The following is a 72,089-nucleotide window of genomic DNA, read 5'->3' on the forward strand; positions in this document are numbered from 1 at the left end:
AGGCCTACCACCTTCAGAAGTCCACCTGTGGCAAATGTGGCTGCCCTGCCAAGCCCAAGAGAAAGTATAACAGGAGTGCCAAGGCTAAGAGGTGAAACACTACCGGGACTGGGCGTGTGAGGCACCTAAAGATTGTCTATCGAAGATTCAGACATGGATTCCGTGAAGGGACAACACCTAAACCCAAGAGGGCAGCTGTTGCAGCATCCAGCTCATCTTGAGGATTTCAGTCAGTCATAAAATAAATGTTCTGGTTTCGAAACAAAAAATACTTCCATTAAAAAAATAGTTTTTCCTACCCCAAAGGCTAGAGAAAAAGGCATGAAGACTGATCTAGGCACCCCAAGACAGATTTTATAACTCCATTTCTAAGCATGCAGAAGTATAGACAATGAGGCAGAGGACTGGGAGGAAAAGGTTGCCTTGCTTAAGACTGATTACTCAATAAAAAGAAGTCTGAGCTGGAGCGGTGGCCAGATCTCCTGGGTCCTATCATGATTTCCAATTATAGCATTAAGAGAGAAGGGGAAAGGTTGTGGGGAAGGGAATCAATTCTTGCAGAGATATGCCCATTCACTAGCTGATTGGTGGACTTGCAAAGCTTTAAACAAGGTCCATTATTTTCTTGACCACCTGGATAAGACACAATGTAATGGAGGAAAAGTTATTTTGGCTCACAGTGTTGCTGGATTTTCTTGTCCCTTCAGGTCCTGTTGCTTCAGTCCCAAATGAACACATACATTAATTATTAAACTGTTGGCCGATGTCAGGGCTTCTTATTGGCTAGCTCTGTCTTAATTATTAACCCATTTCTGTTAATCTAAGTATTTCCATGTAGTCTTATCTTGCTAGAGAAAGGTCCAGACCTGTTACTCCTTCCTTAGCTGCATGGTAACTTTCTCTGGGCCTCTCTGCCTACCTTTCCCAGAATTCTCCTCATCTCTTAGTCCTGCCTATCTTTCTACCTCTATTGGCTATTGGCTAAACAGTGTTGTATTCATCAACCACTAAGAGAAACATATACACAGAAGGACCTCCCCCATCATCACAGTTTCTAAGACATCAGTCCTTCATGGAGGGTGGATGTGACGCAGCAGAACACTTTATAACATGGCAGCTAAGACACAGTGACTATAGGATTCCAGAGGAAGTCAGGTCAGGGCAAGACACAGCCCCAAAGGACCCACCACCAGTCATCTACCTCCTTTAGCCTGCCTCCCAAGGTTCCCAGCACCTTTCCCTAAGCAGCACGGTAGGCTGGCACCACGCTCCCAGCACAAGAGCCTCTTGAGGTGACACTTCATATCCCAACTAGACTACCATCTTGCCTTGAGATCTCCAGAAATAACCATGGAAATTTTCTTTCTTGATCCAAAAGGAAAACACAATAAAACGTGATACCCAAAGGGGCCTCCTTTACCATATATCCTGGGATTCTCATTTTTCCTAGGTATTCTCTTGATTGTAGAGATCCTTGTGGAATTCAGCACTGGAGAAAACTGAGAAAAGGTAAGGATCAAATGGGACTAAGGATCTAATGCAGGCCAGGAGAGTTAAAGCAGTGTGTGTGGCCAGAGTGAGTTCCAGCTCTCCCTCCCAGATCAGCTTTCCTCTGTTTCTCTGGATTTTAATCTATATTCCACACTTTGGACTGTAACCTGACCCTGAATAGGGGTCAGAGACGTCATGCTCAGCTTTGGGCTTGCAACAGGCAATGGAGGAATGGAACCCAAGAGTATTTGGCAAGTCTCATTACGCTGCCATTTCTCTGCAACTACTGTATCATATGGGATCCACTCAGGCAGAGGAGGCACCTCACCCATCCTCCATCAGTATAGGGTCCTAACAGAGGCAACATGTCAGTAAGCCCCTTTCATTAGATACAACCCATCATGTGCAGCTCTCTCTTTTAGGAGGGCAAGCTCTAAGATACTGCTCTGAGTTGGTTGTTTCCTCTCTCTGTCAAACTGACTTTGATCAAGCGGCACTGGAGGTGATGCATTTCAGCGAAAGCAGTGGTTCTGGTGGGAATCAAAGGTAGGACTAGTCTTAGGGTAGGGAAAGAGTGAGAAGGCATCCTTCCCTGGAGAAAAGCCACCCGCATGAACCTTTGTGCAGGTGCCAAGCTCTTCACCCACTGAACATCGGAGGTGGATGTCATTTCCTTCACAGGTAAGAGCAAGAAGTGGTGTGTGGCAGGGCCCTGTGACTTTCAGATGACTCAGCCCGTGACCTTTCAGGAGAAATCTCAGAGAGAGAAGGGAGGAGGGAGTCTGAACTTACCCTCTTGCAGCTCATGAGGTAGCTGATGCTTCTGCTTCTTTACAATTCAAATGAAGAGAGTTCAGTTAATCCTGCTGCTTGGTTCAAGAATACAAGCATCACTGGTTCCTCTAAAACACCCTTATTCCTGTTTCCCCCTATTCTAAAGTTCTATTTTCTTGTCCAAGCCACAATAATTCTTAAGTGTGCATGACGCCTCCATTTATTTACTTGCTTTATTGCAAGTTTCTTTGTAGTACTGATTTGTGTATGTGTTCTATCTCATTGTTTCTTACTTCCCCCTTTGTTTATTTTTTTTTCCTACTGCTCCTAAAATCCATTTACGATGATTTACAGACCTCAGTTCTGTAGTATTCCCTGAAACACCTGAGCAATAACGTAATGAATATCATATCACGTTTAATACTCAATCTTAGGGAGGGGAACTGAGATAGCCTTTAACTCCTACCATGAATAACTGCAGATGTCTCCAGAGGAACTGAATGAGAATCTGGTGGGGGGAGATATATAGAGGACGTTCTGTATGCTCTACTGAACTTGATTCACCAGGTCAGAGTGTTCCCCAAGGTGACTCACTGGGCCAGAGTGCTCTCCGGGATGCTTGCCAGTGCAGACTTCTCTCAAGTCCTCCCTCTCTCCAGCAGCATACAAGAGCAGTCACATCTGCCACACTTGGCATCATACTTCTTTCCCTATTTTATCCATAAAAAAGGCACACAGTAGCATCTCATTGGTGTTTTAATCTGCATTTTTCTTGTGGTTTATGAATCTCCCTTCACAGCTGTTATGGTGGATGTGGGGTGCTCTGCTCAGGTTCCTGCTTAGAAATTAGATACTTACGTTTCCAGCTGCCCAGAGTGTTGGCCTCTGAAAACACTGAAGATACAGATCCCTTTATGGGGATTGCCTTTCGCCAAAGGAAGTTGCTTCACCCAAGTTCGTGACCCATTCATTTCGTGGGGGTAGCATCCATCCCGTGGTTAGTTATGCAGATGTCTCTGAAGAGACCATGGCACTGGTAGAGGCCTGGCCTGCCATGGATCATAGTTTAAACTCATAGACTGTCCAGTCATCTTTGGCTTCTCTCACTTGGTCACTGCTACCCACAAGGCCACTTCCAGACTACACAGCTCTGCATCACTGTGCCTGAAACCCCTAGAAATGACATGTGGCAACCTGCCAGCTTTGGGGAATGTTATTTATATAACGTCTGTTTCTTTCCTCTTTCCTCTCAGTCATACATGTCCAAGACACTTCCAGGTTTTTCACATCAAATCCTCATTCCTTTGGCTATTACAGATAGAGGGGCCCCCGGGGATGGCCCAGAAGGTAAATGCACCTGATGCACAAACCTGGTGAGTTGAGTTCCATCATGCGGGCACATTTAAAGGTGGAAGGAGGGAATGAACTCCCAAGGGTTGTCCTTTGACCTCTTCCAACACACACATGCCCACACTCACACATACCCACACCATACACATACAAACACATATCACGCAGGCATACACACAAATGATAAGTTCTTAGAGGAGATAACAAATGTCTGCCCCTATGCTGCCACCAGTCTTAGCTTATCGGTGATGTGTTTCTTTAATTAGACATTTCCTAATTTTGATACAGTCAAATTGATAAACCTTTGCTTGGTGACTTTTGCTTTTGAAATTTTGTCTGAATAGTTTCTTAGATCAAACAGATAGATCCCTGTACTTTGTTATGCTGATTTACTTCTACGATTTTTCTTTAATATTTTATACTCATCTTAAACCACGAGTGCCTCTTTCGTATTCCATATCAAGTTGTGTCTAGTTTTATTTTTAATTTTTGTCACTTACATTTTTCCCTTGTGTTTGCTTGTTTGTTTTAAACAGGGCCTCAAGTAGCTTCAGCGGCCTCTAACTTTATCTCCCGGGTGCTGGGATCACAGACATATGCCACTGTATGTGCCAGGTTCCTGTGCTACAGATCAAACCAGCGCTTCACCGTGCGAGGCAAGTACGTACCAACCAAGCAACAGCCTCAAGCCGTGATTGTATGTTTCTCCTATGTGAGCTAGTTTCCTAAATGCCACTTGATAACCCTTCCCCCACTGATTTATAATGCCACTTCCATCCTTTAAGTTCTGATATAACTGTGGTTCTGCATCTGAACTCTTTGCCTGTTGTTTTAATTACTGTCAATATCTTAAGGTTTTAATATGTTTTAATATCGGAGAGGGTAAGAGCCTCGCTTTCATTCTCCTTCAATAAGCCATCTTAGCTGTGGTTCTTTAGGTCCAATCTCTACGTGTCATTCCTGTTCTGTCTCTTCCTAATTTTTAGAATAAATTCAGCTCAAGTGGTTTGGACTTTTCTATTCTGGCTTTGTTTGGGGCAGAAACCTTTGGCTGAGCTGGCACAGCGCCAGCCAGCATGCCTGAATGGTGACTTGCATCACTGGCAATGTATACACACACACACACACACACACACACACACACACACACACACACACACACACACACGGGGGGGGGTGGCGAGGAACATTTGCAAGAATTCAAGCCAAGAGATAGTATCTAGCTTGCACTGGCCACTCCAAAGCCCTGACTATTCTCAGCGGGTAGATCCAATCAGATCTAAGAGAAACTGTCAAAGGCACATGGATTTTAATGAGCCTGGGAACCTAATCAGGGGCAGTAATGAACTGCATCAACAATATAGCCTATCAAGTAGGCTCCCTGTCTGGATCTGTGCTGACTTGGCCCTTGCTTCTGAGGATTGCAAGGTCAAAGGTCAGCTCATTGTCACCAGCACCTTCATTGCTACTGCAACTCCCACCCATCTGTTCCCCAAAACTGAGTTTGAAGACATGTAGCAGTTTCACGTTTGTGATAATTAGGAGCCTGTGAGCAGGCCACGGTTAGTCATCCTTGGTGTGAAGATGACAGGCGCTTCAGCTCTGGGGGTGTGGACGGGTTTAGACACATCAGAGCTAGGGGTGAAGATGGAAGCTGGTGCTGGGAACAGAGTGACTCATCTGAAACCTTGAACACCAAGGTCAAGGAGAGGGCGAGGACTTTCCAAACGTAGTTTGCTTTTGCCAGGGACGAGACTTCTGCTTTCTCTTCACTGAACACCACAAGGCCAAAGGACGAACTCTGGCTCAGCACAGGCAGCTCTTCTGGCACTGATCTGGTTTTGCCACTCCTCTTCTGGTTTCCTGCCTTTGCCAGGTTCCTGCCTACTCTATTTGTGAGTTGTGTGTGTGTGTGTGGTGTGTGTGGTGTGTATGGTGTGTGTGTATGGTGTGTGTGTTGTGTGTGTGGTGTGTGTGGTGTGTATAGTATGTGTGTATGGTGTGTGTGTGTGTGTGTGGTATGTGTGTGGTGTGTGGTATGTGTATGGTGTGTATGGTGTGTGTGCGGTGTGTGTGTGTGTGGTGTGTATGGTGTGTGTATGTGTATGGTGTGTGTGTGTTATTTATTTATTTTACTGTTAGGTTTAAACCCAGGGCTTTGTGCATGCTAAGCCCCTGCCCTACCTAAGTTCAGTGCAAGTGATTTTTATCTGCCTTCTTTGTTCAGGCCAGAAGGCCCGGCTCAACTGGCAGTAGACATGGCAGCTGTACCCTCCTCCCCTGCTGCTGTACCTGTTATGTTCACATCCCATATCCTTTCCCCACACTCTTACTTCCAAGTCCTTTGAGAACAGACATTTTCCAGTGACTGGTTGTGGTGCTGTTCCTCTGAGAGGTTCAACACTGAACAGTCTACACAATGCTGGCTGCTGGCTTCATGTGTTTACCCCAGGGGAAAACAAGTATGACTGCTTGGTCACTGTCCTGGTTTCATTCTGTTGTTATGATAAAGCACTCTGACCAAAAACAACTAGAGTAGGAAAGGGTTTATTGGTTTACATTTCCCAGTTTGCAATCCATCACTGAAGGAAGTTGGGACGGGAATTCAAGGCAGGAAGGCTTGAAGCAGAAACCATGGAGGAATGCTGCCTGTTGGCTCACTCCCAGGCCTATTCTCTGCTAGTTTTCTTACACAACCCAGACCCACCTGCCTAGGAATGGTGCAACTCACAATGGTCTAGGCTCTTCTGAGTCAATCACCAATGGCTCTCCCAAATTTAATCACCAATCAAGAAGATACCCTATCAATTTGCCCTCTCCAGGTAACTCTAATTTGTATCAAGATGACAGCTGAAGCTAAGTAGACATGCTAGCTAGTTTCATGTCAACTTGATACAAGCTAGGGTTATTGGAGAGGAGGGAGCCTCAGTTGAAAACATGTCTCCATAAGTTTGTAGACAAGCCTGTAGGGCATTTCTAAAATTAGTATTTGATGTGAGATGGCCAATCCCATTGTGGGAGGGGCCACCCCTGGGCTAGTGGTTCTGGGTTCTGTAAGAAAGCAGCTGAGCAAGCCATGAGGAGCAAGCAGGTAAGCAGCACTCTTCCATGGCCTCTGCATCAGCTCTTGACTCCAGGTTCCTGCTCTGTTTGAGTTTCTGCCCTGTTTGAGTTCCTGTCCTGACTTCTTTCATGGAGACATAAGTCAAATAAGCTTTCCCCCCCCCCCCCCCCGTTGCCTTTGGTCACTGTGTTTCATCACAGCAATGATAACCCTAAGACTGTAGGTAGGACACATATTGACGGAGCCCAAGAGGGCCTGGAAAGTACAATCTAGGTAGGTCTACAGAACAGAACACCTACGGCCAGAGCACAATGAACTTACTTTCTTATCTTTCTGCACCTAACAACCCCTTCAAATGAGGTCTCAACATCTCTTCATTCCTCTTTTTCTGTTGCTCTGGGAATAGCACGTAACTGTCCTTCTGTTTCCCTTTAAATGTGACAGCCCGCATTTGGAGTGTTCACAGGCTGCACTGGAGACTAGTCAGTAGGTCTTATACAAAGGCAAGCATGGCAGAAGACTCTATAGTGGACTTCCAGGGATTCACTCTGACACTCCGAGAAAGACTCCATGTAGCGTTATCCTTTCTGGAGTGCGAGGAGTGAGCAAGAGATAGGTGGCTTCTCTTTTCAGGATCAGCAAGACAAAGAAGCAGGCTGTACCACATTGTAAGAGATCAATATGAGGGCTGGAGTGATGGCACGATGGGTAGAGTGCCTGCTACAAAAGTAAGAGGGTCTGGGTTCTGATCCCAGCACCCACACACAAATACTAGCACAGCAGTGTGTGCCTGTAACCCCAGTACTGTAACCATGGAGACATACAGATCCCTGGAGCTCATTGGCCTATTGTCTAGCCAATTGTTTAGATTCAGATTCAGTGAGAAACTCTGTTTCAAAAATAATGTGCAAAACACTGACATTAATGTCTGGTCTCTACATGCACATACATGCCCAGATAGACACACCCCACACAAACATGCACCTATGCAGACACGTGGACATAAACCACGCCCAAAAATAAAGTAAACCAAACAAAATGCTAGTTGTCTAGGAAGTGTCCATTCTGAATGCCTAGAGACTTGGGACATGGATAAGTAAAAAATTCTCAAAGGGAGGTACCTCAGTGAGGGGACCCAGTTGCTGGCTAGTCCAGTGCTCTCTTGGGAAATCAGACATCCTGTCTGTTCCTCCATCTACTTCCCCATCAGTTTCAGAGACTCAGGGAGAAAAGAGGGCTAAAGTCTCATCCCTGGGGCAGGATACTGGCCTTGTTGGGGAGAGTCAGTCACATCATCTGCCAGCCAGATGCTGAGCACAGCTGGAAGAATGGTGAAGACTGTTGAGGAGTCTGGAATTATTCTACCTCTTAACCCCTCTGGGTGTCTACATATCTAAGTATAGGACCACAGAATCCACAGGCCCCTGTCCCAAGGGCCAGGAGTGCCTCAGACACGCAGACAAAGGTCCTTGTTATTGGAAGAACAATTCCATACTACAAGCAGGGTTCCCCAGAATGGGCTTCCCCCAGGGAAATTCTCTTACCACTTTTCACATGTCACCGGCTTCCAGGTGGTCCTTGTGGCAGAGATTTCTTGGTGCAGGCTTCATATTTGGCCTGCCAACAGTGTGGGAGACCCCCTCAAAACTTAAGCTGCACCAAGCTGCTTCCAAAAATGTTGCAACAGGGTGAAGAAAGATAGAAAAAGCAGAAGCAGGTCTGCAAAGTTAGATAGCAAGGTCTTCTCTCTGGGCCATTGTCTCTGCTCTCTGTGCCACCACAGTTCCCAGGGGCTTCTGAGCTGCTCAGCCTAGCTACTGGCAACATGGTGGGTCCAACAAACCAGGAAAAGCCATTTTCCCAGGAATGATATGTCAGAACTGTTCTCTGCAGTGTAGAGGTCTGTGGGTAAGGAGAAGTTGGGAAATGTTCTTAGAATCCCATGGGACCTTCAATAAACAGGAGTGCCATTCTTTTTATCACTATATTTAAATACCCAAGTCTGTATACTTACAAAGAAAAGAGCTTTGTCTGTCCAAAGTCCAGATAGCACAGAACCCTTCTACTAAGGCCCTCCTGGCTTAGTCACCTCACAGCAGATGGCACCTGCCCTAGTTTGCTTTCTTTTGTGATAAAAACTATGACCAGGCCAACTTGATGGAGAAAAGGGTATATTTGACTTACATTTCTATGTCACAGCGCATTATTGAGGGAAGTCAGGACAGGAACCTGAAGGAAGACACACAGAGAAACACTGCTTTCTGGCTTGCTCAGCTTCCTTTCTTATACAACTCAGGATTGCCTGTGCAGGGGCAAAGAAACACACATACACACACACACACACACACACACACACACACACACACACACGCACACACACACACACACACACACAAAACAGAAAAACCCACACCCATACCACAGCAACAGGAAAAGGTGCTTGGGACAAGAAGTCACAACAGGCCTGCAGACGATCAACTACCTAGAAAAGGATGTGTACCCTGGCTAAAATAGAAAGGAACATCAATGCTACTCATTTGCTGAATGGTATCCACCCTAACTGACCCTGGATTTTCAACCCTGGACAGCCTACGACATGCCCTAGACAGGTGGCCACTGTAAACAAGCCTCACCAACTATTCCCACTTGGAGATTTTGTCATAGGCGTCCAGTTGGGTTTTTTTTGGTTCCATCATGCAAAATCTCTTCTTTGACGTATTTCCTGTATTCCTGACTGTTTTACCTTCCCAAATTTGACAGACTAAAATGAATATAAATGACAAAAGTCAATGATAGCTTCACTCTGTACTGGCACAATGGCACATCTCAATGGAGCTGCAAGCCCTGTGGACTGATTGCATCTTTCTGGAGAGTAACCTTGCCAATACAAAGAGCTGAGACCTAGTTGTGATCAAATCTCTCCATTAAGGGGGGCATGTCCTGAATATATAAGACCAAAAGTACAAAAGAGCTACTAATATGAAATAACCACATTGGAGTTATTAAATCTGCTAACTTAGAAATAACACAAATAGCCAACTGGAAACAAATTATGTCACATTTACAGTACAGCTACAGAATCCTAGTTTAAACAGACAAACGTGAAGACTGTTGGCACAAGAAAAATCTTAATATGAAATAATTCTTTAGAAAGAGAGATTTTTTTAAAAAAAGCTAAAAAGTACTTAATTCATTTTACAACAGGAAAACTGGACAAGCATCAGAAGAAAGTGACCAGAAAGGCAGAGGACTCATAAGCCATGAAGTTTTCCTCTGGTGACATTTAGATATTCACAAAGTAAAATGAAAAGGTGGGGACAGAGGGATGCTCCAGTGTTTGTCCATATGATGACTTGGGTGAGTGAGAGCCTTGTCTCCTTTGCCCACTGCCGGCAGTGGGGGTGGGGTGAGGTGTGGGGGATGGGGCTTCATGGCTGCTGCCCAGGTACCTACAGAACACCTTTGCTTCCTTTCATTTCCTCTAATCCAATTTTTAAAAGCCAGTCAAAGAGCACAGGCTTTGGGGAAGTAGCTGTAGACAGCTTTGTTTGAATAGCTGAGATGGCTCCATGGCTCCATGGTAATTCATTTCTCTGTTAGCTTGACTGGATTAAGAATCACCTAGTCGGGGGAGGGCTGGTGAGATGGCTCAGGGAATAAACCATCTGCCGTCCTGAAGACTGGAGCTCTGACCTCTAGGACCTACATAAAAGGTGTGGTGTTCCACAGGCAACCCCAGCTTTCTACATAAAAGCCTGTAGGTGTGATGATCCAGCTTTCCGGAGACAGGAGACAGAGGACTCCTGGACCAAGAAGGCTGCCCAGGCTGGAGGAAATGGTGGAGTGCTTTCCATTCCAGTGAAAAATTCTGTCTCAATATATAAGGCAGAGAATAACTGAGGAAGATGCCCGGTTTTAACCTCGTGCCTCCACATGCTCACACATACATGCTCACCCACATACATGAACACACATGCATGCACACCTTGAGGACTAGTGAGGTACCTCTACTAGAACTGTAAGGGCTTTTCCAGAAGGGATGAACCAAGGGTGGTGGACGGAGAGGCAGGGGACCCACTTTGAATGTAGGAGGCATCACCTCATGAGCTTGGGGATCAGGCTGTAAAAAGGAAGAGTGAGAGAGAAACTGTTTCTGCTTCCTGATCTGCACCTGCCCCAGAGCTATAAGCCACCCCAGCCACCATGAGACAGACAAATAAGAAAAAACAACCACAACAACAACAACAAACAAAGCAAAAAACAACAACAAAAAACAAAACAAAACAAAACAAAAAACCCCTTTCACATCCAGGTTGCCTCTTCTCAGGTACTTGGGGACAGCAATGTGAAAAGTCGCTGACAGGGACCATCATTTTAGCCACAACTGCAGGGCCATTTTGCTCAGTTACCTGGAGCAGTCCACTTCCAGACCTTAGGCTCCAGGCTTCAGTTTCCTCATCTGCTAAGTGGTGATGCTTTACAGACATTCTGGCATCACTGGGTGGTTTTAGCAACCCATGCCTAAGAAAAGAGTCCCGAATAGAAATCCTTTCAGCCATCCTAAGCCTGGCAAGTGCAGGGTCCCACTAAGCCTGGTTGGAGGGGAAACAAACAAACAAACAAACAAACAAACAAAACCATTATGCATAGTTTGGGCCGTCATCACCAAACAATTGTTCTTGAAAAGGTGAAGAGCCTGAAAGTTCTAGCAAGAAACACGCTGACTTTAAAAGACTACTGAGGGTCCTGACCTTGAGCAGACATGAGGACAGGCCCTGAACAGCTCTGGGACAAATAGGACATTCAGTGATACGACTCCTTCATCAGAACATCTTGGCTATATTACAGCTGCCCTCAGCATCAAGCACCACGGGAGTTGCCTCCAGAGGCCTCAGCCACCTGGAGAAAGAGCTTCGATGTAAGTTAGAAATTCTCCAGGCTTGTGTGATCAACAAAAGAAAATAGAGATCACGTAAGAGGTCGAGTCTGGCTTTGGGGTATGAGGGGGTCCTTCTTGCCACCACAGCCTCTAAGCCTAATGAGCATATCTCTTTCTGTGCGGTGACACATGGAAGAAATGTAGACCATGGGTGTAGAGAAGAGGAAACATTTTTCATTTGGGGCTGTGTTGTAGTTTCTTTTACTCTAGCCCCACATTGGAATGACAAAATGTTGGGTTTTTGTTTTTGTTTTTTTACTCTATTTCCTTTTTACTCTTTACTTTTTTGGGGGTTGGCCACCCAGCTCCCAAATAAATCACATACAGAGACTTATTATTTCTTATAAATGCCCAGCTTTAGCTTGGCTATGTCTAGTCAGCTTTCCTCAGCATAAATTATTTCATCTATCTTTTACCTCTGGGCTTTTATTCTTCTCTATTTCTGTATACCTTTCTTTACTTCTTTCTCGGTGGGTGGCTCCCAGTGTCCTCCTCTCCTTCCTTGTTCTATCTTGATCCTTCTCTCTTCTCCTCAGATTTCTCTTCCTATTATTCTCTCTGCCTGCCAGCCCCACATATCCTTTCTCCTGCCTTGCTATTGGCCATTTGGCTCTTTATTGGGCCATCAGGTGTTTTAGACAAGCAAAGAATCACAGCTTCACAGAGTGAAACAAACTCAACATAAAGGAATGCAACACATCTTTGCATCATTAAAACAAATGTCCCACAGCATAAACAAATGTAACATATCTTTAAATAATATTCCACAACAGGGCAGAGGGAATGATACCTGCTTGGCTACTTCAGGACCACCATAATGAAGTCAATGATAGGTGAAACCCTTCCCACTAAGAATAAATAAATAGACACTGGGTTGAGGGTGGGGTAGGGATTAACAGGAGAGTCCTTTCTACATCAAAGGTCTGCAGAAACAGTGACCATAGTATCTTGTCTGTGCAACCATATGCATTGATTTTGGCTGAGTAACAAATCATACAAAATTATTTTACAGGCTTGAAACAATTGTCATTTATTCGGATACCAGGTTGTGGGATGGCTGGGCAGTTCTTTTAGTCTGGGCCAGTTTGGCTGAGCTCTTCTGGGCTCTTTGCATCTGTGGTAAGCTGGCACAGCTGGCCCTATTCTCATGCCTGGCAGCTCACAGGACAACTGGGCTTGACACCTCTCAGGCCCTTTGAGCATCCGTTTGTTTGTGAAGCCCGGATTTCCAAGAGCAAAAGAGAGGAGGTGTCAAAGTCCTTTGGAGGCTAGGCTTGAAACCTTTGCCTGTCACTTCTAAATCTTTTAAAGGTTTTTATTTTATGCATGTGAATGTTTGTGTGTAGGTATATATGTGCACCACACACATGCCAGTGCCCATGGAGGCCAGAAAAGACCTCCGAATCCTCTGGAAGTAGAGTTACAGCTGGTTGTGAGCCATCATATGGATGCTGGAAACTTATTCCAAGAGCAATAAGCACTCTTGACTGCTGAGCCATCTCTCCAGCCTCTTGACACTTTTTTTTTGCAGTGTGCCTTTCGAAGCGAGACAAAAGCCACCTAGTTGTCCCAGTTTGCCTGGAATGGAGGGGTTTCCCAGAATGTCAGATTTTCACTATGAAAATGGGAAAGTTGGTCACTATAATGGCCATCCCAGACTTGGGTGGGGAACTTGGCTAGACAGCACTCCAAAGACGTGTACAAGAGGCCAGCAAATATAGGAAAAGTAAGCGCCATTCAGAATCATTAGGGAAATGGAACTCAAAGCCACAGGAGATGCTCCTTTGTACCCGTTAGGATAGTTATTTTCAAAAATAAAATATTAAAAACAAACAAATAGCAGTGAGAACATAGAAGGCTTATGTTTTGGCTGAGGGAATGTCACAGGGTATAGCCACTGTGGAAAATGACCTGACAATCCCTTAAAGTTAAACAGAAATGCTTTCTGAATCAGAAATTCCAATGCTGGGTATATGCTTGTAAGAATTAAGATCAGGGACCCAAACAGATGTTTGTTCACCCACTGACTGTGCATTGGCAGCATCTCCATAATTGCAAAATGATGGAGGCGATCCAAGTGTCAATCAGCAGATGCCTGAATGCACAAAGGGTTCGTGATGGAGCACCCATCATTCCGCCTCTAAGGCCTCTAAGAAGAGGGCAATTCTGACATGTGCTCTGATGTGGGTCAGCCTTAAGTGAAAGAAGCTAAGTAAAAGAAGCTAGTTACGAAAAGACAAGAGCCGTAGTATTGTGCCTCCGCCAGCGCCAAGTACTCACTTCCTGGAGCTGGAAAGCACAGTGGTTGTTGCCGAGGGCTGAGTGGAGGAGCAATGCAAAGTTACTGCATGATATGAAAAGTTTCAGTTTTGCAAGAAGAAAAAGTTCTGGAGATGAACAGAGTTGATGGTGTCACAATGCCACAGAAGGACGCTGCAGCGGAGAAAATGTATGTTGCATACATGCCACAGAAGCACACACTTAAAAGATGCTGCAGCGGAGAAAATGTATGATGCATCCATCTTACCACAGTTTCTTTAAGAGAAGTAGGAAGCTGGGCCCCTTTCTTCACAAAAGGGATGGAAACTGTAGTGGCTATTTTTTCCCCAATCTGCCACAGGAATGAAGAGCTTAACTAAATGGGACTAAGATGTTGAAGGAGCTCATAATATTTGAGGAAATGCTCTGGGAGACAGCACGCAGAATCCAAATATTGACTGTTGAGATCCTTTTTTCCTTCAGGAGTCAGTGTTAGCTTATGATTATTCACTCAAGTGGGGAAATAGTAAAATTCAAGAAGGCCCATGTCGATGGGTGAATGAGATGGTAAGGCTGGCTAGTAAGCTTTAGTGCTGTTCAGAAAAATAAACTCAAACAATAATAGCTCAGAGTCCTAAAAGAATCACTAAGATGTTTAGAATTGGAGCTATCGTTTCTAGCTCCCTTTAAAAGTCCTGGCAAAGAGCTGGGCAACAGAGTGGGCATACCTGAAAAAGATACCCACATCCTCATCCTTTTCATGGGGTTTTGTGTTTAGAGAAAGTCTTCATGGCAGGAGGAACATGCTGGAGGGTGGTATCAAAGGTGTGGATGGCAAGGCCTGCCAGGCAAGCAGTCAGGAGAGGGAGCCATGGGCATATGACCATTAGCAACTGCCAGACTTCTGGAATATTGCACTGGAAGGAACATGTGTCCCACATAAGTGTGTTGTCCGTGGAAATGAGAAGAGGCCACCAGGGTCCCTGGAACTAGAGTTATGGATGGTTGTGAGCCACAGTGTGGGTGCTGGGAATTGAACCCTGATTCTCTGGAAGAGCAGTCAGTTCTCTTAACTGCAGAGTCATATTTCTAGCTATGCATTTGTCCTCTTATTAGCTACTTACTGAGAGGCTCTAAGGTATCACCTAACTAATTTTCTTTTCTTATTTTTTCCCTAGTTGACCAATTTTCTTTTGGGCTGTTATAGGAAAGTAATCCTTTGACCTCATTTCTAACACTTACCTATTCTGGATTTGTTCCTGACATTTACAAGTCAACAGTAGATGGACACAGCTGTCTCAGACTGACTGAAGTGCCAGGATATTGATTAGGGCTGCATGCCACAATCTCATCCTTCTCGGTGGAGAGGAAACTTGGAAGAACCCCCAATGAGAAGCATCTGGCAAATTGATTTATTGTTCCAACTGCCTTTTCCAGCTGGGAAGACTTCCATAACTGGGAAGGATCAGCCCTCAGCACTCAGCACTGTACAGGATTCATTGCAGCATTCTAGGAATCCCAAGACATGAATCTATACATATTTATTAAGCATTGAACCAGAAGACCAATGGACAAGACAGGGATCAAGAGGACTGATTCTATGTTGTCTGACACCCAAGTCTCAGATGTTGGAACCAGAGAAACCTCTGGTAACAGTGTAAATGTCAGCTTGACTTCCATAACCCCATCCCTGCCTATTAAGAGCAGTGATGAAGAAATGATCCAAAGCTATCTCCAGAAGTCATATGAGGACAAGATGAGGTAGAAGAATGCAGGAGAGATGGCTCAGTAATTAAGAGCAATGGACATTTTTCCAGAGGACCCGAGATCAATTTCTAGCACCCACATGGTGGCTCACAATCATCTATAACTCTAGTCCTAGGGAATCCAGAGCTCTCATCTTCCTTCCATAGGCTCTTCACACATGTGATGCGCAGATATAACATGTGGGCAAAACACCAACCACCCTATTTCAGACCCAACCATGCTTGTCTCAAAGTATTTTCCAAAACTCTCTGACATGGGCATGCTGGCCAAATAACTCCGTGGCAGGAAGAAAACAAACAGCTAAGGGGATTTAAGCCATTGTGCCCTTGAGAAAACAAACAAACAAACCAGCTGGAATAGAAACAAGAAACCAGGAGCTCATCTATAGAGAGAAAGATCCAAGCTGGCTGCCAAAAGGAGATTTGCTCAGTCAAGTTCTGATGGACTTAGTAGACTGCAGTTTGAGGGTGGTAACTTTGCTCTTCGTTGGATGTTTAAAGTACCTGATTTGATGTTTTCCTATGTATCTGCTACTCCTACTGCTAATTGTTCTTTTACTTTTTCTCACTACATGCTTAATAAGATCACTCATTTGAAACTGAAGGTATGGCTATTGTAGATCAGTCTCTACAGAGCATAGCTTGCATAGCCAGCAATATCTGTAAGGTACTGTTACTTTTTCAAAGGAGTGACCGTTACAGAAAGTCAAAGGGAAGGTAAGTCTCAAAAAAATCAAAAAGTACATCTGGATGTTAGCACTGTGGGAACAAATGGGACCCTGACACACGTTATGGGTTTATATGGGATGCTGATGAGATGGGTGATGAATGGAGTGGTGACTAAAAACCTCACCCCATAGAAATCTGGCATCCCATACCTGGACAACTAGATCAAAACACAAATGCCTTCTGTGGCTAAAACTGCATGTGTGGGCCTAAGATGCAAAGGTTTTTGACCCTCTGTATGTCTTTTCTTCTGCTTTCTCTTATTTACAAATACCATCCACTGCCCAAGGTCATTTAGGAATTCACTTATCTTGCAGGCTCTTAATGGAATGTAACTTTCTCTAACTCTCAGACTTTTTCACAGAAAAAATGTAAAAGAGCCCTTGAAGAAAAACAAACATTTGCTAAGATCTCACAATAAGCAAATCATTATCGTTTAACCCATCCATTAATGTGGACAGGTTAATTTGTTACAGTATACCATGAATATAATTTGGGTTCATTCCTTCAGTAAGTTGGTAAAGTTATACTGTTAGGGCTTGTGATATTAAGAAAGAAAATGAAGTAAAAGAGAAAAGAAAGTAGGAGAGAAGGGGGAAGGGGAGAAGCACAGGAGGTCATACTTTTTATAAGAAAGGTAAAAAAGAAAAGAGTATATTAGGAGGATTTTTTTTTTTTTTTGGATACCAAAATAGGATTTTGGTCCTAAGATGAAAAAGCTAGAACTTTCTAAAATGGAAAACTAGAGATAAAGACAAAACCAGAAAGCTTAGGTCTAAGTCCATCACACAAGGTTTGTGGAAGATAAAGCTTGGAGATGGTATATGAATGGTTACATGGGGTATATAATGATTAAAGGTCATTAATTCCGAAGGTCAAAGTTCAGCACACTGATATAAATTCTTTATTTAAACTGATAGGTCTCTTAAACTAAATTCTTTTCTTTTTAATTTTGTATATGTGTGTGGCTGTGTGTGGGTATGTTCCCATGTGAGTGCAAATGCCTGTGGAGTCCAGAAGAAGGTGTTCAATCCTTTATGCTAGAGTTACAGACAGTTGTAAGCCACCATGGTACATACTGGGACCCAAATGAATCATCTTTCCTATGCCATCTGATCACTCTCAGCCATGAACTGTCTCCATTACCTTATTTGAGCTACTTTCAGTTACATTCACCAAAGCTGGCTAGAAATAAAGTTATGTTTAATTAAGATAAGTGTTTGTGTTTTTGCTAAATTTGTTAGTTTTTAACTACTGAGGAGAAATAAGCCTTAAAAGAAAAAAAATCAGGGTTGATTGACTTTTTTTTCTATAAGCTTTATCTAAATGTTAGAAGTTAAATGCATAAGACTGGATTCAAGCTAAAGCTCTGAGGTTTATGCTACTGGAAATAATAAGAGGCAAATAGGATAGACAATGTTTTAGGCTTTGCCTTCCAAGAGTCAGAATTCAGGAGATGATGAAGCCCCTCTACTTCATTCTTGAACCCACAGACTATAGAGCCTCCAGAGACTGGATTCTCTGTACTTTAACCAGTACCTAGTCTGCAGAGAAGAGAGTCAAAGGAGAGGGTCATATTCCCTGTGCTTCTAGAGGAAGCCACAGAGTTAACAACATGGTGTTTCCAGATAGCCCAGCTGCTGGAGGAAAAAATAGAAAGAAGCAAGAGCTTCCTTCTGTGTCCTTAAGTGTAACCCTATGAGTCTCAACTGACAATAATAATAATAATAATAATAACAACAAGAACAAGAGGAAGAAGAAAAAGAAGAAGTTGTTAATCTGTGGCTGCATAAATGGTCTAAAAGCACCTATCAGAAAACTATATGGCATTCAACCATCCATCCAATTCCAGAAATTACTGAACTATACTCACTCAGGATTAGAGAAGATACAATGAGTAGCAGGAAAACCCCTCTGGAACAATAAACCAGTTGAGAACTTAGATTTTTCTCTTCAAATGAGACGCAAAGGTCAATGTCAGATAAGCAAATCTATAAACCTGTGATTCATAACTCCTACCATTAAAATCATCCTCAGAGGAAGTGTTTCCATAACATTGACAACTCTTAACTTTGTAGTCCAGGTCAAGTGGAGTTCAGGCCCCAAAAAGGAGGTGTGGAGTCACCGAGGAAAGGAGACTAATGAGATCTAAAGATGAATCAGGATGACTGCCGCTTTATTGAGAAAAAGCTACACATTTCATACTCTACAATTGCACAAAAGATTAAATGGGGGGGGTGTGGGCTGGGGTGGGGTTTGCTGTTAACTTGTGTGGGAGTAGGCAGAGTTATCACCCTATATGGTTCCATGGTGGCAGGATCATTTCCAAAGAATTATTTTGTTTAAAGAGGCTGCCATTGTATACATCCTCATTCTCCACTGAAACCCACACATAATTTCGCAAAGGAAAAGGAAACTCCCATAACACATAGTGAAATCAAAGTCAAAGGGTGCTATGATTATGACCTACAATGTCAAAATGCTGGAACTTAGTCAAGCAACTATGGTTGTCCTTTGGTCCATGCCACTTACCTGTGCCCAACAGACGAAACCATCCTGAGCCTCCTCTACACATTCACTTAATTGCTAATCAAGTCTGTGCCTTCCAAATTTCCACAAATTATTCCTGATACATCAGACCCTACACTGGATCTTACTACTTCAACTTTCACTTGTGTCTTTGGCCTTTATTCAAGTATGACTGATGCTTTCCAGATACCATGCCCTAGACCTTTAAATTATGCTGTCTAGAGTCTTTGGCCACCTCCTTCTAGGAAGGGCTGTTGGACCACCTGAAGTGCCTGGCCCTGGATGCCACCTATCTCACACCTCCTTAGCATGAACCCTGAGGAAAGACCATCCACCCAGCCAATGGTCATTGCCCAGTGCCCTAAAGGATTGGGTTCTACCTGGGTTCAATTCCCAGCACCCACATGGCCACTTATAACCATCTATAACTTCTGTCCCGGGTCTGAAGGCCTCTTCTCACCTCAGTAGGCACTGAGCATGCATGTGGTGTACAGACATACCTGTAGGCAAAGCATTTACATTCATGAAGAAGAGGGGGAGGAGGACGAGGAGCAGGAAAAGAAGGAGGAACAAAACAGAATTGGGTCCTAATTTTTTGAGGAGGGAATATTATAATAAAAACAAAAGTGTGAGTTAAAATGTCAGCACTAATGGTTTGTTCCCATACCTTGGTATTAAAGAAAAAAAAAAGATAAAAGTTAAGATTTAAAACACTAAAAAGACTCAAAAAAAAAAAAAAAAAAAAAAAAAAGAAAGAAAGAAAGAAAGAAAAAAGAAAAAGAAAAAAAAAAGCTGGTTGGTGGTAGTGCAGGCCTTTAATCCCAGCACTTGGGAGGCAGAGGCAAGCAGATCTCTGCAAGTTCGAGGCTGGCCTGGTCTACAAAGCTACACAGAGAAACCCTGTGTAAAAACAAAAACAAACAACAAACAAATAAAAAAAACAAAACAAAACCAAGCAAACCAAACAACACTGAAAAATTTAAATAGAAGATCTTGCAGCTAAGTACTAAATAACCAAGCTAGCAAGACAAAAGAAGGGTTAGGGCTCCAAAGACCTACAGCCTTCCTAATAACTCTTTTTTTTTTTTTTTTTTTTTGTCCAAATTATATTAAGTCAATTCTCCTGTATTTACACTAATCATAGTCCCATAAAGTGAAAACATCCTGTAACACACACACACACACACACACACACACACACACACACCTGTTAACAATTTAAGAGCCAAGAATAATATAAAATACACTTGTAAACTGCTATATCCTCTTTAAGCCTACTGGGAAGCTGGCTCTTGGAGTAAGATAGATACTCGTCCCACCCACCCCCCACTCCACACACACCATTTCTGACCCAACCACGTTTGTCTCAAAGTATCTTCTAGAACTGGCTGTCCTGGGGCAGGCTGGCCCCATAACTCTATAACAAGGAGAAAGAAAAACAACAAACATCGAAGGATACAAAAAAAAAGTTGTGCCCTTGAGAACAACCAGAGGGTAAAGGGTAAAATGTTTCAACAGAAGTTACTATTGTTTATCCCATGATTGAAAAATGCCTGTGGTGGGAACAGGAAGCAGGAAGCTCATCCACGGAAAGAAAGCTCTCAATCAGGAACTCCAGCTGGCTGCCTCAGTGTGGCTTCCGCATTTGATTTCTGATTTGATGATGTTGTCTGTTTGCTCTTTCAATCAGGCTAGTTCAGTCATCTCTGTTGTGCCTGATTTGATGTTGTGCTGTCTAGTTGCTGCCCCATCTATCTTCAGGGTGCTATTTGTTCCTTTACTTTTATTCGTCTTCGGAGACCGAAAGCATGGCTCATATAGGCAATCCTCCCGACCATACAGAATACCACCCACAAGCATGAATACCTAAGTTCATTCCCAGTGGCAACTGGCAGCCCCAGCACTGGGAAAGCAGACACAGGCAGATCTCCGAGGCCCTTTGGCCAGGCCGCCTAGCTGAGCTAGTAAGTTTCAGGTCCTAATGATAGACAGCATTTGTCTCAAAAACAAAGTAGATAAATTCTGATGGGTGACACCAAATATCATCCTCTGCCCTCCACCTGCACACACACACACACACACACACACACACACACACACACACACACACACACACACCAGATAACATGAATCACTGAAGGTATTTGAACAAAAGGAAAGGTTGGAGTCAAAGTGTGTGTGTGGGTGTCTGCTTCTGCTCCCCACTTCCCTGGTCTCTCAGGGGTCAGTACAAGCAAGCTGGAGAATCAGGAGCCAGCTGATGCTTGAGGACTGGGCTCTAGAATGTATTGGTCCCTCCCTAGATGGACTCAACATCAATGACTTTACATAAATGGGTGCTAGCTTCCTCGCACTGGCCAGACTGCAAGCTGTCTTCTTTTCCCATTTACTTGGGGGATGAGATGATTCTCCTGTCACCAGAAGGATCCTGCTGTGCCCTGAGCTCAGATGCCTGACTCTGAGCTTCAACCTGATGCTACAGCTCCCATCAGGCATCTCTATGGGGACAGGAGAGAGTAGGAGCCACACTGGCAATTGCTTTGTGTGTGTAATAGAGCCGGAAGAGTTATGAAACCCAGGAGGTTCTACTAGGCTCTTCTGCAGTAAATACTTGTTATAAAAATAAACCCAGCCCGTGATTCCACAGCAATGAGCAATCCCCCCAGGGCTGCCAGTGCTGGGAGTAATCATGCTTCTTTGGCCACAGTGCTAAGGACACAGGCCAAGCCACAGAGCATGGCATGCATTTGGGCTCACACTCATGGTTCCACATCTCTCTGAAGACTCAGACCTCCTTCACAGTTTCCAAGGAGGGAAGCTTTCTCACCTGCATCACGTATAGAGCAATACAAGGTCCCAAGTTTGAGTTAAAGAAATAAAAACAATAGTCACCATTACAGGGAATAGTGAAGTTAGATGTGGTTGGAGTGACAATGACTCCACATTTAATGGAATCAGTGGTTTGGAGTTATGTGGGTAACAGTGTGGTCTTAACTGCTCTGAAGCCCCTAGGATATTCAGAACAAGGGAAGATATTAACTGTTTTGGATCAGAGTAACCTAGGGAATACATCCTGAGAAAAGACTCAGAATGGCATGAGAACTCAAAACTAGGAAGAAAAGTCTGCAGACTTGAAATCCGAGAGTCTGGAGGAGACCCAGAGGATCAGGACAACCCCTTCACACACCGGAGTCACCAGCAGGTGTAATGGTGGCCAGCATGCTGAACCCAACAAGGTTTTGTCTTGCCTGTGCCTTGGTAGTCCTTGCCCACAAGGAACTACCAACATAAAGGAGAAAATTCTCAAAGTATAAAGTGGTGTGATCTCATGTCAGTTGAGTTGGACCAAATGCTCCGTGTGAACAGGAGACAGAGATACCTGAAGACGCTTCCCAGAGGAGGTAGCCTTGCATTGACCATGAAGGATGAATGGGAACCCTATGGACAGAAGTAGTGAGTCCTTCTGAGACCTGACTACTGAGCCCCCGAGCTGTGCTTTCATGAGCTCCTGGCACCCTGAGGCACAGCTGTCTTCTCCATAGTGGACACGCCCATTGTTGCCTTCAATCAGAGCATCTCCGTGTTCACAGGAGACCCTCATGAGATTCGGTCCATCATTCCCTCCCTGGGTCCCAGTGGGGTCCTGCACCTCCCGAGGTTATATAAAAGGGAAACAGTGTGGATAGGACTGTTCAATAGCAAGGCTGCTGTAAATCACCTAAGGGTCTTTTCAGCGGTGCAGCTTCTAGGTCTTTCGAGGTCTGGGTGGGACTCTTCCTTCAGTGGTGTGGCTACCTTGGAGTCACTCATGGTCCTGTAAATAGTTCTAATAAACTCCCCAGTTCACCAAGCTGGTCTTTGGTGGAATCCGTGGTTCGTATCTGAGGTAAACAGATATTCTAGACATTTCTTTATGTCCCCCCCAGGAAAGGTCCCTCCATAGTAGGATGGATGGGTGAATGAAGACATGAACAGCTCACTGCCTGTGTCACCCTGGTTCTGTCCTCCTTCCACACAGAAGAGCATGCAGCCAGAGGGAGGCAGCGGCAAGGGTTTAATGTGGGGGCCTGCCTAAGCCCCTTGTGGTTTGGAATGCTATTGAACATATGATGCTCATTATGGCTGAGGTCACAGGTGCCCCACAAACCCCCAGAGGCAAGTTAAATTTCCTCTCCTCTGTGGTCACAGGGCCTAAAACTTATCCGAAATGTACCACTGTTCAAAGGGGTGTCGTAATCCTGCTCATCTTTTCCTTAAATGTTTTGATAAGCCTGCAGAACAGCCATCAAGTTGCCTTCATCCTTGCTTAACCTACCTCACCTCCAGGTTTGTGGTGTAGGGAGAGATCTCATTTCCTAGAAGGAAAAAAAAAAAAAAGAAGAAGAAGGAAAATCACGGAGCTTCTGAGGCTGGGAAGGCGGCAGGACAGAGAATTTAGAACTCTCCTAACCCCACCTCCTTATTTTATGGACTAGAAAATGAAGGGGTGTGTCCAGGCCTTCTGGCTCCTCTTCTAACACTCACTCCCAGGCATCTGGCTGCTTCCTCCTCCAGCAAAGCCAGCCTCTCTCAAGCCTCTTACCCCTGGCCTTGTGCCAAGAGCTTCTAAGACTTGTGATAGCAGAGCCTAGGAGCTGGGTGCCCGTGTTTTTTTTTCCTTATGGACAAAAGCATTCAAGAGATCAAAGCATTCACAGTTTGATGGTGTTCCTAAATGTGAACTCAAATTGCTGCGTTAAACAGCCAGCATTTTTTTTTTTTTCTGGAGGGCTTTCCGGAACAATTACTTAAGAAGGAATTCTGCTATGTTTGCCTTTGGTTCCTTCTAGTCCTTTTCTACTGCCTAGAAGGGAGGGAGAAGGAGGGAGATGCCCAATGAAGAAAATCTTAAGAGAGTATTGTTAATTACAGATTTTTACCTACTGGATGCTGAGTTAATTAAATCAAGACCAGATGTCTGCCAGATGGGTTAGCTGCTGGCTATTGTAAGAGATTAATAGATGCCAGCAAATGAGGTAGGGATGAAGCAGTTGGGTTTTAGGGATCTTTGCTGCTGCTGCTGTTACTGCTTCTCTAAGCAGAAACTGCAAGAACGGACTCTATTTTGTCAGGATGTTAGCCGGCGCTGAGAGAGAAGGCAGGTCTCCTGTGCCAACTCCTCTGGCCAGGGCATCAGATCTGAAAGAAAGCAGATCTCCAGTTTCTTTTTTTCTTTCTTCCTTTCTTTGTTTCTTTCTTTCTTTTCTTTTCTTTTTCTTTTCTTTTTTTTTTTTGATTCCTTCCTTCCTTTTAAATAGTATTTTATTTATTTATTTAACTTTTTTTTATGTGTATTGGCATCAGAACCCTTGGAACTGGAGTTACAGACAGGTGTGAGCTGCCATGTGGTTGATGGGAATTGAACCTGAGTCCTCTGAAGAGCAGCCAGTGCTCTTAGCCACTGAGCCACCTCTCCAGCCCCTCCAGTTACTTTCTTAATAGCAACTGGTTTTGTTTTGGGGATGTGTAACTTAAAACTAGAAAAGTCTGATGGAGAGACCCTGGGTAGCAATCAGGATTCAGTATCCTGCTGTTCTTCTCCGGTTGACTCTGATTGTCTCCATCACCATGTAAGATGAGAAAAATGAAAATACAAAAACAGAATCAGACCCTAAAAGTTGTCCTGACACAGTGCAGAACATCATCCCCAAAGGCCACGGCTCTTGTCCAACCTCTCCCATCTTGCCCAGCTCTGCCAGGGATAGAGATGTCCAACCCCAGTCAGGGTTTCCTTCTAGAACACTCAGGATCCTGGCTGAGTCTGAGACCAGCATGAAGGACAGAGTGGTGGAGGAGACCAAGCAGAAGGAAACAAAGGTCAGTTATGATTCACAAAGGGCCCATTTGTTCTAGCGTGTGAAACTGAACTTCTGCCCAGCACTGGGCCATTCACAGACGCCCCAAGCTCACACTCACCAACCAATCAGTTCCCCATGCTCCCTAGAGTCTATCTTCCATCCTGCCTGTATCTGAGTCACCCGCACCAAACAAGCCTGTCTCGGGGTGAGCCGGGTGCTGAGCAGTCAGGAGCTGTTCAAGGCCCCAGAGCTGCCCACATGGCATTTGGAAGCAGCCACACACACACACACTCTCTCTCTCTCTCTCTCTTTGTAACTGAACAAAGCAGCAGAACACGAACACACATGGGTTTGTGCAACTTGAATTCCTTTCTGAAGAACCTCTCAGCAGCTCTACTTCACCTCCCCCACAGTGAATTCAACCAAAGTGTCCTGGCTGTGGAGGGTTGGAAAGAATGACTCAGCTGTATTTGGCAGCTGATAGTCATGGCATGCTACTCTCTGGAAAACAAACAAACAAAAAAGCACTATAGGTAATAATTTGGTCTATTCATTAAAAAAAAAAAAAAATCTGCCTCCTCAAACCCACTCATTCCCCCTTCATTCCTCCTATGATCTCTTGGTCCTGTAACTAGCTACAATCTTTGGGTCCTTTCCATTGCCCAGGGTTACCTCTTCAGACTAGGCCAGGAAAAGAGCCAACTAGAAAGGACAGTGAGGCAGACAGTGAGGTGCTCAAGGCCCAAAGGCTGCCACTCAGCTGCCAGTGGACACCCACACAACCTTGGCAGTGCAGGATTTTCCAACAGTGTAACCTGGGAGCCCCATTGCTCACCCTGAGACAAAGGGATTTCTCTCTCCAAAAGAAAGTTGCTTCCTGGGTTCATAAACCAGAGGGACTCCTTTAAGATACACCAAAACCAGGGGCTGAGGTGATAAATCAATTAGTTAATGCTGCTACACAAGCATGAATCTCTGAGTTTGATCCAACACACACCTAAAAAGATCAGGTGTGGTGGCATGCTTGTAATCCCAGGGAAGCAGAGGCAAGAGATTCCTGGGATGCTCCAGCAGCCAGCCTAGTCTAATTGGTGGCCCCAAGCCAATGAGAGATTCTTTCTCAAGAACAAAGTGATGATTCCTAAGGAACAATACTAGAGGCTGGCATCTGGCACTCACATGCAGGTGAGCTGGTGTGCACAGAGGACGCACATGCCCACACACAAAGAGACACATATACATGGATGCTTCAAAAAGTGTGTGGCACCTGGGTGTGGGAAACTCACCCACAGGTGACAGTTCTATGCAGCTGTGGTTAGGAATTGCTGGCCTGCAGGAGGCTTGCATTGGGTCACAGTGAGTGAACATCTGGGTCATCTGCCCCCCTGCCCGATTTCTTCCGGGCCGCACAAGTCCCTGAGGTATGGCACCTCTATCAAGCAGCCTTAGCCATATTCTCCACCCTCCCCTATGCCAAACTCCCCTGATGGATTTTCAGCTAAATTTCTTTCAGCTCTTAGGAGCTTGCAGAGACTGTCCATGCTATACCATTGACACTCCTAAGCTGGCATAGGGAATCTCGGAGTGGTCAGAACCCCGACATTGAACAAGGCACTCGAGTATCCTGAACTATAGGACACATCTTCCCCACCAGACTGAAGCCCTGGGTGGAGAGGGGAAGCTTTGTGCCTAGCTAAGCTGACTGTTCCACCTCTTCCTAGCATGGGGTTTCCCATGCTTGCCCTCTTCCTGCCTTGTAGAGATGGCTCACACATAAACTATGATCCCATCCCCTGCCTTTTGAAATTCCTGCCTCTTTAGCAGCTGGCTTTTGAGCATGTCACTTTGGGGACTCACAAAACTCTAATTTGACAGTGAAGACCTCAGCAACGGCAACTAGGCACCTTTCCCCAAAGCGCGGAACTTCCCCTGCCCACCTCTACACCACACACACACACACACACACACACACACACACACACACACACACACAGCTTCACACTGACAGTCATCAAGAGGTCCCAGAGAAACAGAACTTAGAGGCTACAGACACATTTCTGAGAATGTTTTAAACCTTATCTACATTCCGTGCTGACTCGGCCTTTTACCTGGAGCCTTGAGATGCACAGACACATGCTGGGTCATTCCTCATTCTCACAGCATTTGGAAAGGCAGGTAGAAAGCAGACAGTTACATGGTCATCTCATATTTGTGTAAGAGATAAAAGATAACTGGGCAGTGGTGGCACATGCATTTAATGCCAGCACTTGGGAGGCAGAGGCAGGCGGATTTGTGTAAGTTCAAAGTCAGTCTGGTCTGTAAAGTGAGTTCCATGACAGTCAGGACTCATATACACAGAAACCCTGTCTCAAAAAACCAAAACAAACAAAAAGACCCAAAAATAAAAACAAAACAAAACAAAAGAGAAAGAGATAAAGCAGAAGATTAAGTGACTCCAGGGGCCCTGGTGATGCAGAGGAAGCTGGAAGCAGGACACAGAGGTTCTAAAGGATTTGGGTTTTTATATATGAACCTTCCTAACTTGTCTGTTAAAGTCTATGGAGAAGCTGGAGTCTTAAACCCAGCTATGGGGTCTGAGAGATAGATATGTGGCCCACTTCTTCCAGAAGCAAGACTGCATGCAGGCTGGGCTTAGTCAGGGCTTGTCTGTCCCATCGTCCTCATCAAACTGGCTGCTTCTGCAAACATGGGGAGTGGGGACTTATCTCCACTCATTCTCTCCTCCACCCTGGTCCACTCCACTGCCCAAATGCCTGTGACCCAGCAGGGCTTTCTCCCAGCCCACTGGCCCTAGTCTGTAGCTACATCAAAGCCACTAAGCCTTCAGGGCTTCCCAGAGCTGGGCCTGCTCTCCACAGGAAATTAAGAGCCTACAGTGAGTAGCAGCCTGCATGGGCCTGAAGCCGAGACTCTTGGCTAGGTCTCTACCAGATGGGGCATTCCCATCCTCCCAGCCCAAAGGACAGTGTCTGCCCCTACATTGAGCCATCAGAGTTCCAATGTGTGTCTCTACTCCATTGCAGGTCTAAAGTTGTCCCAACGCATGCCCTTGCCTTGGAGGGCTGGCAACGGGTGCAAAGCGCACTATGAAGAAAGTGGTATTCTAGAAGCCTGAGGGTGTGAAGTATTGGTACCGCCTCTCCTGGCTGTGACCCCTCTGGGTTCCAGGACAAAGAGCTGAACAGCCTCCAAGAAGCACTCACACGCCCGGGGTGCCCACACTTTTGTGAATCACAGCTACTGTACGGGGCGCTGAGTCACTCTGGGGAAACAATATAGGGCCTATTTTAAAAGGATTTATCAAGATACTAAAGCCCTAAATGCTTAGTAATCTAACTGCCCAAAATAGGTATTGGTTAGGCCTCAGTGCAGGCCAGGCTGCTCCTTTGCTGGCTGTCGCAGTACATTCAGTCCTGAGCTTGCACAGAGGGACCTGGCACACACAGGACAGCTTCAGCCACCACCACCAGAGTGTGAGCCAAACCTCTGCCTCAAGATGGGTGGATGGGAAACTTCAGACAAGGCCAGGTCTGAACAACAGATAGTGAATCTTGGCGCCATCTACTCTGAGTCACTCACCACTGTTTCCATTTATGGGGAGAGGAAAAAAAAAAATCAGGTGGCCTGGGACTAAATGATTTGAATTTCCAACTCCTCAGCAATCTAAGAACTTAAAGTTTCTCTTAGTGGGATAGACCTCCTTCTAACCCTGTATTCATCCAGGACTCGGTGAGCTAGAGACTGGAGCTCACTGAGCTCCACGGGCCTTAGAGATCAATTAGTGCAACCTATACTGATGATGAGCAAACACCTACTCAGAGAAGGGTGGGTGTGTTCTGGTTCTGGTCACACAGCTGAATTCTAAGTAATGGTCCCTGGAGTGAAGGGCATAGAGGGGCATGGATGAGACCCTGGGCCCTAACCAGGAAGCCAGCACTTGCCCCGACAGCAGTGATGCACAGTAAAAGGTAGAGTGTCGTCAGGAGTTGAACCAAAGTCACAGGAACGCCAAAGCACAGGTCACTCCTGCACAAGGACTCAGGACAGCTGTCGAGGAAAAGTTCTCCAAAGCTGGGCTGGCATGGATCCTTAGGAGGAAGGGAAGAGGACTGTGTCCATAAGAGCAGCAGCTTAGCTAAGTCATGGAGATGGGATGCCTAGGGCATGTCAGTTAGTTGGGCTACTGCATGGGACGCTAAAACAGAATAATCGGTACAGGGAAGGAAATAGGCTAAAGGCCAGATGATGGAAAGTCTAGAAAGCTGCAGTGAGGAATCTGAACTTGGCTGTCATCATTATCATCTAAAAGCACCAGGTGGCGATGGGCCAGACATTTCACTGAGTAAGATTCACTTAGTGCAGTCTGCACTCTCTAGGAGCTTGGAGTTCAAGAGAGAGAATAAAATTACGGGCAGATATTAAAGACATGTATTAAACACACGCATAAATCAAAAGCTACTTAACACCTGAGTGTGTAAGTGTAAGTAGAGAATAAATGCATTCAATGGACTTGTGAAGGAAGATGACATTTGGGGAATCTCCTGGAATGTCCCCTGCCTTCCCTGCGCCTTGCAGCACTGAGAAGGTTCCCAGGAGCCAAAGGTTTTTGTCTCTTCAATGGCTGATTTCTGAGACTGAACAATTCTGTGAACCTCATATTCTCTCTCTCCCCCTCTCTCTATCATTTGTTTGTTTTTGTTTTGCTGTTCCTCTTCTGTGTTTAACCCTAAGTCCATTCTCTGCAGTTGGAGGGGAAATGGGGAAGTCAGCCACCTGCTGTGCAGGTTACCCACCAAAGAGTTAGTGCCAAAAAGAGCTGTGTCTGCACATGAGAGGAGCTTTTTCTAAACCGCACAAAGGCATTTAATGGGCTTGTGGCCCTAACGGTGGAGTAGGCAAGCATCTGTTCTAGAGGATGAATTCCAGCTTTCCCCCTGCCCTGCCTCCTACCATGGGACATCAGAGACACTGCAGCCTGGTCCCAGGCCAGATGACAACGTGTGATTTCCAGCTCTCTCCACTGCATCCCTAGCTCACTTATGCAACCTTAGGCCACAGATCTGAGGGAAACTGTGGCCAAAGGACATCAAAGAACCACACATACTGTAAACACCCACCGGGTCATGCCCCAGCTTCAGCCTGTTAGACCTACTCTCTGTCTTCCTTGGCACACCGTCAAACACAGCACTCCATGCTTCCTTCCATAGTGTGTGAGAGTTGTAAGTCCCTGTGGTCAGCAGGAATTCCCTCCCTACCCTGTCAAGACTGACAGGAGCTACCAGCCAGTTCCAGCATTGAAATGGCAGCCCAGCGGTCCCCAAGCAGCTCTCGTGGTCAGGCTGGCATTCTGCCCTTCTCGTTCACTATAATTGGGTATGTGTGATGTCACTGTTGGCTCCAGTTCTGTGTTCTGTGGCCCTATAGATCTATAGTGAGAAGAGACAATGGCAGTGAGCTGTTCCTCTTCCCCTTGGCTCACTCATCTGTCTGCACCAGGAAGTGAATTCAGCCCAGAAGAGGAACCTCTATTGCTCCCAGATGGACGTTAGCTGGTGCCCATGCTGTGTGCCTCTCTTTGCCCAGCTCCTATACTCAGGTTCTGACTCCTGGACCAGCTTTTTGATTATGGGCTAACAAGGTCTTCTGAATGATGTTCCTTGAGTATGGCTCCTGACTTCCCTCCCCAAAGACCACCACATAGATTCTGTTCATCTAGGTACCTAGTGCTAAATACCCTGCCTGGATGAATAGCAGGGCCTCTGATGCTGTGCATTGCCCTGAACCCTACCTCTGACTGCTGGCTTTGTCAGTTGGTATCCTGGCTAAGTCCCTGGGTCCCCCTTTGAGCAAGTAAAAGGGAAGCATAAAAACAATGAGCCTCACTTCTCTGGCATGCCTTAATCTTTTTCTTCCTTTTTTTTTTTTTGCTTTTTTTTTGTTGTTGTTGTTGTTTGTTTGTTTTTTGTTGTTTTGGTATTTTGGGGGAAGGGGTTTGTTTTATCTTGGTTTGGTTTTTGTTTTTTTTGAGACAGGGTTTCTCTTTGTTGCTTTGGAGCTTGTCCTGGAACTAGCTCTGTAGACCAGGTTGGCCTCGAACTCACAGAGATCCTCCTGCCTCTGCCTATGCAGTGCTGAGAATAAAGGTCTGCACCACCAATGCCCAGTGTATGCCTTGATCTTCTAATTGCTCACTTTGTCGAATGGATTATTTGCATTCAGAGGGCAGGACACACCTCTTTTTCATATCTGGATCTGGTATCACAGACTCCAGTTCAGGGCCCTCAGCAAGGTGGAGGCTTAGGAATGAATGATAAGTAAACGAATGAGTGGCAGAAGAGTAGAGTTTGAGTGTTAAGGATAACAATGGAAGAGCCAGATGGGATGAGAGGATTCCTGGGTGTGTAGGGTGTGGGAGGGGCTCACCTTTTCCTGGCACTTGTGCTCAGAGAACTTCTAAGAAATGATCTGATCTCCTTGCAGACTGTATTTCTGGCCTGTATTACTTTGCATACTCTATTGCTGCTCCTCAACAAAATATGGTACCCGTAACAGCCCTTGAACAACGGAGAGGGGAGGACTTGAGACAAGCAAGATGCTGGCAGAAGGGAACAGGGGTAGACAATGGCCTGAAGGCTCAATTAAGAGAATTTGACTTGGGTGGAGAGTCAATGACACGCAGATGGAGAGCAGGCGGCAGGGCCACACATGAAACACAGTCACTGGTGGGGACAGACAATGGGACTGGGTTTGGTTCTGGGCATTTCTGAAGTGTCAACTGAACAACTGGCTGTTGACACCAAGGACCAAGGCAACAGGCACTGACTGTGAGACATTCTGCAGTGAGACATTCTCCCCCACAAGCCCAGTTGCTGCACTTCCTGACTGTGCATGCCAGACAGAGGACTCAGTTTCTTCTGCCTCAGAGCTGCTGGGAGGAAGACGGGGCCTAGAACACACGGCCCCCCAGGCACAAGCCTCACATACAGAATCCACTGAACATCTAGATGGGCACATGGGAAGAAACTTCCTGCTGTGATGAAAATACCTCCTACACGAGGTAATACCATGGCCACTTATGTGTTTTTGGATCAGTAGACACACAGTGAGTACAGCTAGGCAACTGAGTATCTCACTTTTATAAATTTATTTAAGTATAAATGTAAATTGCTACATGAAGTCAATAACCATTCTGCCAGAAAAACAGACCTCTTTTAGCCTCACACACATGAGGAAACCAACAAAGTGATTTTTCTCAACAAAATCTTCTCCTCTAAAGTTATGAACTAATGTCCGAAATTTCTATTTGCATGTAACTGTATAATTGATGCCATGTGTGATTAATAGAAATCTGACATAGTTAGAATTGAAGGTCTGAGTGACAAGAAATATCTTTCAAAGAATAGAGGGATTTGATGAACGTTCATACTAGTTTTCTTTGGTTTTGGGTTCTTTGGTTTGTTCCTTTATTTATTTATTTGTTGTTTGTTTGTTGCTGTTGTTGTTCATGATGGGGGCCAGTCTGGATGGAATTTACCATATAGCCCAGGCTGACCTCCAAATCATGGAAATCCTCCCTTCCAAGTGTGGGGATTGCATGTATGAGCCACCATTCCCCGTGTCCCAGGTAGCTTCAGCTACTAACTTGCCACAGCCTAGAATAATCGGGGAACAGTCTCAGCTGAGTGATTCCTGGATCAGATTGGGCTATGGCCATGTTTATGATAGATCATCTTGGCTGATAATTGGCAGAGACCACTCCACTGTGGGTAGCACCATCCCTAGGCAGGTGGCCTGGGCTGGGCATGGCTCAGGGAGCAAGGCAGACAGCAAGCCAGTAAAGGCATTCCTCTGTGGTTTCTGCTTCCCTCCCTGCCCTGACTTCTCTCAATAATGGACTGTGAACAGCAAGTGTGCGAAGGACCAACCCTTTCCTGCCATAAATTGATTTTGGTGAGAAGGTCTTATCAACCGCAGCATAAAGGAAACTAGAACAACCAGCCCACATTGATTTTCATTGTTAGGGCCAACTTGATTACCCTTTAGGAATCCCGATGCTTGTTAATATTGATAATGATTTAATAGATAACTCTGACCAAGAGCTTATCGTATACATATCTATTGCTACACAATCAACAAACAACAGTTTAAAACAATAAAAGTGTATTATGTCACATCGTTCCTGAAGGCTGGGAATTGAGGCTTGATTTGGGTGGCTAAGCCTGGCCAGGAGCTGGGGCTGTGGGCTTTGAGTTTGACTGTGGCTATAGTGTCCATTCTAAAATGGCTGGGGGGTGGGGACTCAGTTTCTTCCCAAATAAACCTTCCAAAGAGCTGTTCACAGCATGGCAATGTCTTCCCCACAGAGACGGTAGCTGAACAGGTAGCCTCGGAACTTTCCTAAGACCTAGCTTTCTTCCTGGATTCTGTTGGCCATGCCACTCATCCCGAACACCGTGTAGGAGGAGTTTAGACAAAAGTGTAGATATCAGGAGGCAAACCAGAGCGCCATTCTAGAGTCTGCTCTCTCTACTTCATAAATGCCATCTCATCTCATCCTCACAAAACTATTGAGGAGAGGTCAATACTATCCCCTTTCCTGGGGCAACTAAGGCTCAGAGAAGGTTTGTGATCTCCCAAGGCCTCTGAGAAGATGAATAAAAAGCTTTGTGCCTCCTTTCCCAGGTGAAGACTGTCAGACCCAAGGGTGTGCCCTGACCACCTCACTACACAGTCCACTGGGATTTCTCTTGGTTTGCTGCCTTAAAACAGGCATCATGCAGCCAAGTCCCTACCAGAAAACATTCATCCCACGTTCATGACTCACTCCTAAAATCAAAGTAATCAGGAGGCTGAGGCAGGAGGGCTACAAGTCTAGGGATAAACTGGAATACATAAGAGGATGTTCTCTCACTCACTCTCTCTCTAGATAGCTAGATAGATGAAGCTAGATATAGATCTATATAGATATGCCTATCTATATAGAGATATAATATGACTGATGTAATAAAATAAAATAAGTAGAATTATAAGAGAAAAGTGTCATTTTCCTTAGATATATAAGTACATATATATGTATAATATGACTGATGTAATAAAATAGAAGTAAGTATAATTATCATAAAAGGGAGAAAGGTACCATTAGAAAAAGCCCATATAATCATCTGACAGTGCCTTTCGGTATTGAAATGTTGGCAAAGGGCTGGTCCTGAGACACCTTAGAGCAGCAGAGTGTTACCCATCTGCAGCGGTGGTCTTCCAGGTCAGCCATAACCAGGGACAAAGCTCAACAAACACTCCTCATCCCCCAGCTCCTTGTGGAGCCTGTGGCCACTCCTGGGTCTATGGCCAAGCAACTGTACCTGGTGGCAGTCTGTTCAGGATACTATAACAAAATATACCCAGGTGGGTAGTATATAAACAGCAGAAGCACCTCTCCAAGTTATAAATCCAAAATGAGGGCTGATTTCCGTGGTTAGCTTTCCACAAGTGCATTTGGGAAGGGGAAGACAAACATTCAAAGCACCTCCCACTTTTTTGTGCCTGCAGAGTAGGGTTCCTTGCTTCTAGGGAAACGCCTCCCCCACTACCGTCCCACCCCACTAATCCTCCAGAACCCTAACTATCCCATCCCCTCCATCCCCACCACAGGCTGGAGGTTTTCTTTGTTCTGGGACTATTTGATCCCCTGCCCACTGGGCACCACAGGAGGTAGGATATTTCCTGGGGCTTCACGCTTTCCTTCCCAGAGGGAAATGAAGGGAGGGAGGATAGTATTCTGTGGTACCTATGTCGGGAACCTGGAGTGGCAAGTGGCTAGGCCTTGAATCCTGAACCCCTGGTTGGAGTCATGGCTGCAGCACTAGCTGTCTGTAATGGACTCATCTCTGTAGCCTCCGGGTTACCCATTGGAAGGTATGGAAGGTACCAGGAGACAATACCGTGTAATGGTGCCTGGGAAAATGCTCTACAGGCCACAGAAAATAGAAGCAGAATGAGACTGCCCATGATGATGGAGGCTCAGGCTGCCCCCCAACAACCTGGGCAATGTCACAGGTGTCACCTCTTGGAGTGGTTCCACCATAGCTGTAACTCTTGCTGTCACTCCACACCTTAGCTTAACAGGGCTCACACTTTGGTAACCTGACACCACTGAGCCAAACTCCTATGGACTCACATGGTGGGAAGAACAGGTGTGCTCTTATCCTGGGAGTTTGCTGGGCTCAGTTTCCTAATCTACAGATGGGCTTTGGTTTCTCTAACATTGTAATTCATATGGCGGTGTCTACTTCCAGGGCCCAGCATCACTTGGATGGCATTTTTTTTTTTTTTTTTTTAGGTGTCTCCATCCTTCCCACAGGGAAACAGAAACATCTCCCAAGCATAGTACCCTTCTAGGCCAGCCACAGAGTTAGGGGCCCAGGAATAAAGAAAGGCTCCTGAAACTCTAGGAGACAGGAGTAGGTCAACATGTCAGAAAGAGACAGGGGCTTTGGCTGTTGTGGGCAGGTGAAGAGAAACAGGAGTTGGGGGAACACAAAACAGGCCAGAGAGGCTCCAGGTCCAGGACTACCCCAGACCCTGAATGTACCTGAGGTCTTGGAGGTGATTCTGCCCTTGGGGGCTTCTGGAGATGCTGTGCTGACGCCAGAGGAGCTTGCCCAGGGAGGCATTTTCCAGTGCCCGTGCCCCTCTGCGTGGACAACACCGTTGTCTGGGTATTAGTGTCTCTGCTGTAAAGTTATTCCTGAAGCCTAGGGGACAGCATGTGCTTTGGCCATGGCGGTGGGGAGGGTGACACTGTTCTGCTATGGGGCTGGCTATTCCCCATGTTCACGAGATGCCAGCAGAGCTCTGACAGGCTACATTGGTCCAGATGGGTGCATCTCCAGGTCTCTGGCGAGCTCCCCAGTGCATCCTTGGACACTGGGCTATCCCCTGCTCTGTCAGTCCTGGCTGTGAGACCACAGGAGCCTCATCTTTGTCCCAAGAGAAGCTGTGGGGAGTCTGAGCTCCCCTGCTTTGCCCATAGCCTAGGCCCTGGATTAAAGGGCTGGCTACTGTCAACTGCAGCTGAAGCCCAGCTGTGCCTGTAAGTCTGCCTGGCCCACTTTCCAAAGCGTGTCTTCTGAACATGATCCTCCACTGGCTGCCGAAAGCCAAGAGACAAGATCAGAATGAAGACTCCTGGATGCAACTTCCGTGTCTCCAGCTGAGCCGCTGTTTTGTCCTATCTGCCCCTACATCTTACTTCTCTCTTCAACTGCATCTCCCTACATGTTCCCTCTCTCCGAGTGTCCCCCTCAGACCTCCAGCTCTTGCCAGCTGTCTCAGGCCCCTCTCCCTTTGTTTATGTCTCATTTCTTTCCTGTCTGTGTTTGTGTGTGTCTCGCTGTGTGTTTCTGTCCCCCGCCCCCTTCTCCAAGGTATCCAGGAAGAATGACCAGCAGGAGCAAAGCCCTCCCAGGGCTTTCCCAGAACAGAGGAGAGTGAACTAACTGCCCATCTCCATCCACATGTCTGACTGGCACAACAGTTCCGCCCCGAAACTTCCCTTCTGGCCATAGTAGGAAAGTATCCAGCAGTATGTGTTCCAAGCATGTAGAACAAGGCTCCACCCATGCTCACTCTACAAGCAGCACCCTAGGGAACAGTGGAAGTGGAAAGTAACCCTGAAAAGCTGGGGCTGGAGAAATGCTCAATAGTTAAGAGCTCTTGCTGTTCTTCCAAAGGGCTGGAGTTTAGTCCTTAGTGTTCCAGAGGGTTATAGCTGCCTGTAACTGTAGCTCCAGAGGGGCCCATGCCTTCTTTTGGCCTCCATGGGCACACACACACACACACACACACACACACACACACACACTCACACACACACACAGAGAGAGACAGAGACAGAGACAGAGACAGAGACAAAGACACACAGAGAGGGTATCTAAGCAGGACCTCTCAAGTGACAGGAAATGCCTTCAAAAATCAGTGTCTGAATCAAATGCCAGCAGAAAAATCATAGGTCTCAGTTTTCTATAAATGAAGTAGAGCTGGGGCTGAGGGACCAATAAAGAATTAATAAGAACACAACTGATAAACTGGGCAGGGCCCAGAACCTGGAAGCTTTCTATAGGACAGCTGGAGCCAGTACTTCTAACCAAACCTACCCGTAGCCAAGTTAATACAAATGGCCCCAGCCGCCTAGCAGCCAATGTACAAATTGAAGACATACCATGGCCATCCTTCAGTTAAGTCATTGCCTCACTTTGTAGATGGAGAAACTGAGGCCCAGAAAGACCCAGTGATACAACTAGGATTGGAATCTAGAACTGTCATACTCCGGGCCAGCCTGCTCCCCAGCTGCCAAACTGAAGGGCTCCAGTCACACAGCGATGGTTCTTTTCATATCCAAGCATCCTTCCTGTGGGTGGATCAAGACGTAGAAGCAGTTGGACATAATTAAGCATCAGGTCGTGCTGACCTCCCCTGCCTACCTTCCAGGCAGCAGGTGGCTTCTGAAGCGTGTCCCAGAGCAGCGCTGTTCCATTTAGTCCAGGTAGTCAAAGCTCACAGTGATATCTGGGGGTGTGTGGGTCAGTTTCTTTTTGTCAACCTGACACAAGCTAGAGTCATCCACTGAGAGGAAACCTCCACTGGGGGTAAAATGCAAGCCTCTAGTGCAGTTTCCTGATTAATGGTTGATGGGGGAGGGAGGGCCTGCCCACTTTGGGCAGTGCCAACCTTGGGCAGGTGATCCTGTGTTGTATAAGAAGCCTGAGCAGGCTGAGCAAGCCATGGGAGTCAGTGTTCCTTCACAGCCTCTGCTTCAGTTCCTGCCCCGACTTTCCTTCATGGCGGACTGTAAGCTGAAACATGAAATAAGCCCTTTCCCCCAAATTGCTTTTGGTCTGGGTCATTATCCCAGCCATAGGAAGTAAACTAGAATGGGAGATGGGGACTCTCCGGCATGCCTAAAGAAATGATCAAGGGCAGAAGAAAAAGTGTGACTGACAAATTACAATAAAGTCCCACAGTGCTTTGTTTGCTCTGAATTAATAAACTGACATTGTTCTTGTTGTGTGTGTGGGGGTCATCCTCTTTCTAATAGATTCAGCCTCAAGATGTAAGAGCAGGTAGAGGTTCACAACTTATCTGGGCACTGGAGATCAGGAACAACATATGTGTGTCAAAGAAAACTCTAGAAATAGAGTGAGACAGGAGAAGAAGACACCTAAGTTCTACTCCTGTTTCCTTCAGTGGAAAGAGCTAATTCTCCTCACTGTTTCCACAAAGGAAAGTGATGTGTGAGGGATAAACAAGACATGGCCCATACTACAGGATATTTGATCCTGCCTGGGCTTTTGGAGTGAATGTCTCCCCTCAGGGGCCTCACTGGGGAGAGATATGTATGTATATATGGTGCCAGGAGGGGCTCACACAAAACAGTTTATGATGCTTAAAACAATTCATTGTTCCACTATGCCCCAGTGAGCCGGAGGGTACACACCCAGAGCCAATATGAGCCCAGTTGCCAATCTGACCGTCTTTATTAAAGACATAAACTAGATTCCATTCCCCACCGCAAGTATTTCTGGAGTGCCTACTATGTGCCAGCACTAAATGTGCCCCTGAGGATATGGAAATAAATCTGCCATTAAATCAGCCTTGTCCTGAAACTGGAGAGTCTAGGAGGGGAGAGCAGACAAATTTTCAAAGAAGCAAAGCCATTCAACAGCCACACCAGTCATGCAGAGCTCTCTCTCTCTCTCTCTCTCTCTCTCTCTCTCTCTCTCTCTCTCTCTGTCTCTCTCTCTAAAGGAAGTTTGTGGGCAAACTTGTCTATTGTTTATGATTAAATAAGCCACTTTATTTAACAAGCCAGTCCCTGTTGTTTGGGAACTTTTAGAAAATGACATTCAATGCTGCCTTGCCTGCTAGCCTGGTAGGTCCACTGACAGACTGTGTCTTCAGTGCTGATTTGGAGCCTTGTTTAGTGAATGGTCAAGGAAGGCATGAGCTTGGGGAACTATGAGACTCTAGGGGTGGACACGAGATGCAGAAGGAGTGGGAGACAAAGATCTGCTTCCAAGAGAGTGTAATAGAAAATTCCCAGAAGAAATAGCAAAGTCTCTCAGGAAGAACTATATTGATTATTCTTCGTTGGTCTGATGGAACACCATTGCCAAAAGTGACTTATGGAAGAAAAGAGTTTATTTTGGCTATAGTTCCAGAGGGCTAAAGATTATGAGTGGTAATCAGCACGGCAGCAGGAGGCCAGAGAGGGAAGCTGAGAGACCACATCTCAACCCCACCCAGGAAGCAGAGAGACTGAACTGGAAGTAGGATGTGGCTATAAACTCTTAAATTCCATTGACTCCCAGTGATGTACTTCCTCCAGCAAGGCCATGCCTTTGAAGAGTTCTAGTGACCTCCTTAAATAACACCACCATCTGAGGGCCAAGCACTCAAATGCCTGAGCCCATGTGGGGCATTGCTAATTCCAGCTCTCACAAAGACAAAAGGAACTGTGGGTCTCAAACCCCCTGACTCACAGAACTTGTGGCTCTCAAACTTTGAGCCACCATGTGGTAGAGACCTTGGTTGGCTCCCAACATCCACTTCAACATCCCTTCCCTGCCATCTCCACCAGGAACTTTCCTCTGTGAGAAAAAAAGTTTACCATCATAAGAAAACATTTGCCTTTTGTGTCCTTCAGGTATTTCATCCTTCTTTCCTGATCCAGTCCCGAGGCATCCACAGAACTGTCTGCTGCTGCAGCCCTCAATCGCTCACCTCATGGCTGGACCTCGTCTTGTCTTTCAGTTGGGGGGGGGTCAAGCTTAGGCCATTGTATATGATTACCACATTCATCACTCTTAGACCCATGGGCTTCTTGTCCCCATTGTTCTGGATGTTCCAATCTGGGTTTTATTACTTGTACCTGAACACAAAGGTAGTATGTATAATGCCTGACATTGCTGAGCACTTTGCCAGAACTGGAGCCTTCTACATTTACCAGCCACCACAACCAACTCACCATCCCAATGAGGAATGGATAACAACATTTATTGAGCACTTACTTTGTCAAACACAATTCTGTTATACATATAAATCAACTCTTGGTCTTCACTTTATTATCAAACTCTCTTCAAGCAGAAAGTCAAGTTCTGAGAGGTTTTGCAGCTGGTACTAGTCTAACAAGAGAGTTGGCCGCACCCACCAGGACCTTCCCTCCTGATGTCTTTAATGAAGTTGGTTTCTGTCTCAGTTACTGTTCTACTGCTGTGAAGAGACACCATGACCAAGGCAACTTGTAAAAGAAAGAGTTTAATTGGGGACTTGCTTACAGTTTCAGAGGGTGAGTCCATGATCATCACGGCAGCAGGCAGACAGGCTTAGCTCTGGAGCAGTAGCTGAGAGCTTACATCTGATCCACAAACAGGGGGCAGAGAGACAGGGAGACGATGCTTGGTGTAGGCTTTTGAAACCTCAAAGCCCACTCTCAGCGACATATCTCTTCCTACAAGGCCACACCTCCTAATCCTTCCTTAACCCGGTGTTTAAATACATGAGCCTATGGGGGCATTCTTACTCAAACTACGAGTCTCAAAGGACATCTCCTGACCCTGCACCATCACCATCTCCATGAGACTTGTTAAAGAAGACATTCTCCATTCTCATCCTAGACCCCCTGAATCAGAAGCCCTAATAGAGGTAGCTGTTTGTTCCAACAAGTCCCACCTGTGTGAAGAGCACTTCTTTCCTGCGGGTAGAGTCTCTGTCCTTCCTTCTCTTCTGACTCTTCTAGCCCCTAGCAGGCTCCTCTTTAGGCGCTAAAGTCCAGGGTCATTTAGTTCTGCAGCCATTTTATGTACTTTTCTGCTGCTGTGACCCCAGGTTTATGTTTGATCACAGGTCCCTGCAGTTGTCCAAACTCAGTGAAACCTGTGCATACAATGCTGTGAATGAGTCTAACTCTGACTCACCTCAGCCCTACCTCAGGCTACATTCACTCATTTGCTATTCCAGGCACTCTGATCTCTTTCACAAATGTTTATGCACCGTCAAGATACTGCCTTGAAAAGTCTGACCTGGGACTTCTATCTCTTTTTCTCTTTGTAATGGTTTATCTTAATTGCCAACTTGGTTAGATTGAGAAACACTCAGGATATTAGTGAAGCACACTCCTGGCATGTCTATGATTTCATCCCAGAGACCATTGGATCATGAGAGCTCTGACCTAATGAACAGGGCAGGTGTGTTCATAATATCATGGAATTATTGGGAGGTGGCAATGAAAGGTAGAAACCAAACCTGGACTACTCTGGATCCACTAAGACTCCTTGTGAGAGCTGGGCAGAATCCTCAGTCCTGCAAGGGGGAAAGGGAGAAACACAAGGCGCTGGGCTCATGAGAAAGAGAACAAAGTATTTTCTGAGCAGTCCATAAGGGGTGTAAGGCAGCCCTTGTGGGAGCTGTCCATGGGGGTGTTGAGAAGCCATTTATGAAACCAATGGAAACAAGAGAGGGAAAACTGGGAGAATACATAGAAGGATCTCCAAGAAAGGGTGAGAATGATTGATTCTGTTTCTGGAAGGCCACAGAGAGGACAAACACAGGCCCATCCGGAATGTCCCAGTTACAGCTGTGTTCTCTTAGCACAAGGTCTTACTTCTCCAGGTAATGGGAGCAAAAGGACCTCCTCCCCCAAGGAGTGAGTCCCAGAAGCCTGGTCTGCTCTGCAAAATGGCTCAATAGACATCTGCTTCTGCTTCTTCCTTTCCTGCTCTTCTGCAGTGACCCCCCCACCTCACCCCTCCCATATCACCCCTCCCACCTCATCCACCCTCTCTGTCCTCATGCACAACAGATTCAAGGCATTCTGGGTAAAAGGGCGTTTGTTGGCTTGGAGCTCTAATCGTATTATGCCTGGAAAAGAAACTTTATAAGAAAGAAAGTGTTAATTTATAAAATACTGCGTTCAAAATTGTATGTGATGGGCTGTAGGTGGGACTGCAGATGAAACCAGATTGGCTTTGAGCTGTTGATTGTTTAAGATTGGTGTTAGCATTTGTCACAAAAGCCAGAAGGAGGGAACAAAGTGTGGATATGAACAGGCAGACAGGCAAAGGAAATATGGTGTGTCTCCACAACCAAATATCATTCAGCTCCAGGAAGGAAGGAAATTCTGCTATACATTATAGCATGGGGACATGCGTGAGATACAAAAGACAAATGCAATATTGCCCCGCTTGTATGAGAGACGCGCTCTGAGAGACGTAAGAAACATAGAAATGTGTGTCGGAGGCTAGGTGGGTGGGGATGGGGAATTGTTGCCTAAGTTGTGGACTGTTAGTCTTGCAACAGAAAAGATACCTGGAGATTGGCTATAGAACAGTGTGGATGCATTTGACATGCCTGGACTGTAAACTCACATGTGATGATTGTAAACGTCACGCTAAATCCCTGTGACCATAACTGAAACTTTCAAAGAAACAAAATTTTTAAGGTGAGTAATGTTCCACATGAATATGTTGTTATACTATTCTGTCTGTACTTTTACACACATCCAAACTTTCTGTCTAAAAAAAAAAAAACAAAAAACAAAAAACATACAACTAAATGTACTCTGTGGATGTATTAGGATTTTCCAGAGAAATAGAACTGATTAGGTAGATACATAGGACACATGTGAACTGGGACATCGCTCCTTGATTGCCCCTTCCCGTCCAGGAGCAATGTAGTCATTTTACTCATAGCTTCTTTCCTAGCCTTCAGTAAGGTGTGTGTGGTACTTTTCATGTGGCCGTGCAAATTTTTTTCTTAAGCTTATTGCTAGACTTTTAAAATTGTTATTGTGCCGGGTGGTGGTGGCACATGTCTTTAATCCCAGCACTTGGAAGGCAGAAGCAGGCAGATCTCTGTGAGTTGAGGCCAGCCTGGTCTATAAAGCTACACAGAAAACCATGCCTAAATAAATAAATAAATATTGCTATTGTACACTGTGATGGCAAATGTTGAATGTTAACTTGACTGGCTAAAAGCCGCTCAGACAGCTGGTGAAACATCATTTCCTTTCATGTTTGCAAGCATTTCCAGAGAAGGTTAGTATTTGAAGCAGTAGGTGGGTTTATATGTGGTTTCTCCCCAATATGTTCATGCGTTGGCCACGGTGTAGATATGTAGTGATATTAAGAGTTGTCTTCTTAGGCCGTTAGGTCATTGGGGGTGTTAGCTTGGGAAGGAATCCATGTCATTCCCATGGGACCCTGCTGTGTTCTAGGAGGATTGTTATAAAAGAGCAAACCTGCTCCTTCCCAGTCTTTCCACAGACCAATACTGTGAAGACAGTGAGAGATGAGCTCTTGAGGATGGGGAAGGAGAACGCAACAAGGAAGCCTATATGGACAGCACAGCGTGTCTGTGCATGTTGCATGTGGTGTGTGTATGCTGTGTGCATGTGTTGACAGAGGCTGGGAGGGAATAGTGAGAGGGCTATGATAGGGAGGGCCTCAATGGGGACCTTATAAGTGGGCTGAGTGTGGCATGAAGGCAAGACTGAGTGAGGAATTTGACCAGCTTGATAGTGGGAGGAGAAAGAAAGGAGAGAATACTAATCTAGTCAGGATGTCCAAGGCAAAGTGACCCTTTCCCAAGTGCCAGCCATCTACCAGGCCCTGCCTTTTATGAGTTTCTCTGACTAATGAATGAGAAGGGAGAGAGGCCCAAATAATAAATACATGATTTTGTGTTTTAAAGTAATTGCAATGTCAAATGCGTGTTTGATTACAGATGGTCAGGCTGACAGGTTTGGATTTAATTTGTAAGGTGATGGAGAGCCACGGAAGATCGTTGAGCAGTGGAATGCCATGGTCTATGGTTTAGGCATGATACCTAACACTGTGAGTAGCATGGGTTAACTAGGCAGAGAGCTGGAGCAGAGCAAGACGCAACAGAAGTCAAGATGGCCTGGACCGGAAGTAATAGAAACCTATGTAAGCTAGTGTCAGGGAGAAAGAGGAAAACAACAAAGCCCAGCAATGTTGTAAGGGTAGCATTGTTGGTGTTAGTGAGCATGGTTTTGAATACATCACCTGAGAAGTGAACACCAAAAAGAGGTGTTCAATAGACAATTAGATTAAATGAGGTCAGAAAACCAGCCAGTTAGAGATAACCGTAGGCCCAGACATCCCACCCTTCCAGTGGAGGACAAAGAATGGGCATGGAGTGAGACCCACCAGAAAGGAGACAGGCAGTGACTTTGGAAATACTCTGGGGACCCATAAGGAAGGATTTTGGGAAAGAGGCCATGGAGACACCTCTACCCCAACTTAGGCTCTGACCTTGTAGGGAGGTCTGATTCCATCTGTGGTCACTGGCCACACAGAGCAGCCCGGAGTGTAAAGGATGAGGCGATCAGCAGGCCAGCACCTTCCTCCATCCAGGAAGGACAAACGTGTGGTCAGCATCCCAGCTGCTGACTTCACCAAGGAGCCTTGAGTCGTCACAGCCATGCCGACTGTGCTCTGCCCCCAGCCTTCCTACTGCCTTACAGTGTTTCCTCCTGCAGAGGGTTCCTGGGATACAGACGTATATACCACAGGAAGGAAGAAATGGGGTATATGCCTCCTCCTGCGTCAGGGCGCAAGACAATGGCTACAGCCCCAGGTTAAAGAGTCCTTTTATCCTTTAATGCAGAGTGTTGGTTTTGTGTCAGTCATTTCTGAGAATAAGATGCAGGCTGGGTTGGCATTGAAGACTTGATATTATTTGTTTCCACGTTACCTAACTGCGCCTGTCGTCTTCAATTTGTGCCTCCTGATCCACTGTCCACTCTGCCCGGGGAAACCTTCCCTCCCAAGGCCAATGTGTTTAGTCAGAGTGGAGTAATGGAAGGACTTCTGTGAAGGGAGGGCCAGGCCAAGGGTTTATACCTGTGGATCTAACTCTGGACCCTGGTCTTTCTTGGCCAGAGCTTACAATTATTACACTGTAATTGTAAATAAAAGTCTAGACTTATCACAAGTCTACTTATCACAACAACATTTACAAAATTTAAAATGATTACAAATAACACAGTTATCACAAAATACAGGAAAACAATAATGTTTTTTAATTGCCTGGGAAATACCTATAAGACTTTCTCTTCATCTCTTGCCCACATCTATTCTATCCCTAAGACACAAGTTTGTAATGCAGTTTTCTAGAGAATGAGCAGAAATATAATCCAGTATTAATAGATTTGCTGGAAATTGTATTTTCTTTCATCATTGGTCAGCTAGAATTGTTTTAATTTGGTTCTCATTGTAAATCATATACATTTTAAAAATTATATCTATTTATCTATCTAAATAGCTATCTATCTATTATATTGAGACAGAGTCTCATTATGTGTAATCATGGCTGGCCTGGAACTCTCAATGTAGACTAGGCTGGCATCAAACTCATAGAGATCTGCTTGTTTCTACCTCCTGTCACCATGCCTAGCAATCATGTAAACTGTCCAAACTGTTTTTAAATTTTAAAAGACCTCCATCACTTCCATCATACAGAACGAAGATTTCAGACACTCCAAGTTTTCCTGTGCAGGAACTGATCTTAAGTACTCTTTGAAATGTAAGTGTTTCTGGGGTTGCTAGAGTGAGAGCCTCGGCTCTGACAGCACTTAGAAGCTATGCTTGGTCACCTGTCTTCAACATGCCAGTCAACAAGACAAACAATAGTACAAAGCAGAGAACTGAGATTTATTCCATGTGGCAACCCTAGCCAGAGGGCCAATGGGACCCGGGAACCCCATATCCATCTTCAGAGTCTTGATACGAAGTACCTTGTTTCTGGGAGTTTTGCTTGCATTTATTTTTATGCACTACATGCAATACATGCAAGTCTGATGCCTGAAGAGGTCAAAAGAAGGCATTGGGTCTCCTGTAACTGGGGTTATGGATAACTGTAAGTGACCAAGTTCTTCTTCTTTTTTTTTTTTTTTTTTTTTTTTTTTTTGGTTTTTTGGTTTTTAAAGAAAGGGTTTCTCTGTGTAGCCCTGGCTGTCCTGGAACTTGCTCTGTATATCAGGCTGGCTTCAAACTCAGAGATCTGTCTGCCTCTGCCTCCCAAGTGCTGGGGTTAAAGGAGTGTGCCACCACTGCCTTAATGCCTGAGCTATTCCTCTAGCCTAAGGTTTAGTTTTAAATAAAAGGCAAGTCCTAGTCAAGATACAGTCCTGCCCATCACTGACCATTTGTATCCAGGCTGGCATCTGTCCTATAAGGCTGTCTGATTAGCTGTCAGAACTGTGTAAAGTCTCTTCCTGGAAGACAAATTCCTCTGGCTGATACCAGGCTTTTTAGCCTAGCCCTTCCTCCAACATGATATTCTTAGGTAAATTCCAATCCCTTGGGGACCTTTATTGGATAGTCTGATAGCCAGAGGGACACAAATGTCTCTTTTTAGATATCTTCACTGCTGCCAGGATGGTGATGATGACTCTTATAAGCTAGTTTGTCTTTGATGTCCCCAGTAGAGTGGCACATGGTGAGTTTTTTGTTATGATCTATAGAAGGCCCTGGGCCCCATACTTCCTCAAGCCACACAGCCATCTGTAGCTACTCAGACTGGCTGAGATCATGCCCTGGACAGCCTCTCTCAATGCTGCCATCCCCATAACTTCATATACACATCTCCAATGGAACCTCCTCCATGGCACTTCCTATTAGCTTCCAGAGAAGCCATAGGTGAATGCTCTTCTATAGGTTCATAGAGTTTACTTCTCTACCAATATGACAGCTGCATGATCCAAGGTCAGTGGGAGAGCTAGCAACAAATTGAATAAACAATACAAAAGTAATTTAAATATAGTCCACTTTCCAAACCCACCTCCCCCTTAACCAGATTTCCAAGATGCCCACCACTACTCAAACATCACCCATCAGTTGATGTGTATTGCAAAAAGAAACTACAATTAAGAATTTCCTGATTTTTTCCAAGATTTACAAAAGACACAGCCTGTGAAGATTGCCAGGCCATCCTGCTGGGCCCTGAAGGCACCTGTGGATGTGTGAGGCCCTGAAATGTGAATATGGCTATCCTCACTACCTTGATCTCCTCCTGGGTACTTGTCTCCAACTGGTTGTGTCCTTGGTTTCTGTCCCTTCTATGCAAACAGCTTCCTTTGCACAGCCCTCTCCTTCTTGGTCATTGTCTTTTTGTGCCTAGAGATGACAACGCTTGGGCTCCAGATCTAACTCCCTGTGCTGCCTGTGGCTTTGCTGATAACCTTCCTGGAATGACCCCATTTGGAGGTAGCCCCTGTTCCTTGCAGGATCCTGACTGGTCCCATCTCCCTCCTCCCCAACAAGTGCCTGAATTTCTGTCTAGCTTACCCCAAGTTCCAGGTACATTCACTGTTGCAGACTATCGCTTACCCCATTTCCTGCCATAGATGCCCTAAGCAAATCCTACCCATCTTTCCATTATCAGCTCACCCATCCTCCTCCCAGGCAGCCATTACAGCTAAGCACATCCATTAGGGAGACACTGTCGAAAAGGGGGAGGTTCCTTCCCTCCCCTGGGCCAGTGAGCTGGGATTCCCTGCATCTGTTAGTATGGGAATGATTAGGCTGGCCCTGTGCCCTGCACAGATCATTTCCAGCTTCGGCGCCAGAGGGATTGTGCAGGAATGCAAAGCTGGGCATAAATGCATCTTTCTCACAAGCCTGCTTTAAGTCACGTCAGCTCTAGAGGGGGGCCTTTGAGAGGATGGTGAGGTGACTGCAGGAACCCCAGGGGAGCAGCATCCAGGCTTCCTTCTATTGGGCTGCAGAACGTGCTTCCTTGGGGAACAGCTTCAGCTGGGTAGTGAAGGAAATGGAGCCCTTTCCTGGCAAAGAGGCAGAAGGGGCTTCTTGGCTCTTCTTTCTCAGGGCAAAGTGGGCTTGCAGGACTTTGCAAGCTGAGTAGAGGGAGGTGGCTGTGGGACCAGGTAAGTTTTTAGGGAGAAGTTTCTTATCACCAAGAATGCTGTAAATATGCTTAATGTTCGGGAGTTTTGAGACAAACACCATGGAGCACTGGACCCAGCTTTCTGCTTCAACTTCCTTAAGTCTGTGTGCCCAAATGCAGGGGCTTTCAAACCAGGAAAGAACCAGATGTCTGAGAAGTCTTTTTACCAGATGCTTTAAAATCAGGCCACATGTTATCTCCTTTGTAAAACTAGAATGATAACTGTTACGGTTTGAGTGTGTGTTCCTTTAGAGTTCATGGGTTTGACTCTTGGTTCCTCCACATGGTGATGCGGGGGGCGTGGAGTGGTGAGGGAGTTTGGGGTATGCAGGCAGAGCTCTCAGGAGTGGATGAAAAGCTTTCTCTGGTGACTTCTCACATTTGCAGGGCTGGGGTATTTAGAGCGAGAGCTATAGTGGAGCTGCCTGTCATGCTTTGCCTTTTTTGTCCACCAGCCAGTTTGCCCTTCTGCTACCCAGCATGGGAAGCAGAGGCTACCCTTGCCAGAAGCTGAACAGATGCCAAGCATTGTGCTCCTGGACTTGACAACCTCCAGGACTATGAGCCAGAGTAACATCTTTTCTATACACACTGCCTGGCCCCAGGTATTCTGTCTAGGACATTGTGCTTTATTTAAAGGTAAGGATATGATGGGGTTACTTCTGGGATCTCCACATTGGAGTGTGTGGGGCTGCAGGTGATAGTGACCATCACATCCAGTAAAATGAATATTATGTAGACATATAGATACATAATACATGCAAGTGCATATACATGCTATGCTTCCATATGTATATATATGTACATGTAATATGTGTGTAAATAAACATATGTACACACATATATTTATATGCATATATGCATTATGGCCAAATGGTCCATACTTATTAGACATGAATGGACAGAACCCTCAGTGTTGATCACTGGCAGATCTGTGCCCTAACAGTTTCCATAGCTAAAATTGTTCTGCACTGAGCCCCCATGTTCTCATCTATAAAATGTGACTAGTAGACTAGATGATTTGTACTGCCACCTTTAATTGTAAAAATTCTACCATTCTAGCAAAACCACAGGCCATTGGGACAGTAGGCAGTCTTTGTCCTCTCGGTTGAGTTTGTTCTCCCCAAAGCAGCTCCATAGGGAAGCCAAGAGGTCCCACCCCTGCCCCCTAGCCTTGGTTCTGCTTCTTTGGGTCTGTGTGAGCTTTGATGAGTTGGCATCCCTCTCTGAGACTTGGCTTCAGGTAAACAGAGGGTTTTACAGCTAGCCAGGCCCTTGTGCTCACATGATCACACCAAGTTCCTCAACCTGATTCATAGTACAAATCCCAAACTGTCCTGGGTCTTACTGTGCCAGCCCCAGCTGAGAAAGCAGGCATTTTGAGCCTTTTCTCTGAGGCAGATACCAGATAAACATTTGTCATCATATTTCCTGACTCAGAATGTACCTCTAAATAGAACCTCCCAGGCTTAAACAGCAAGAATATATAGAAGACAAGTCTCCCCACATTTTGCCTGTTGCCTTTTAAAGCTGACTCGTGGGACCCTGACCCTGTTCTCCCTCTGGATAACAGGGTTGATGGGATAGTAGGTTTATGGTTAGGGTTAGGTAGCCACAGGCCTACGGGGGTGGGGGAGTGGGTAGGGGTGGGCATCTTTTTGGCTGTTTTCCTTGACCCTGAACTAGAAGCAGCTTTCTGTTGAGTCTGACTTTCGGATTGCACACATTCCACCTGGGTTTATTTATTGGTAACAGAACATGATGCGTCACGACTTCCTTAAACCCAGGAGCTGGAGAGAAAGTTGTATTCACCAACAAACAGGTTGAACAGGGAAGGCCCGAGGGCCTTTTCTCAGAACACTGGCTGTGGATCAGGCAAATCCAAGTTCTCTGAGTTATTTTCAGCTGTGTACCTGGGGAACATCAGTAACCTCCCTGAACTTGAATTTGTTCCTCTGTGAACGCCTAGCGCCAGGACATTCCTGTGATATAGATCCACAGGGCAGCAGTGTCGGTGCCGAAACTCGGTCCATGCTAGCATTCTCCTTTTCCTTTCACAGCACAGCAGAAGAAAAGGCATGTAAGAACTCCCAGTTTGGGGCTGGAAAGATGGCTCAGTGCTTAAGAGCACTGAATGCTCCTCCAGAGGATCTGGGTTTAATTCTTAGTACCCACATGGCAGCTCACAATTGTCCGTCACTCCAGTTCTAGGGGACCTGACACCCATGGCAAAACACCAACACATATGAAATAAAAAATAATTTTTTTTTAAAAGTCAGAACAATATCATTTTACAAAGGCAAAAAGAAAGAACTCTCAGTTTGGTAACATTACAGAGCCATTGCATGAGGCCTACACTCAGTTTCCCAGAGTGACACTCTTCCCCATTCCCTTGCCTACTCTGATTTTGTTGCTGGCCTTCACACGGCCACGGTGCTGTTGTTTGGGCAGTGGACTGCCTGAACCACCCCCCACCATCCCTACTGGCCTAAGTCAGCCTCTTTTCCCAAGACCCATTCACTGGCTTGAGAATGAGCGGTGCCTGGAGTTACCTGCCCCCACGTGACTGGCACTTCCACTTCCCCTTTGTTACAAAGAAGCAAGACATTGTCCTCCCTTCCCCAAGGACTTACTTACCTCTTTGAAAGTGCTAGATAGTATCCATGTCTCATCTTGGAACCCCTCAGCAGGGTAGGATTCAGAGAAGAATCTTAGTAGCTCTTGTTGAGGGAGTGAATGCAGAGAGCTGGATTTATTTGAGGTGGAAAGTGAGAAACAGACTCATTCTACAGAAAGGCAGCAGTAAAAGAAAAGGGCAGTGCCGCTCGGCATACCTATTGTGTGATGGGGATGTTGCAAGATACCTGGGTCACAAAGGGATGTTTTGCTTCATAGAGGCAGAAAGTGAAGCTAGAGGGAGCTAGGGAATGATGATCCCGGCACAGCTACTGGCTGGGCACTGTCCCCAGGGCTTAGTGCATACCATTGTCTTCAATATTCACAATGACTGACCTGCAGTGCTATAACCCTCAGTTTGTACATGAAGAAATTGAGACCCAGAGAAGTTATGTTAGAACCTATGTTTACAAAGCTTGTCTCAAGATGGGCCGTGATATCTGCCCTGCGCCTGTGATGGGTGGGTCGCTCGGTCCGTTATTTTCTATAACTCATCATTTTAGCCTCTAGCACCACAAATCTTCCTGAGGAGCAGAAACAATCAAAGAGCTCATAGTTTGGGGGGCAGGATGGGAGGCACACAAAAGAGTCATTTTGTTCGTCCCTTCCTCCCTTAGTTATCTTTGCTTCTTTTGAACAGCTATCAAATTATTCAAGGTACAACATTCAGTTGGTACTATTCCTTTGCTCTGCCTCGTCTTCCTTGCTTTGAGAAGCCTGGTCCTTGTCCTGTCCTCTTGATTCCTACTGTCCCTAGTTCGGTAGGTCTAAGGGTAAAATCCAGCTGTATCTGATAGGCTCAATTGGGGCCCAGCCAGGCCTTAAGTCATCCCCACCCCACTGCTGCTCCATACTGCTGCATCCTCCATCTCAGTCCACACCGCTCTCACCAGCACAGGTGACAGGACTCAGTCTGTCCCAACTGCTGGATGTCACTCCCTTCCCATAGAACTCATGGTATGCCTGCTGGCCTGAATGCTCAGTGGCCTTCTGCAATCCCCAATGGGGCTCTCAAGGGCTTCAGAGCCAGGCTGGGTAGCATCAAGGGAGGAGTGCCCTTGCCTTAGGTTCATCCAGAGACAAGTGGTACAGCAGGGTAGATATGAGATGGGCGTCCACCTGGGATTCCTCACACAGGTAAAAGTACAAACTGCACCCCTAAGCATCCCCAACCCCAATGGCTGTACCAACTCCTTCCCTTTGGAGTTTAAGCCCGTCATTGAGCCAGGATGCCAGGATTGACACTTGTACTTCTTTCCTATGCTCATGGGCCCCCTCCCCAGTTCTCTGTCTCCCCCACCCCCACCCTCTGCCTGTCATGGTGGGAGGGCTTCTTTTCCTCCCCACAGTATAACAGGGACCTTCCTAGTTCTCCTCCTTCCTAGAATTTTGTTATCATGTTCGCTTTCTTGAAGCCATTGTGATATAATGGCTTTAAGGAGAATAGGGGTGCTTCATTCTGCCTGTTGTACTAGGCCCCAATTGCAAGCACAACCACCATGTTAAAACCCTGCCTGCAGAACTTCGGTGGATTCAGTCTGGGATTTGAACACAGGTCTAACCCAACCTCAACATCCAAGTTCTTCCATTTAGCCCTCTCTCTCTCTCTCTCTCTCTCTCTCTCTCTCTCTCTCTCTCTCACTCTCTCTCTCTCTCTCTCTCCATCAACAAGAGCCTCTTGTGGCTCAAGTCTGTGCCTGGTCCAAATTCCAAAACAGCTAGCACAGAGTCCCAGGCTCCACTTCAGCCCACAATGTTTGTTCCAGGCTCTCTCCCCACGGGGATCTCCAGTGTAGATTCAGACACAAGCTTTCAGAGTGGAAATGCAAAACACCTCTCTTGGAAAACACTTGCATGAAGGCATCTCTGCTTTGGATCACTTAAGGCAGACTTGAGTGGCCTTTTAATGGGTTTGTTTTGTGGTTGGTTTATTCCTCTGATGGGGTGAGTGGATTTCAATTAGCTGTGTAAAGGAGGAGAGGCAGCTTAGGAGCCAAGAGGAGTGGCTGGTGTCAGACAGCTGAAGGATGCTGACATTTCCCACAGGTCGCACAATCCCCTTGAGCTCCTGATGAGCTGTGTCTGGGTGCCTGGTTGCTTTTATTTTGACTTTCCTTCAGCTTCTCAGGATCTATTTAACTCACCTGGAAAGCTGCATGCTCTTGACAAAGCTCAAGACAATTAATTAATTGATTCCTTGTTTCTGCTGCTACTTAATATTAACAAGGTAGAAGAATTGGCATTGCGCTCAACAGCAAAGATTCTAAGTACCTGTGATGGCTCTTCTAGGTTGTCAACTACTCTGGAATTAACTAAAACCCAAGCCGCTGGGTACACCTGTGAGGGTTTTCTTCTTCTTCTTCTTCTTCTTCTTCTTCTTCTTCTTCTTCTTCTTCTTCTTCTTCTTCTCCTCCTCCTCCTCCTCCTCCTCCTCCTCCTCCTCCTCCTCCTCCTTCTCCTCCTCCTCCTCCTTCTCCTCCTCCTTCTCCTCCTCCTTCTCCTCCTCCTTCTCCTTTTCCTCCTTCTCCTCCTCCTTCTCCTTTTCCTCCTTCTCCTCCTCCTCTTTCTTCTTCTTCATTAAATCATTTGAAGTGGGAAGACCCATTTTTAATGCAGATCTTTTGAGATGGGAAGATCCACCTTCGGCAGGCAGCCTACATAAATGACATGGAAGAAACAAGCTTGCCCTCTTTGCCTGCTTGTTCTTGTTGGCATCCATTCCTTCACTGGTGTTAGAGCCCACTTCTTTGATGTTCTGGTGTACACTGAAGACTGGCGGAGGTATTTAGTCTTGTGGACAGAACAATTACCAGATTCTTGGAACTTCCGTTGGTGGACAGCATTTTTGTACTAGATGGAACACAGCCTGTAAGCCATTCTAATAAATCCCCTTCATATATATATATATATATATATATATATATATATATATATATATATATATTCATTCTATAAATTCTGTTCCTCTAGAGAATCCTAACTAATACAGTCACCTTTGCTAATAAACGGCAGTTTTCCAGGCTGTTCAGATCAGTGTGAACTGTATTTGCCAAAATGTGTCAGGTCATATTTTTTTTTCTTTTCTTTATTGGGATTAAACCTGAACTAGATTATAATTTTCAAGTAGAGGCAAAAATATTATGTCTCCTTAAGTGGTCTTCATTCTTTTGACTAGCTGGAGAAACTCAGTCTAGGAATTTAAGGTGGCAGATATTTATTGAGTTCCTAATGCATGGAGAGTAGGCCTTGGGAAGACCAGACTACAAGGGAAATTGAGCCATGGACATGTACCTCAGGAGGTTCGTGACTTGTGGAAGACAGATGACAACATCTATTCTGTCTGAGAAAGTTGCCCCACCCCTTCCCTAGTATCCTGAACCCTGGTTTCTCAGATGACGGGCTCCCAGAACTATCTCTCTGTCTTCTCCTCCTGCCCCCTGGAGTCCTATGCCTATGCTTCCTCTAATACATCTACTTGCATGTTTTAGTCATCAAATACTACGCTTACCACATTTAGCAAGTACAGCTGTGTGCACGGTGACACAGGCCCACAATCCCAGCCCTCCAAAGGCTGAGGCAAAGGGTGACCTGTTCAAGGCCAGCCTGAGCTATACAGAAAGACCCTGCCTCAAAACGAGTGTAGGGGACAAGATAGGGGACATACTTAACATCTCGTTTACAAGTACCCATTTCTATTGGAATTTGAATCTGCTGTATTTTATCTGATAACCCTGACTTCCCGTGTGATCTCCTCGTTAGCACATGGGATGGTCTCTGGCACTGCACCCGCTCTTCTGCCCAGGGAACCCCCACTCTAGCCTCTCTTCTCTCCCTGGTTCTTGCATTCTGAGTGCCATCAGAGCTATAGTCTATGTTCTTTTCTCTCTTGCTCGCTCCTTCTGGGACAGTATCATCACGGTCTTAGCCAGTGTGGCATCTACTTAATGTATCAACTTCTGGTCCAGAGAACACACTTACCCAGACTCACTGCACCTGTAAACACCTCATGAACTCATGGGCAACTCCAAGATATGCCAGGGATTCCCTAAGTTCAGTGTATTGCAAACTTCTCTATACTGTTCTCCCACTCTCTGAACTTATGCAGTTTCAAGCCACTTTTGGTACAGGATTTGAAGTGGCAGAAAGTCACCATTTTCTTTAAAATGTCAATTTCCCCAGAGATTGAGCTGTATACCCTGGTAACAAACCGGAAAAAAATCTTGTTTTATTATGGTAATTGAAAAAGATGACAGGACTACTGGAGTCTGCTACAGAACTGTTTAAACACCTGCTGTCCCAACCCAGCAGCCCCCAGTCTCCAAGGGATGTGTGGCTGACTGCCTCTGGGTGATGCCACTGCGGGCTGTTTTCCCTTGTTGCTCAATCTGCATTTTTCACAGGGGTAAAGAGGAAACATGCTAATAAAAACACATTCAAAGTAGTGTTAAAGGAAAGTTGGACAACTGAGCATTTTATCATGGTAGACATAGAGTATTTGGAGATTAATTGCTGATGGCCTTGAATTTGAAGCCTGAACTTTAAGGGGATTTGTTCCAGTCAGGATTTTATGAATTGTCACACCCTGGGGGCCAAGCAGCTGACCTCAGTCACATGCCAATACATCCAGCGGTGAACGATCGCTGAAGAAGCTATGAAGCACACAAATGCATGATGGTTAAAAATAATAAACAAACGAAGCTTCTGTGTTTTCCTGCCTGGGAACAAGGGCCTGTTCTTCTGGCCTTTATAATGAAACAGTGAGATTCAGGGGTTGGGGGGGAATACAGCAGTTGATAAATGATCTAAGCCAAGCATGGCAGCATGGTACGGAATTGGAGAGCCAGACTTCACCTGGGACTACCCAAAAATAAAGGACTGAGGACAAGCAAGTGGCGTGAACCTTCTGACACAGAAAATGGCCAAAGGAATGAAATTTATTTCATGAGAAAGAGGTTTATTTAAAATGCTTCCACATGTGTGGAGAAGCAAATGTCTGCTTTGCCTCCTAAAAGTTACAGCCCTTTTCCAGGAAGGTTACATTGTTGAAGTAGCCTTACCAAATTTACAAAACTTGCCTTTTGAGAACAGAATGCCTTGCTTCGTTTTGTCTGGCAGTCACAAAGCACAGTGCCTGACTTTAGCTCTTTGAGTTAGATGTTCACGCAGCTGTTTTTAGTGCCTCTTGCTTCCTGGGTGGAGGTGGGGATGGGGGTTTTGTTGCAGTTTGCTTATTTTAATACCCAAATGGTAGGGTAGTTTCCAAACCCTGCACAAACCAGTCCCGAAACACCTTTTTGGGTACATGGTCAAAGATGCATAGCTCCCCAAGGAAGCTTTCCTGAGTATAGATAGTGTCAGGACACCACGGGGCACTAGTAGACTTGGCAGTGATAGATACAACAACTGGTAGTAGTTATTTGTGTTTGATGGGCAGGGAGCTGGGGATGGCAGGTCAGCCTGCAAGCTTCCACTCCAACGAACACCCTTTAGGGAGATTTGTTTTCTGTATCCCTTTCTATTAGATGCCGTGAAGAAAAAGGAGGGAGATTGGACTGTTTGTTCATATACTCATTTGCTCACTCAGTCAGCCAACAGCCAGGCAATCCTATTGGTCCTCTATAATATGTTAGACACTAGCAGATACAATTAAATTTATAAAAAATGCAAAATGAGGTGTTGTGCTGGTTGTCAACTTGACAAACCTAGACACACCTTGGAAGAGGAACTCTCAGTTGAGCAATTGCCTCCATCAGACTGGCCTGTGGTCAGCTCTGTGGGTCATTTTCTTAAGTTGTAATTGCTGTAGAAGGGCCAAGGCCACTGCCATGTCTACGCAGATGAGCTCAGACTGTAAATGAAAGGTGGATGGATAAGCCAGGGGAAGCAAGCCAGTAAACAGAACTCCTCGTTGGTCTCTGCCTCAGTTCCTGCCGTGAGTTCCTGTTCCTTCCTTTACCATGGCCTGTAAGCTGTAAGATGAAATAAGCCCCTTTCTCCCCAAGTTATCTTTGGCATTGGTGTTTATCACAGCAACAGAGAGCAAACTAGGCAGTTGTGAATGTATCTTACAATTCAACCAATAGTGGGGAGGTAAAATAGATGGGGGAAAAGGTCCCTGCCCAGGGAACAAGCAGCTACCCTTTAGCCTCATGCCAGCATTTTACAGTTTGGAGAGCCAAAATGAGGAGAGGCACACCCAACTCTGGTGAAGGCTCAGTTTGAACAAGATGTAGGTGCTGATATTTGAACCTGTGAACAGGGAGGGCTGAAGCTGTGCTTTCTTTTCCTTCAAGCCTCTTTTTTTTTTAATATTTATTTTTTAAATTTCACTTTACATTCCAAAATTCTTCCTCCCACCCCTCCTCCTGGACCCCCATTTCTGTCCCCCCTCACTCCACCCATCCACTCCTCTCAACAGGTAAGGGCTCCCATGAATCAACACAAATTGGCATATTAAGTGGGGCAGGTCCAAGCCCACCCCTCTTCGTTAAGTCTGAACTTGGGTGGCATCCCCCTCATAGGGAATAGGCTCTAATAAGCTAGCTCATGCACCAGGGATAGATCCTGGTCCTACTTCCAAGGGCTCCTCAGATAGCCCAAGCTTCACAACCTCTTAAAGGTGCTCTCTTTTAGTTTTCAGCTCATCATCTTCAGATACAACAGTTTAATTACCCTTATAGCACCTGTACTTTGAGATCTGGGGAGCAAAAACGAAGCAAAAATCAAGGACATTAATTCGTGTGAAACTGAATCTATCAAGGTTTAAATGTTGTATTTGGAACAATATTGTTGTTGTTGTTGTTGTTGTTGTTGTTGTGCACAGGTCTTTCTACAAATCCCTAGCTGTTCTTGAATTCAATGTGTTGATTAGGCTGACTTTGAACTCACAGAGATTCACCTGCCTCTGCCTCCCAAGAGCTGGGCCACCACATACAGGGGGCAGCTTGGGACATTTTTATAAAGCACTGCTTAGAGAATGAGTCCCTTATGACTTAAATTATAATTTATTCAGCCATGCTTTTTATTTCAATTCTTTATTCTGATAAATGTCCTAATATGGCACAGAAAGTTGGCCTGCCTTGGTACAAAATATAAGTGTTATTTTTTTTCCTTTAGTGATTCAACATCTTGTGGTGTCTCACATTTCTCATTCTGGAGACCAGTTGCCCTTAGATGTGGCTATAGATAAGGAAGACATAGGTGTTTGAGATGAATGTGAACTGACATCAAAGATTCCTTGACAACAGGCACAACGTCCCTCTGATGTCAATGTGTGTGTGTGTGTGTCTGTGGATGTTATTCTCTCTTCTAAAAAGAGAATTTTAAAAATATCAGCTTATTACAGATCCCAGTTAGCTTGGTATTTGCATTTCTCACTCTGCTTGCAATTTAGAGTGTTCATATTGTTCTCGTGGCCTGGTTATCTGTGTCTAGGACCAGCAGTCCTGTCTTGGAAAGTCTTCCACATACCCAGAGCCAAAGAATTAGGGCATTTGCCAAGTTGTGAGCTTGATGAAGCAGTCACTTCCCAGCTGCTTGAAACAAAATGTTTCTTTCTTAAGAATACACATAATTAACTGAAATTTCAGCCTCAATTAAACAAAATATATAAATCACTCACATTTATTTTCAAGATATTCTTGATCTTCTAAAGGGCCCTGATAAATGATTACCACCTGGAATCAAAGGCCTCGGGAAACAAATTTTGTTTCAGTGGATCCAAACATTTCTCAGCGTCTCCAACACCCCTTTGTGATGAGGCAGAAATGAAGAGAAACAACGTAAGTTGGATGGCAAATATAGAAAATGTTCTTCAGACTGAATGAGTGTGTACACGCTTTCCTGTTTCCATCTGGATCCTTTTCAGGGTGATTGCTTATTTTTAGGTTGGCATTTTCGACGGAGGATGAAATGGCTTCAGGAAATGATGTGAAAGGTTAAGAGGATGAAGGAGAAGAGTCATTTGAGAACTGTTGCGAAAGGAGACATAGCCTCAGTTTTATGTTCAATGTATGTCTCAGAGGAAAGGAAAATCCCTAGCTATCTGTGTTTCTCCTCAGTCAATATCTTTGAATCCTGTAAACTCAAGCAGCCAAGCCATGGTGGAAAGGGTTGTAGGAAAAGTGTAGAACTTGAGGACACAAGTGCAGGGGAGTAGATGTCACTGAGTAATGAAGTAGGATCACCCCAAATCAGGGTTATACTATTTCAAAGCCATGGAGTCACATGGGAGAGAGGTGTGGATGAGAACAAAGGATAATTTGTTATTATTATTCAAATGGTTCTTGGTGAGGCTGGACAAACCAAACTACCAACGCTAATTCACATGTTCTTCAAAGTCTCATTGAGGAAGAAAGTTCTAAGAATTTACGTCAATAGTCATTAGTCTCCTAACATTTTGAGAAGTCCAAGTATTTTAGAAATCTTCATAGTGTCTTAACTCCTAATGAAATAGTTTTTATGAATTAGTTTTTTTCCTCAGAATTCTTTTGTGATGATTAAGGAAATTTCTAAGACTGTTACCACTTCTCAAAACTTTCCCCAGCCTCTTTTTAAATTTTTATTTACTTATTTTGAGTTACCATCACCAATATGGTGGTTCACAAACATGGACATACATACACCCAGGCATGCACACACAAGCAATTACTTTTTAAAAGTTCTTAAAAGACAATAAATTTTGAAAATATTTATATGAAGCAGTAAAATATTGATGTTAAAGTTATTTTCTTTGTCCAATGTCAACCTGTCTGGTACAATCACTAAGTAAAAGAGAGTGACATAAAATTAATAAAAGACAATTCAATTGCTGCCTAAAGTTCACATTTAATGCCGTATCAGGGGAGGGGCCATATGTTTTCTTCAGAGTTATGGTCCCTGGTGGATTGTCCGTGCTTTAGTGGATGGCCCTACCTGCATGTACATATGATCAGCAGTAACTGTACTTTTGGGGTTACCAAAACATGAAGGAATGAAGTTGAGAGAATGTAGGGGTCCTTGGAAGAGTTGGAAATGGGGGTTGGGGATGGATACGACCAATAACATTCAATACATGTACAATCCTCATACAATACTTTAAAAGAAAGAAAATTTATGCCCCAAAGCACTAAAAAAGATGATGCCATGCAAATCTTCATCAAGGCAGAATTTCACAAGGGCCTAGCAGGTAAATCATTGCCAATTGCAGGAATTCCTTTTATATGTTGATGCAGACATCATTCATGGTGACATCATTTACTTTTTAAAGGTTAAGTCAATGTTGAAAAGGTTTAATGATCTGCAACGTGTTACTGAGAGATGGTTCAGCAGTTAAGAGCACTTGTTGCTCTTTCAGAGGGCCTAGGTTCAGTTCTCAGTACCCACACAGTGGCTCATAGCTATCTGCAACTCCAGTTCTAGGGAGCCCGACACCCTCTTCTGACATCTGAGGCCACCAGGCATGCATGTGGTACACAGACCTATATGCAGGTAAAATACCTGAACATATAGAACAAACTAAACACATCTAAAAAAAGATTTCTGGGAAATAATTGTTATTTTGGAGTTTGTAACTCCATTTTCAGTTAACACAAATACGTTACTGTAGTTAGTTTTATTAGTTAATCATTTTTTTTACTCTTTGGGAGCCTACCACCAAGCTCCTAAATAAATACAGAGACTTATTCTTGTTTGTTTCTGACCAGCTTTTCTAACTTAAATTGCCCCGTTTCTCTTTATGATTTTTGCCTTTAGGCTTTTTACATTTCTTTATTTTATATTTTTTCTTTCCTCCTTACTCCATGGCTGGCTGAGAGGCTGGGTGGCTGACCCCTGGCATTCTCCCCTCCTTCTGTTGCTCTATGCTCTCTCCTGTTTATTCTCTCTGCCCACCATCCCCACCTATTTCTCTCTCCTGACTAGCTATTGACCACCCAGCTCTTTATCATGTGTTTTAGGCAGGCAAAGTAACACAGCTTTACAGAGTTAAACAAATGCAACATAGAAGAATATAACACATTTTTGCATAATTAAATATTCAACAGCATAAATGAATGCAACACATCTTAAACAATTATTTCACAACACTCTACCTGCCAGTACTCAAATAAACAGCGTAAAGCTGCAATCTGACATTCAACTTACCAATAGGCTTAATCATATCTCTTACAAAGCTTACCCAGATTCTGTCTAGAAAAATACCCCTCCTTCTCAGCCACACTTCCTTCATTCATGACATTGCCTTTTAACAGCACCTCCATTTGGGAACAACTATCTTCAAGAACGAAACACAGTAAGAGTAAAACTACCTTCAATATGTCTGATGAGCACCTTGAGAACGTCCTGAGAGCAGCAGCAGCTACTTCCATCGACTGGACAGCCATGTACTTGTATCTCAGAGACTGTGCAGTACATCTACCACTACTCACTGAGAACAGCAACTGCTTCCACCAACTGGACAGACATGTGTCCGTTTCTCAGAGGCCGCCAGGAACAGTTTTATGTGGCCCTCTTTTGTTTTACTTTTAAAATTAAAAAAAAATATTTAAAAAAGAAATGAAGTATTACTTAGAAGTTTTACAATTTAGGCATACCTATTTTCTTTGTTAGTGATCACAAACTTGGGACCTGCTTTAAGATTTCAAAGACTTCCCTGAACATGAGACAGCCCATAATTAGGGTGATACTTATTTGTAGTGGCAGACATCACAGAAAGCACACATAGATCTGATTTTGGCTCATCAGCTCTTAGTAGTGTTTTCGGATTTAATGTGTGACCTGTGCAGTGTGGCCTGTAGAAGCCAAGAAGTTGTACACTAAAGTCTTCCCTCTACAGGAGACTTCACCAAGTCTCGCAGAGCCCCCTCCGCAGTCTGACTCCAGGCTACCTCGAAGCACACATGGCCAGACACCCTAGTCTCTGTCGAAACAGGAGTCCAGAAACTGCAATGGTTTTCATTTCTACTGAGGTTCTTGTCCACACCACTCTCTACATGGTCCTGTACACTGATCTGTCACTAACTAAGCATGGTCTTCCAGAACCGACACAATTAAGAGGACTCCATTCAAGGCTTGTCGGAGATCTTTTCCTTTTCTTCACCCTTCTTCCCTCTCCTTCCCTATGTTCCTTCCTACCCAAAGCCTCCAGTATGCCTCCAGGGAGCCAGACCCTGTGGTAGGTGCTGGAATTATAAAGAGATGGTCACCATCCACATTCACATTCTAAAGCACTGGTTCTCAACCTGTGGATTATGACCCCTTTGGGGAGGGGGAGGTCAAAGGACCCTATCAGAGGGTCACTTAAGACCATCAGAAAACACAGATATTTATACTATAATTCATAGCAGCAGCAACATTACACTAAGAAGTAACAACAAAAATAATTTTATGGTTGGGGGTCACCACAATATGAGGAACTGTATTAAAGGGTCCGAACATTAGGAAGGTTAAGAACCACTGTGCTAATGGCTTTGGCCTTGAAAATACAAGATTGGTTGAGCATCACATATTCATAAACTTGTTCAATTTTTTTCCACTTATATACTTTGGATATAATGAGTTCATTTGCTCTTCATCTCTCATGTCAGCTACTTAAAGCATTTAAGAGGAGCTTTGGAGAAAAGATGTAACTTAAAAACTATAAATTAAGCTGGTACTCACCTTTGACCCAAGCATTTGGGAGGAGGAGGCAGACAGGTGTCTGTGAATTCAAGGCCAGCCTGACCTACATCAAGAGTTTGAGGCCAGCCAGAGTTATATAGTGAGATCCTGTCTCAAAACAAACAAACAATAAAAACCAAATAAAACAAGAGCTGTAAGTTAGGTCAGATGCTCAGCAGGTCAAAAGCTCCCAAGTCTGACAACCTGAGTTCCTGCCCAAGATCCACACTGTGAAAGGAAAGAGCCAGTTTCTTCAAGTGTCCTTTGACTTCCACACGTTCGAACATGCACAAATGTGCGCAAACATACACACACACACACACCACATTACATACATACACACACACAACACACTACATACATACACACACAACACACAACATACTACATACATACATACACACAACACACTACATACACACACAACACACAACATACTACATACATACACACAACACACAACATACTACATATATATACACACACACAATACACAACACACTACATACATACACACAACACACTACATACATACATACACACACAACACACTACATACATACATACACACAACACACTACATACATACACACACACACTACATACATACACACACACACACTAAATAATTTTTTTCAAAGAGCCTCAAGTTAATCCGCCCAACCTCAAGTTTCTAGTAGATTTTTTTATTCCCCTTATGTTTGCTTACTAATTTAAAATTATTTTTACTTTAAGTGGCTGGAGATGTAGCCCAAGGGTATAGTGTTTGCCTGGCTTACACAAGGTCCTAGCATCCATAATTTTTGCCTGGCATCCACAATTTTTAAATTTTAAAATAATTAGAGCCTCACAATAAGTTGCAAAAAATAGTGCAGAGTCCCTTAAACCCAACTTTCCCCAAAGGTGACATCTAATATGACTGCAATAAAATACCCAAACCAGAAAATTAAGATTGGTAAAATAGACCTTATTCAGTTTTAACAGTATGTGTGTGTGCATCTGTGTGCATGTATGTGTGTACAGTTTGGCCCCATACAGATCATATGCTCATTACAACAATCAGCACATGGCAAGGCTGTATCACCCCAAATAAACTCCAGCTGTAGAGTCATTGCCCCCACATGTTCCTGTCACCTGACACAGTGTGCCCTCCACTCCACAACTGTGTCATCTGAGGATGTTATTTAACTGGAACATATAGCATATGACCCTTTGACCTTGCCTCTGCCCCTCCCTACAAAGCCCCAGGATCCTTCCAAGTTGCATGCACTAGCTGCTGAGTGGCCGGCCATTGTGAGAATAGCCAGTTTCTTTAATCAGTCCTCCACTGAAGGGCAGTCATGTTTCTAGTTTTCTTACTAAGTTGAATAAAGCTACTTTGAACACACATATGGTTTTTATGTGATGTAAGTTTTCAATTCTCTGAGACAAATGCCTGAAAGGAAAATGTACAAGAGTAAGTGCAAGATAAATTTTATTTTTTTTTTTAAAAAAAAAATGCCGTTTGACAGCATTTAATAACAGCTTTATTGTCCACTCCATGGGAGGAAACATACATGGACTGTAAGTCTATCGAGAACCCATGGTTGGGGGAGCTCTCGGCCCCAGACAGGAACCTGAAGCAGATTTTGACTGATACTCTGCTAAGTGGACAAGTGGCAAGCTGCCCTCTAACTTTACCTTCCTCTCCCCATAGATTGCTGCAGCTCTCAGACTTCATCAGAGAAGTTTCTTTGCAGTGAGTGACAGTTAATGAAGACATGTGCAACTAACTGGCTAAAGTACATAAGTGTCAGTGGAGTGCTCAGCCATGGATGCTGATGCCCAGGGACCATCCGAGAAGAAAGGATGGAAGGATTCTAAGAGCCAGAGGAGGCTGAAGCAAAACAGTGTCTTCTAGAAATGACAGGACTGCACAGGGGAACTCATGGCAGCTGTGACTGCCCGCCCTTCCGAGATCAAGCCAATCAACATTCTAGTGTGGAATGGGAGGGGCTTCTGAGCCCAACTACGGAGGAAGGAACAATTGACAGCAGATGGCTTCTGAGGGCTGAGGAATCAGTCTCCCATCCTTCCTTCCCTCCTCCTCTCTCCTTGTGGCCTTTTTTTCAAGACAGGGTTTCTTTGTGCATCAGCTCTGGCTGTCCTGCAACTTGCTCTGTAGATCAGGTTGGTCTTGAACTCACAGATATCCACCTGCCTCTACCTCCTGAGTGCTGGGATTAAAGGCATGCACCATCACCGACTGGCTTCTTTCTTTTCTTTTTCTCTTTCTTCCTTTTAAAATTTATTTTTATCTCATGTGCATTAGTGTTTTGCCTGCATGTATGTCTGTGTGAGTGTGTCAGATCCCCTGGAACTGGAATCACAGATGGGTGTGAGCTGCCATGTGAGTGCTGGGAATTGGACCCCAAGGTCCTCTGGGAGAGCAGTGCTCCCAACCACCGAGCCATCTCTCCAGCCCCAGAGTCAGTTTTCTTTAAGGTTGTGGCCACTAGTATGTCAACTACATTCCAGTGGATGGTCCCACACTCATGACTATCTGGATCATTGGGTTATTGAAAAAAAGTAAAAAGACATGAAATTGGGAAAGAGGAAAGGATTGGAGTTGGGGATAAATCTGGAAGGAGTTGGGGGAAGAATGGGGGTTGAATATGATCAAAGTAAATTCTCTGACATTCTCAAAAATTAATAAGTTATATTAAAAATCTATTTTTAAAAAACATATTAAGATACAAGTGAACATAGTACCACTTGTATTTAAAGTGTAGAGTTTAATAAGCTCTGGTCAAAATGTGTACCCTGAAGCCATCACCGCAATAGAAGCACTAGATAATTCGTCTCTATCAAAGATTTCCTTGTGGCCCTTTGTAACCCATTACTTGCCCCCCACATCTTATCCCAAGGCAACCTGCAATTTTTCTGTCACTGTAAATTATTTTGCATTTCTAGAAGTTGGTATAAATGGGATCATTTCTTGGGGGTGAGGCCAGCTGTTGTTGAATATCAGTTGAAGATGTGTTCCACTTGTTCATGCTGTAAACATTTGACTAATGATGCAAAGATGTGTTGCATTTTTTATGTTGCATTTGTTTAACTCTGTGAAGCTGTGACACTTTGCCTGCCTAAAACACGTGATTGGTCTGATAAAGAACTGAACGGCCAATAGCCAGGCAAAAGAGGGATAGGTGGGGCTGCCAGGCAGAGATAATAAATAGTTGAAGAGATCCAGGCTCAGGAGAAGATGGAGGAGAGAGAGAAGGAGAGAGGAGGACATCAGGGGTCAGCCACCCAGCTACACAACCAGTCACAAAGTAGGAAGGGAAGGAATGCAAATAGAATAAAGAAAGGTAAAAGCCCAGAGGCAAATGGAGTTAAAGAAAAACGATATAATTTAAGTTAGAAAAGCTGGCTAGAAACAAGCCAAGGCCAGTTATTCATAAGGCCAGGTGTTTATTTGGGAGCTGGGTGGTGGGCACCCATAGAATGAACATAACCAAGTACAGGTAGATTTGACTTTTTTTCCTCTAGCATGATTATTTTGATATTCATACATGTTATCATATGTATCAGTTATTCCTTTTTCACAGAGTTACTATTTCATTATATTGATATACAGATTGAGGAGATGAGACCCAAGGTAAACATGAAATCATGTATGCTTTCTATGCACCTTTTGCACAGAGCCCAAAGGTAATTTTACAACAGTTTTAGTGAACCTGGATTTTGTCTGTGACTCATCTCCTGACATCAAGTATGCAGTTTCCTATTTATGGCATAATGTAAGCATTCAAAATGTTTCAGAATTCATAGCATTTCAACTTTGGGCTTTCAGTTTAGTTGGACCTCAATTTGTTTATCCATTCCTTGATTGGTGAATACTTCTGGTTGTTTATGGTTTGGAACTATTAAGAAAAAAAGCTGCTACAAACAGGCCTGCTGGATGTCCTCAGGATGCAGACTCCTTGAGCATGCCCCCAAGAAAAGGAGAAAAAGGGCTTTTGCCAAACAGCGTTCCAGAATGAGAACATTCTGCTAGAGCAGGAGCACTTTTCTTCCGCAAGGCATTCCATGCTCACAAAGCTCATTTGCTTTCACTGTGGTTTTTGGCTTACACAGTATAAGTTCCTGGCAACTGAGGTAGATGCTACTCTAAGGCTTATGCTCAGCTATATCTATGTGAGTTGGCCAGTCACACAAGCTCGGGTTTTAAATTATTCTTATGGACCTAATGCCTCAATCATCCAGGTATCAGGGGTAGGGGACTTCAGATTACCCACTCAAGAAATGTTATTTTATTTGAGGCAGTCTCATGCCTGGCCTCCAACTTGCTGTGTAGCCTTGTATGATCATGAACTTTTGATCCTCTTCCCCCTACATCTGGGGTGCTGGAATTAAAAGTATGTAGCACCATGATGGGTGGTGGAGGCCAAACCCAGTGTTTTATGCATGCTAGGCGAGCAATATAGTGACTGCTCTCCATCTCTGCCCAAGAAATTTTAATGTGCACACAAGTCCAATCACTTTCAAGCATCACTCAATCTGCTTATTTAAATTGTTAGGGAAAGACTAAAGAAAATTAGCTACCACTACAAATTTGTCGGATTCTCCCAGAATATAAATGTTGTTATATCATGGATTAGGAGGATTTAGTAGATTTATTTCCTCCTTATGAACACATTGGCATTTATAAGCAGGAAGTCACTGATAGAATATGATGATCCTGGGACATCTCCTCACCTTAAGAGACAAAAGTTTCAACAAATTTTGTGGTGTGTGTGTGTTCATGTGTGAGGACATGGGGGAGGGTTGCACACATGCCACAGCACCTGTGTGGAGATCAGAGGACAACTTCAGGTATCAGCCCTTCTTCTACTTTAAGAAAGAGTCTCTTTTGTTCCTTGTTCATTGCATGTGCACCAGGCTAGCTGGGTGGTGAGTTTCCATGGATTCTCCTATGTCTGCCTCCCATCTGGCAATCGCTACCAGTGGAATTAGAGGGCAAATTCTACTGCCTCTGGCTTTTACATGAGTTTGAGGAATCTGAACACACATCCTCAGCCATGTATAGCAACTACTGAGCCATTTCCCAATTCTCCCATTAAGTTTTTAAAATCATTTTATTGCTAGGCAGTGGTGACATACCCCTTTAATCCCAGAATTCTGGAGGCAGAGGCAGGTGGGTCTCTGTGAGTTCCAAATCAGTGAGGGCTAAATAAAGAAACCATGTCTCAAAAGAAATTATTTTATTATTTATGTATCTGAGTGCTTCCTGAGTGTATGTCTGTGTACCATGTGTGTGCCTGGTCCTGAAGAGGCCAGAAGGGTACTTTGTTCCTTCGGAACTGGAGTTACAGATGGTTGTAAACTACCATGTAGGAAACGGCAACCAGCTCCTCCGGAGGAGCAGCCAGTGCTCCTAACTGCTGAGCAGTCTCTCCAGCCCCCTCAACTAATTTTCTAAGTGAGATGATAGAATCAAACATTTGATTCCTAAAAAAAGTTAAGATTAAAATAAAAACTTTTTTAATAAACAGAAATCAGGAAAAGTCATCACTGGCAGGATTTCATCAGGATGGGGGAAATGAACCAGACAGAAAGTTAGGTTTGTAGAAGGAATGTAGAGTTCTAGAAATGGTAAATATGTGGTTAAATATAGAAGACATTTTTCAAATTTTAATTTATTTAAATTAAGGCTGACTGAAGCAAAAGTAAAATGTCTGACATAGGTGTAAAGGATCAGAGAGGGGAAATGAAATATGCTGGTGAAGTTATTACTCTGTGATGTATTACAGTGTCATGAGAAGACACAGCCATAAGAATGCATTTTGCAAGCTCTAAAGTAACCACTAAAATACAAGTGCAGAGCCATGGCTGCCGGGGCAATGGTAAAGAGACAATGAAGGAGAATCAGTTATTTCAAAAGAGGCCAGGGAAAGAAAGGGTAAAGAAAGATCAAATGAGAGAAACAGACACACAAAAATTAACAAAGTGATGGATTCAGATGGAATTATTATAACAATTATGTTAAATATGTTAAGATCCCGATTAAAAGCAAAGATTGTCATAATGGAGAAGGATAAAAAATTAACACCTAAATACTTTCTATAAACAAGAACAACAACAAAGACAGTTTAAAATGTAGTTAAGGGGGCTGAAGAGACAGCTCAGGTTTTTGGCTTTTTTTTTTTTTCAAGCCAGGGTTCTGTATAGCCTTGGCTGTACTGGAACTCATTCTATAAACCAGATTGGCCTTGAGTTTACAGAGATCCTCCTGCCTCTGCCTCCTGGAGTGTTGGTATTAAAGGTATGCACTGCACCATCATCCAGCCCAGCTCAGCTCTTAAAATCATTTGCTGCAGCTAGGCTGGTGGGGGATGTCCTTCTGTATATGTTTCTCTTGTTGGTTGACAAATAAAGCATTGTGGCCAATAGAGGCAGGGAGATAGGTGGGACTGAGACGAGGAGAATTCTGAAAAAGGTAGTCAGAGAAAGCCCGCCAGAAAGAGTTGATATGTAGCTGCCAAAGGAGTTAGAGATCTGGACCCTTCTCCGGTAAGATAAGACCACGTGGAAATACATAGATTTATAGAAATGGGCTCAATAGACAGAGCAAGCCAAGAAGCCCTCATTATTGGTCAACAGTTTAATAATTAATGTAGTGTCTGTGTGCTTAATTGGGACTAAGAAGGGCCATGGGACCTGGTGGGACAAGAAAACCTCCGCACACTAGGCTTAATAGTACATGCCTTTAAATCCAACACATAGAAGGCAGATGGATGTGTGAGTTTGAGGCCAGCCTGATCTACAGAGTGAATTTCTGGCCTGGCAAAACATATGTATATGTAAAATTCAGATAGAGACTGTCTCAAAAGAGGGGGAAGAAGTACTTGATGCTCCTTCAGGGGCCTGAGTTCAGTTCTCAGCACCCATATCAGGCAGCTCACAATCATCTTTAACTCCAGCTCCAGAGGATCTGACACCCTCTTCTGAATTGAACGCACACACACACACACACACACACACACACACACACACACTTTCTTAACATTTTTAAAAAACAAATTATCAAACAGTTAAGGCACAGTGATATACCACCATACTTTTAAGTTGTTTCCTTTTTAGATTTGTTTAATGTTATTTGTGTGAATGTTTTATCTGCAAGTATGTCCATGCATGACATGAATGCCTGATACCCATGGAGGCAGAAAAGGGTGTCATGTTCCCCAGAATTAGAGTTAGAGATGGTTAGGAGTTACCTTGTGGATGCTGGGAATTGAATCCGGGTCCTCTGAAAGATTAGCCTGCTCTAAACAGCTGAGCCTTCTCTCTAGTCCCAACCATACTTGTTATAAGAACACACAGGGTAAACATTAGCATTGAATGAAATAGATTCCAAAAACAGAGTATCATCAGTAATAAAGAGGAACATTTCATAATATAATTATTTCAGTAAGACACACAGAAGGATGCATGGGTCATTGATAACAGCGCCTTTAAGCACGTGAAGCAGTATGTAAGGCAGAGGGCCACATCTGCCACCGCCTTGATTTCTAGGATTGATTTGGCTGACCTGATGCTTAACCCTCCCTCACAACTGCCTCGAAGCTCTGTCCTCCTTCTAAGAGACAACTTTCTCTCCCCTCAGAGAACTTTTCTAGGTGGAGCAGTAGCTGATCTCCCTGCAGGGACAAACACACAAGCTTTTGTGGGAGAATGAAGTGTGGTCAAGCTTTCAAAACTCCAGGCCCAGCCAAATGAGGCACTGCATGTGGCCATCTGACTTCCCTAGACACGAGCAAGCAAGCAGCAGCAGCAACAGAAAACAAAACAGGAAAACCAACAACAACCAGGAAGAAAGGAAGGAGTGCAGGGAGGAAGGAAGGGAGGGAGGAAGACCAGGAGATGAACACCTACAAAAATGGAAATGTAAATACATACAAAATTGCCTTCCAATAACCAATAGAACATGTCAACAGAAAAACAACAAACACAGAGAACATGAACAATGGGTATCAAATGCAATTCATTGCTGCTTTCAGAATGACATTTCCCCAACAAGCTTCACATTAAAAAAAAAAAAAGAAAGAAAAGAAAAGAAAAGAAAAATTTATGCTGAACACTCACAGACTGTTTGCCATTGCAACAGACCTAGATGAAAAAATAACAACCAAGGTGTCTAAAAAACACCAATCATTTTAAAATTAAGCTGCATGATGTCTAGGGAATCCATTGGTGGCAGAAGAAATAACCACAGGCTGAAATCATTTTGAAGTGGGTGCTATGAGCTTGCAGCCTGCTGGAGAAGCCTTTTAATTCTCTTTCTAATCTGCTGGCAGATCAGAGCAGGGTGGTTTACCTCTTGTCCTACTTAGCACCATCCATGTACTCTCTTCCCTGGGTACAACAGTGTCATCTAGGATCTCAGCATCAAGTAATACAAATGGTCATGTGTCAGGCAGTTTGCATGTGATGAACAAAAGATTAAGGGCTTTACTGACATTCTCCATTCTCCACCCCAGCCTTCACAGCAACCCTATTGTTCCTTTTAGTTGGTAAAGGGGTGGAAATACATGAAGGTTAGCCTGCCCAGATTGTAGCACTGTGGAGCCAAGTTTCAAACCCAGAAGGCCAAACCCAGAGCCCACCGTGTTAGAGAGTGGTAGGCATCACACAATTTTAGAGGCAAAAGGAATACAATTTCTATATTATATATTATGCATTGCCCACAAAATGGCTTATTGAATCTCAGCTTTCAACTGTTTTCTTCCCAATTTGAAAAAAAAGTCATAAACAGTTTATTGACACATTCCTGTAATAATCCCAGCACACTGGAAGTGGAGACAGGAGGGTCAGGAGCCCAAAGCTAGCCTGGGTTACAAGGGACTTTGTCTAAGGAAAGAAAAAGAAGAAGAAGAAGAAGAAGAAGAAGAAGAAGAAGAAGAAGAAGAAGAAGAAGAAGAAGAAGAAGAAAAGAAGAAGAAGAAGAAGAAGAAGAAGAAGAAGAAGAAGAAGAAAAAGAAGAAGAAGAAGAAAAAGAAGAAGAAGAAAAGAAATTAAGTCTTGGAAAAGTCTGTACTGTGCTTATTCATTGTGATAACATCTCAAGGACTAGTAAATGAATCACAAGTGATTTGAAAAGTATTGACCTGGAGTCGGAAGCACCTGTATATTAGCTTTGTGACCTTGGGCAAGTTACTCCTCTGAGCTTGCGTGCGTGCATGCGTGCGTGCGTGTGTGCATGTGTGTGTGTGTGTGTGTGTGTGTGTGTGTAAGCTGGGGAAAACGTGATTATAAGGCACACTTGAGGAGATGTAAGTTAACAGTATCTGAGGGGAAAACAACATTCGTTCTTTCGTTTGTTTGCAACTGAGAGAACTTTTCACATTGTCTGGGAGAGCATTCACAGTAACTGAAAAGTTAATAGGCAAGATCTAGCCTTGCCTCTTGCTAATGATTTTCCACTCTAACCCAATACCTGACAAGAAGCTATTTAAGGGAGAAAGGAGCTTATTTTGACTCAAACTTTGATGACACAGTGAATCCTGGTAGGGAAGGTCCAGTGGCTGGGACAGGGGACTTCTGGCTGGTGCAGGGAGGGGTGGTGGCTGCTATCGGGAGCAGAGGCTGCCAACACGGGCAGGGAGCTGCTGGTTAGTTCTATCTGTAGACAGGAAGCAGATGTGAACGCTGGTGTTTCTTGGCATTTTCCCTTTTCCTTGTTACTCAGGCTGGTCCCCTAATTCATGAGATGGTGTCATCCATACCCAGGGCAGGGCAGGTCCCCTCCCTGCCAAATAATCCTCTCTAGAAATATTTTTGCACACTCACTCACAGCTGGGCCTCACTAGTGACGAGACCAGGTGTTTCTTAATCCAATCAAGTTGACAAACCACCGCATTCATTTTGATTGCTTTGACTGGTGACTTCCATTATGCTTTTCACTTCAGAATAGGAATTTTTCTGTGAAAAATTATTTGCTTAAAATTTAAGACATAGGACTTACATTGTCACTGCTGGCCCTGTTACCTACAGGA

At 44.6% G+C, this 72,089-nt stretch overlaps 1 pseudogene; it reads left to right on the forward strand.

The window, feature by feature from the left end:
• The window catches only part of LOC127227064 (60S ribosomal protein L37-like), a 357-nt pseudogene extending 108 nt beyond the window's left edge, over window positions 1-249 (forward strand).
• The last annotated feature ends 71,840 nt before the right edge of the window (window positions 250-72,089 follow it).

The sequence above is a fragment of the Phodopus roborovskii genome, unplaced genomic scaffold, assembly GCF_943737965.1.
Source record: "Phodopus roborovskii unplaced genomic scaffold, PHOROB, whole genome shotgun sequence".
Classification (NCBI taxonomy): domain Eukaryota; kingdom Metazoa; phylum Chordata; class Mammalia; order Rodentia; family Cricetidae; genus Phodopus; species Phodopus roborovskii.